The 67,035-nt window shown below is 34.6% G+C and overlaps 11 protein-coding genes across 19 annotated transcripts; 7 read left to right on the forward strand and 4 right to left on the reverse strand.

Annotated features, from left to right (window-relative positions):
- The first annotated feature begins 375 nt into the window (after window positions 1-375).
- LOC7469668 (uncharacterized) lies at window positions 376-4,815 on the forward strand. The gene is made up of 10 exons (XM_024608426.2): window positions 376-763; window positions 1,819-1,883; window positions 1,962-2,023; window positions 2,133-3,098; window positions 3,192-3,267; window positions 3,364-3,486; window positions 3,566-3,685; window positions 3,784-3,876; window positions 3,989-4,197; window positions 4,280-4,815. Exons 1-10 carry the CDS (start codon window positions 616-618, stop codon window positions 4,533-4,535), a joined length of 2,118 nt encoding a protein of 705 aa, XP_024464194.2. The 5' UTR covers window positions 376-615; the 3' UTR covers window positions 4,536-4,815.
- A 1,511-nt stretch (window positions 4,816-6,326) lies between these two features.
- Window positions 6,327-10,087, forward strand: LOC7478766 (uncharacterized). 2 transcript variants are annotated; one of them, XM_002313905.4, is made up of 2 exons: window positions 6,327-6,490; window positions 7,938-10,087. In XM_002313905.4, the coding sequence occupies exon 2, from the start codon at window positions 8,101-8,103 to the stop codon at window positions 9,865-9,867; it is 1,767 nt and encodes a 588-aa protein (XP_002313941.3). In that variant the 5' UTR covers window positions 6,327-6,490; window positions 7,938-8,100; the 3' UTR covers window positions 9,868-10,087. The 2 variants fall into 2 exon arrangements, with proteins under 2 accessions (XP_002313941.3, XP_024464877.2); XM_024609109.2 differs by having other exon boundaries at window positions 6,376-6,539.
- Window positions 10,088-11,054: 967 nt separating this feature from the next.
- LOC7469666 (LL-diaminopimelate aminotransferase, chloroplastic) lies at window positions 11,055-15,128 on the reverse strand. Its single transcript, XM_002313168.4, has 10 exons — window positions 14,954-15,128; window positions 14,785-14,861; window positions 14,629-14,696; window positions 14,362-14,478; window positions 14,012-14,074; window positions 13,623-13,727; window positions 13,406-13,456; window positions 12,511-12,831; window positions 11,729-11,935; window positions 11,055-11,611 (listed from the first exon to the last, which is right to left on the reverse strand). Exons 1-10 carry the CDS (start codon window positions 15,034-15,036, stop codon window positions 11,318-11,320), a joined length of 1,386 nt encoding a protein of 461 aa, XP_002313204.4. The 5' UTR covers window positions 15,037-15,128; the 3' UTR covers window positions 11,055-11,317.
- Window positions 15,129-19,090: 3,962 nt separating this feature from the next.
- Window positions 19,091-21,798, forward strand: LOC18102074 (uncharacterized). Its single transcript, XM_024608633.2, has 4 exons — window positions 19,091-19,276; window positions 20,057-20,231; window positions 20,935-21,208; window positions 21,355-21,798. Exons 2-4 carry the CDS (start codon window positions 20,063-20,065, stop codon window positions 21,671-21,673), a joined length of 762 nt encoding a protein of 253 aa, XP_024464401.2. The 5' UTR covers window positions 19,091-19,276; window positions 20,057-20,062; the 3' UTR covers window positions 21,674-21,798.
- A 733-nt stretch (window positions 21,799-22,531) lies between these two features.
- LOC7469665 (DUF21 domain-containing protein At2g14520) lies at window positions 22,532-27,288 on the reverse strand. 4 transcript variants are annotated; one of them, XM_024608629.2, is made up of 11 exons: window positions 26,587-27,288; window positions 26,067-26,143; window positions 25,903-25,986; window positions 25,408-25,521; window positions 25,235-25,321; window positions 24,796-24,935; window positions 24,619-24,706; window positions 23,551-23,624; window positions 23,308-23,432; window positions 22,901-23,166; window positions 22,532-22,799 (listed from the first exon to the last, which is right to left on the reverse strand). In XM_024608629.2, the coding sequence occupies exons 1-11, from the start codon at window positions 26,762-26,764 to the stop codon at window positions 22,740-22,742; spliced, it is 1,293 nt and encodes a 430-aa protein (XP_024464397.1). In that variant the 5' UTR covers window positions 26,765-27,288; the 3' UTR covers window positions 22,532-22,739. The 4 variants fall into 4 exon arrangements, with proteins under 4 accessions (XP_024464397.1, XP_024464399.1, XP_024464398.1 ...); XM_024608631.2 differs by having other exon boundaries at window positions 26,067-26,243; window positions 26,587-26,735; XM_024608632.2 differs by lacking the exon at window positions 22,532-22,799 and having other exon boundaries at window positions 23,023-23,166; window positions 23,288-23,432.
- A 3,377-nt stretch (window positions 27,289-30,665) lies between these two features.
- Window positions 30,666-33,837, forward strand: LOC7469664 (probable pectin methylesterase CGR2). 3 transcript variants are annotated; one of them, XM_006379089.3, is made up of 7 exons: window positions 30,666-30,831; window positions 30,938-31,106; window positions 31,226-31,265; window positions 31,594-31,635; window positions 32,207-32,581; window positions 33,075-33,130; window positions 33,486-33,837. In XM_006379089.3, the coding sequence occupies exons 2-7, from the start codon at window positions 30,984-30,986 to the stop codon at window positions 33,636-33,638; spliced, it is 789 nt and encodes a 262-aa protein (XP_006379151.1). In that variant the 5' UTR covers window positions 30,666-30,831; window positions 30,938-30,983; the 3' UTR covers window positions 33,639-33,837. The 3 variants fall into 3 exon arrangements, with proteins under 3 accessions (XP_006379151.1, XP_002313939.1, XP_006379152.1); XM_002313903.4 differs by having other exon boundaries at window positions 30,669-30,831; window positions 30,949-31,106; XM_006379090.3 differs by having other exon boundaries at window positions 30,679-30,831; window positions 30,969-31,106.
- A 2,009-nt stretch (window positions 33,838-35,846) lies between these two features.
- On the forward strand, window positions 35,847-38,521 carry LOC7478764 (protein trichome birefringence-like 13). The gene is made up of 6 exons (XM_002313902.4): window positions 35,847-36,325; window positions 36,405-36,582; window positions 36,710-36,850; window positions 37,042-37,162; window positions 37,761-37,895; window positions 38,069-38,521. The coding sequence occupies exons 1-6, from the start codon at window positions 35,941-35,943 to the stop codon at window positions 38,330-38,332; spliced, it is 1,224 nt and encodes a 407-aa protein (XP_002313938.1). The 5' UTR covers window positions 35,847-35,940; the 3' UTR covers window positions 38,333-38,521.
- Window positions 38,522-38,523: 2 nt separating this feature from the next.
- Window positions 38,524-42,812, reverse strand: LOC7469663 (branched-chain-amino-acid aminotransferase 6). Of its 2 annotated transcripts, XM_006379091.3 has the most exons (10): window positions 42,506-42,810; window positions 40,951-41,003; window positions 40,615-40,801; window positions 40,287-40,463; window positions 40,037-40,168; window positions 39,831-39,920; window positions 39,550-39,666; window positions 39,301-39,396; window positions 38,966-39,078; window positions 38,524-38,852 (listed from the first exon to the last, which is right to left on the reverse strand). In XM_006379091.3, exons 1-10 carry the CDS (start codon window positions 42,575-42,577, stop codon window positions 38,738-38,740), a joined length of 1,152 nt encoding a protein of 383 aa, XP_006379153.2. In that variant the 5' UTR covers window positions 42,578-42,810; the 3' UTR covers window positions 38,524-38,737. The 2 variants fall into 2 exon arrangements, with proteins under 2 accessions (XP_006379153.2, XP_024463810.1); XM_024608042.2 differs by lacking the exons at window positions 38,524-38,852; window positions 38,966-39,078 and adding an exon at window positions 39,129-39,189 and having other exon boundaries at window positions 42,506-42,812.
- Window positions 42,813-47,047: 4,235 nt separating this feature from the next.
- Window positions 47,048-51,942, reverse strand: LOC18102075 (branched-chain-amino-acid aminotransferase 6). 2 transcript variants are annotated; one of them, XM_024608584.2, is made up of 10 exons: window positions 51,458-51,942; window positions 50,546-50,669; window positions 49,750-49,999; window positions 49,333-49,509; window positions 48,506-48,637; window positions 48,303-48,401; window positions 48,073-48,189; window positions 47,836-47,931; window positions 47,565-47,677; window positions 47,048-47,474 (listed from the first exon to the last, which is right to left on the reverse strand). In XM_024608584.2, exons 2-10 carry the CDS (start codon window positions 50,647-50,649, stop codon window positions 47,360-47,362), a joined length of 1,203 nt encoding a protein of 400 aa, XP_024464352.1. In that variant the 5' UTR covers window positions 50,650-50,669; window positions 51,458-51,942; the 3' UTR covers window positions 47,048-47,359. The 2 variants fall into 2 exon arrangements, with proteins under 2 accessions (XP_024464352.1, XP_024464353.1); XM_024608585.2 differs by having other exon boundaries at window positions 50,546-50,689.
- A 2,709-nt stretch (window positions 51,943-54,651) lies between these two features.
- On the forward strand, window positions 54,652-55,462 carry LOC18102076 (basic form of pathogenesis-related protein 1). The gene has a single exon (XM_024608489.2). It carries the CDS (start codon window positions 54,742-54,744, stop codon window positions 55,219-55,221), a length of 480 nt encoding a protein of 159 aa, XP_024464257.1. The 5' UTR covers window positions 54,652-54,741; the 3' UTR covers window positions 55,222-55,462.
- A 10,523-nt stretch (window positions 55,463-65,985) lies between these two features.
- On the forward strand, window positions 65,986-66,624 carry LOC7469661 (pathogenesis-related protein 1). The gene has a single exon (XM_002313900.4). It carries the CDS (start codon window positions 66,034-66,036, stop codon window positions 66,517-66,519), a length of 486 nt encoding a protein of 161 aa, XP_002313936.3. The 5' UTR covers window positions 65,986-66,033; the 3' UTR covers window positions 66,520-66,624.
- Window positions 66,625-67,035: the final 411 nt, after the last annotated feature.

Below are 67,035 nucleotides of genomic sequence, written 5' to 3' on the forward strand. Positions count from 1 at the left end.
TCTTCTGAAACCAATTTAATAGAAAATTTGAAAGTCAAACGAAACAGTCAAATTTAAATTGAATTTCATTTTAGCACCATCTTGAAAACCAATTGCAAAACCTGCAGTATTTTAAATTCTTCAAAATATGGGAAAAAGTTGAAAAATCATCTAAAATTTAGAGAAATCATAGATAGCGTCATATAGATTTATATTATATATATTAAAAAAATATATATAGGATGGAAGAGATACTACTGGACGATGGTCGAAAAAACAAAAGAAAAAGATGTTGGGCCTGGACTGGAAGTAAAATAGATGCAATTTGAGAGGCCTAGAGAGTCTGTGTTTAGGGTCTTTTCTGGGCCGGGGTTTCTGTCTTGTCTTCTGACATTATTTAATTGGACGAAAACAGACACGAGAATGGGTTGTTATTACAATCGTGTCTGTCAGAACTTGTTTGTACCTTTCCCAACGGCTACTTAGAGTGAGAAGGGGATAGCAAGCAAGCATGTTTTTTTTAAACGTCGTCCCGATCCTCTCTCTCACCATTTACCAACCCAAACATTCCATAACCAGCGAAGAAGGATTCTTCTACACACAGTTCTACTCTATCTCTCTCTGAAAAAAATAAAAATGGAAATGGAAGAAGAATCTCAGTGTTCGAAAATCAACGGCGAAGAAGACTTCTACGAGAAGATCGAGGCGCCGAAGTTCGTGGACCTTAACGCTCCTGATCAGTACCATCCTGGCGATGACCGATATTGGTTCTGCTTGCGTGTTGGTAATTTTGTAAATTACTGTTACATGTTTGTTTCTGTTTTCCAATACTACTTGAAATCTGAAGCTCTATCGATGCCGTGTTGTTTAAAATCTGATGGGTGAGGCCTTGAATATAAGACTTTTAAAGATGAAGGAGGTTGCAGTCCCCTTCCTGCATGATTTTTATTAAGAATTGGTTGACAGTAATTATTTTAAATACTGTCTGTTAAAATAGGATTATGGGCTGCATTTATTTCTTAAGCTTACTTAATGTGTGTTAATGACCAAATTTGTTAAGAATTTTGTAAAATTATCAATGCGGCACCCTTTTTCTGGCTTGGTGGATCTTATCTTTTGTGGGGATTGAATTTTGAAAAGGTTAATGTTAAAAAAGAAAGAGATTTCTCTTCCGGTGGAAATCTGTCCTCCTTGCAGATTATTTATGCGGTGGAGTTGAACTATATATAATAATATTACTTGAATTAAGCATGCAACGAGATGTTGGGGATGAGAACGTTGCATGGTGAGGTCCACCATGCAATAAATAAATCAACATAAATCTGATCCATACGAAAGTTTATTTTTTAAAAAACCTTTTGAAATCAATAAAAAAGCTACTGGCAAATAAGGAAATGCAAAAGGTGATAGAATTGGAGTAAATTCTACTTAGTTTTTTCCTTTCCAAGCATCATGTTGTGCTAGATTTGTGTTGATTGGTCTACTACATGGTAGGACTTTCCAAGCAATGGCTACATTCTCAATTTTGAGGATTTAACTAGCGTGGATGGGGGTTCGTATGTGTTCATCAATAAAAGGAAAGAAAAGAAACGTACATTGGAAATATAGTAAAATCATACTATTTCATTTCTAACTCCTTGCATACAAGTGAATTCAACGTAAATTTAATTCAACTTCACTGCAATTCTACTCCAGAATCATTCTAAATGAGCCTTCTACATTTTTCAATAGAGTATTTGATTATTAAGTTTTTTTTTTTTCAATTTTCTCTTTTGTTGAGTGACTTTAAATGCTAAAATTTGAATTTCTCTATCTGCATCCACTGTGCCTTTGCCTTAGGATGTGATCAAAAGCATGAAGAAGAAATGGATTCTGAAGCAATCTACAAAAATTTTGTTCTTCGGGTTAGTTACCAGTTTCTTCTCTGCAGTAAGTTGGTTTCTACATTTAGATCTGGGCTTGTAAGTTATTGAGTCCTGCAGGTTATGGCTGCAAGGAGTCCCAACATACGGCTTCGGAAAGCATTGTACAGAAAGGATTCAGGGTATATGCATTAAGCTTCTTGTAACTCAGATTTAACATACGTCTTCTCTTATTGATCTAACTAGATCTATACTAAGTTACTAATACGATTTACTAATTGTATGTCATAGTGCCAATATTAAATGTCCCCGGACAGCTCCAGCAAAATCTTCAAAACCTCGAGTATCAAGATTGGCCCTGATTTCCTCAATATCTAAAAAAATGGTCGATCAAAAAGTGAAAGTCAAACCTCTTGCTAAGCGAAATGCAACTCCAAATGTGAGGGAAAAGCAGTCTTCTGTTGCATCCAAGGCTCTGACTACTCCAAGGAACAAAAAGCGACTGTCAAATCCTGATGCATTTCGGAGTGTTAGGAACCCAAAGGCAATGGACATTGCAAATAGTAGAGTGGTAGCAAAGGCGTTATTTCGTTCACCTAATAAGTCAGTGAGCACAAAAACTTTAATAGAATTGGATACAACTGTCAACAAAATATGTGCAGGTGTGAAGAAGTTTGAGGTCACTGATGGAAAGAAGCATGCTAATACACCATTGCCTCCAAATGCTCTAAGAAAACAACCGCGAGGACGAGAGGTTAAAAGCAGAGTTTATGATGGGCCGCTTTCCCGAAATTGTAAGGGAAAAAATTTAAAGCAGTATCATGGTCCTATGCCTCAAAAAGGGGCTGGAAATAATTTCAGTGACATGGAGATTCAGGAGAAATCAAGAAATGTTTCTCGGGGAGTCTGCTCTACTGCTAAATGTGATGAAGGAAATAATCCACATGAACCATCACTGGTTGAGAATAAAGCTGAAGCTTTGTCAGATGCCAACGAAAATACCCAGTCAAATTATGAAGAGAGGGGGTCGGGAGAAAATGACGTTCCCAAACTTCTGGCTTCAAGTGAAGAGGGCAATGAGACCAGTGAAAGACATGGTGAAGAAGATGAAATGAACTCGAGTTTGGATAAGGGCACTGATGGAATCATGGAAAGTAATGATAGAAAACATATTTTGATATCAGATGACAAGGAAAATGACAGTGAAGCCATGGAGAGCGACAATAAGGAAAATGCTTCAGCCTCTGACGATAACAGGTGAGTAAACTCATATCAATAATTCTATTAGTCTTTTTAGGATGTTGTTAGATATTTTTGGTCATCAGTTATCCATGAATTTTGGAGCTGCAGAGACATGGATCTTAATACCGGCCACTTGAAAAGACAAACCCTTGGCAAGCATGAGAGTGTGAAGAGCACACAAATGGTAACTTTTTTATTAGGAATTTGAACTTCTCTCTCTCTCTTTTTTTTTTTTTTGGTTTCTGTTTTTGATTTCTTTGTGAATATGGAAATGATTCAGATAGCCAAAGCAATGAGGAAGCCATCTAAAGAGAACTTCGTTACTGACGCTACTGGTGTTCAAGGACTGAAACATGGAAAACCTAAGCCTACAAATCCCAAGCCTTTTCGGCTTAGAACTGATGTATGTAATTTATTACCTATCTAAGTCCTATAAATAGGTATCTTTTAATTGAATCTGAGAATATTTAATTTTTATATAGGAAAGAGGGATTCTTAAGGAAGCAACCTTGGAGAAGAAGCTTCACGCTGCTCCTCTGAAAGAAATCACAGTTAAGAGGTTCCCAGGAGGAAGTTTACAGAAAAAACAGAAGGCATTGCTAGTGAGTTTTCATTTAATTTACAGAAAACAACAGGGTGCATTGCTCGTTTAGCTGTCCGCACTGGTTCAAGTAGACTGAGAATATGATTCTGATTGCAGAGAAATGACAAGAGCCTTGAACAAACTGAATTAGCTAATGATGCTCAGAAAGCATGTGAAAAGGAAAGAAACACGACACAGAAGGAACAACATGTAAGGCTATCTATTTTTGAAGCGTAAAATAAAGAAAAAAAAAACATTTAGGCTTGGTTTTCCATGGTTGTTTACATTGGCTCAAGCCTCCTATTATGATACCTTTTTGTAGCAAAATCAGGCTTCCATCTTGAAGAACTCCAAAGAAAGAGTGAGACGAAAATTATCTTCAGCTCCACAGAGACATACAGTTTCGTCCCAACAGAAGCTTGTGTCTCCACTGAAGAAATATAGTCATTGTAAGACAACAGCTCAAGATTTGGGGAATACCTTGAAAAGGGCCAAATCACCATTTGTGAGAAATGTCGTGAGACCACAAGAGTGAGTTTCTGCTATTTTAACAAGTTATTTTAATACAGAAAACGATTTTTCATTAATAAAATAAGCTACTCTGCTCTTGCAGGACCTCATCGACTACAAAAGAAACACTCCGCGTTACGTTACCTGGTCAACTAGGTGTGATAAAGGAAGAATCACCAGAAATCTTGTTGAGACCCAAAGAAGTTGCAAAGCCTAGCAAAAGCAGTGCTTCCCCAGAAACCAAAGCTTCTGCTGTCCCCAGGCAATCACTACAGGGGAGGAGGTCCACAACTATTCCAAAGGAACCGAATTTCCATACCATCCACACGCCAAAGAGCTGCACACGAAGAGTGGCTTAAGTTACTTTCTAGGAAAACACTCCAGTTTGTTGCTGTTCAATTCATCCATTGAATTATTTCTTCTGCTTAAACTGTTCGAGCAATTCTTTGTTGTTGTTGTTGTCTACATATTGTATTCTTATAGCCAATGAGAGATCTCGTTCCTGTTCCATTCAATCAAAGCGATGCGAGCGTGTTCCTTCTAAAGGTCCTATATTCTCAGTTTTTATTTAAACATATTGAGTGTTTTTGCTGAGTTGCTGTATTGTCTAATTAACCATCAGAGTACAATTTTTGCCAACGTTTTGTTTTGTCCTGCTCTGTCACTATTTTCTCATATAGTAGGCAAGCCTCTGCCCTATTTCGATTATTGGTTGTGTTGACATGATAGCAATTTTCAAGCTTTTAGATTTCTTGGGAGGAAGCAACACTGCATCTCAACAGTAGAAAAGATGCACTGTTCATTCTCATTGCATCACATTTGAGGGTTAGGGGTAGTGTTGGTATTATGATTTGTTTAAATGTGACAATTTTGGAAAAGAAATAATTCACAATAAAAATTAAAAATGCTATGTCCTTTCTTTTTTGAGAGCCAGAATTTATCTAGAAGTAGGTTTAGAGGAAATAAAAAATAAAATAAAAGATTTTCCCTTCGCTTTCGTCTCTAGAAAAATTTTAGAGCGTTCAAATCAATACTTATTCATAAATCCACTTATAAAAAAAAGATAAATGATAAAAAAAACACATATTTAAATCCATAAAAATATTTATAATTATTCCTCAATCACGCTAATTTTTTTTTATGTCCCTGGCTGGCCCTAACACAATTCAAACTTCAAAGTTTAAACTCTACCTAATGACTAACGGTGCATAGCGACCAATAGTTGTGGACTCGTGATATGATTTGGAGTCGGGTTAAAAAAAAAATGATGTTCAAATGTGTCATACACGATTTAAAGCATGCAGAATAATATGTGATTTAAGTTATAAAATGGCCTGATTAAATAGATTAATTTTATTTTAATTAAATTATATAAAAAATAGACAACAATAACAGATAAATTAAATTAAAAATAATAATCACGATATCTTATAAAAAATATTATTTTAAAAAAAAATATATAACTCAATTCATTGGTCATTAAATATAGAATAAAATTAAAAATATGTCGAAATTTCACAGCAAGACTAAAAATTAAAATCAAAAATAAATAAAAATTTAATATCTCAATAAATAAATAAAAAAACTTTGAAATTTTACATCATCGCAGGAAGATAACACTACAAGAGTTAATGTTTGGTTGATGGAGACTTTGTATTTGCCGTCCAAATGCACGAGCATCAATTATTTTATATTTTTTTAATAATATTTTATATTTATTAAAATATTAAATCTAACCAAATAATAACAAAAAAAAAAACCAGTGTCAAGATACTAAAAAGCTCTTTGAAATCAATTTACAATTTTTTTTCTTTCAAAGTATTTTGATGGTTTTAGTATGCTTTTAAAATAAAATAAAATAAAAACTTATTTATAGTTAATTAATTTAGTAATAACTATTACATAAGAAAACTTCATTTACCTCCGGTAACCAGTTTAATAATTGTTTTATAAGAAATATAAAATCATCATTCTACTAATTCCGAAAGTTTGCATGAACATTGTTTTTCGAAGCAGTATGAGTTTCGGTTCATTTGGCTAATGTAACGAGGACAATATAGACGACAGTGCTTTAACCTTGGACTACATGTCCTCTGTTCAGCGTATAATTTTATTATTTTGTATGCTGGAACATCATATGACGAAAGTACCCTGATTGTAGATTCCAAGTGACAGCAGTACCCTCAAATGTGACATATCGAACCCTAACCTTTTGTCAGAATTCCCGAACTAATTTTCCACTTATCCTCTGTATCTGAACTCTTATCTTGTCCGTAGAAAAATCTGATTATGGGACTGTGTTTCTAAATCCAAGGTAAAGACATACCCGCTCATAACACTTATATGATTCTATCCATCTTAAGGTTTATCTTCTCTCTTCCTGCTCTCCTTGAGCTCTTATTAAACCTTTGTTCTTGTGGATCTAAAATGAATTCCTTACATGAAGTTTATTTTTTTATACTTATGTAACTTTTAATCATCTTGTTTAAGTACCTTATGCTTCTGGGTTTGTCTTGTAATTGTGCTCTAGATGGGTTTTTGTTTGTTTGTTTGGTGAATATAGAGAAGTTGCTCTAGTCTAGTGAAAAATGGTGCCTTGGTGGCAAAATAGGAGTGCCCATTTGGGTTTTTCTTTTCGTCTTGCTTCACTAGCTTGAAATGAATTTACAAGTAAAGTTAGGTGTTATCGGATATCAGTGGTAATGATTTTCTCTCTTTGTTTTCCTCTCTTTTTGGAAAGGGTTGAAAATTGGATTATGATATGCAAGCCAAAAATTTATAGTTCCATGGTTAAGACCCCTTTGTTTTTTAAATTTTATTTTCCTTCGAAATTAATATTTTTTAGGTATTTTTAGATATTCTAATATCAAAAATAAATTTTAAAAAATAAAAAAACACTATAGCGAAAAGTTTTTTAAATGACAGATGGGCTCTTAGTATCATATTGCACGAGTGTTTTATCAGAAAAGTAGTGTATTTTCCCCGGAGATATTCTTGCTAAAGTAAACTGTGAACTTCTAGGTCTTAGCATATAAAAGAAGATGCTTGGGAGGATTTATGCTTCCAAGAGAAACTAAGTGAATGAAACATTTCTAATAACAGATGCAGCGAGATCTTTTAAGAACAAAATGTGATAGCGGTAGGGATTTCGCTTTATACAGAGAGGCGGCAGTGCCATTTCGTTTTCAAAATTTTCTATTTAATTATGCGTAGGGTCAAAGGGAGGAGTGTTAACCTGCCCTTCGCCGCCAACTTAATATAAATAGCATTTAAGGTCACTGTAAATTGCTCCTGTTAGGATGATGAATATAATATTTGGTTGTATTAATCTGTTATTGGGTCCTGAGTTTTCCTATGAATATAATCCGTATACATTTACAAGTTATGGTTTTTATTTCCCTTTGGGATATTCCATGTTGTTTAAAGATCACTTTTTTGACATTTGTCTGATAGAAGCATGTAAAGATTGGCTTATGTTCCAGATAATTGGATAGCTAAACGTTAACATAAAAGATGGTAACATTTAGCTATTGAAACTTGAATGTTCCTTTCGACTTTACGTTGGACAATGTCAGTTTTTGCGTATCACAGTGAATGATTTTCTTCTTTCAAACCTCCAAATCTGTATATGTTTTAGTATTGACTTTTGCACCAATACTTTGTGTACAATTCATTTGCCTTGTGCGCTTGTATGTTTTTCCTTGATTTAAAGTAATGGTTTATGTGATAGCATTTTAAATATGATCTTTTGCCTCTTGCAGGCTTTTTCTGGAGTGGTCAATTCTTAATCGAGCTCAATTTGGATGCGAATAGTCGAACTCCCATCCACTGATAATGGTGTTCACAATCACATGTCTAGTGAAGGTTAAAATAATCGATCCTTTTGTTGAAAGAGCGGGGTTCTGAATCTGTCTTAGTTTTCACATGGAGAACCACACTTTTGTTGTTGGTCAAGAGTTTCCTGATGTCAAGGCTTTTCGGAATGCTATTAAAGAAGCAGCAATTGCACAACACTTTGAACTCCGTATCATCAAAAGTGACCTGATACGATACTTTGCAAAGTGTGCTTCAGAAGGTTGTCCGTGGCGTATTCGTGCAGTTAAGCTTCCTAATGTCCCGACCTTCACAGTAAGAAGCCTTGAAGGTACACATACTTGTGGTAGAAATGCACAAAATGGCCATCATCAGGCCTCTGTAGATTGGATTGTGAGCTTTATAGAAGAACGACTGCGGAATAATACCAATTACAAGCCAAAGGATATATTACATGACATCCACCAGCAGTATGGGATAACTATTCCATATAAGCAAGCCTGGCGTGCCAAAGAACGGGGTCTTGCAGCAATTTATGGCTCTTCTGAAGAAGGATACTGCCTGCTTCCTTCATACTGTGAGCAAATAAAGAGAACTAACCCTGGAAGTGTTGCAGAAGTGTTCACCACTGGTGCAGATAATCGGTTTCACAGGCTCTTCATTTCTTTTTTTGGATCCATAAATGGGTTCTTAAATGGGTGCCTGCCTATTGTTGGGCTTGGTGGAATCCAACTCAAGAGCAAATACCTTGGTACCTTGCTTTCAGCGACATCTTTTGATGCTGATGGCGGGCTATTTCCACTTGCATTTGGAGTTGTTGATGTGGAAAATGATGAGAGCTGGATGTGGTTCTTGTCAGAATTGCAGAAGGCATTGGAGATGAACACTGAAAATATGCCACGGCTCACGTTTTTGTGTGATGGACAAAAAGGCATTGTAGATGCAGTAAGAAGAAAATTCCCAAGTTCTTCTCATGCATTTTGCTTGCGCCACTTGAGTGAAAGCATTGGTAAAGAATTCAAGAACTCAAGGCTTGTCCATCTTTTGTGGAAAGCTGCATACGCTACCACCACCATTCATTTTAAAGAAAAAATGCTTGAAATTTCAGAGGTTTCTTCTGCAGCTGCCAAGTGGTTGCAACAGTTTCCTCCCTCTCGCTGGGCTTTGGTTTATTTTGAAGGAACACGGTATGGCCATCTCTCTTCAAATATTGATGAATTTAATAGATGGATTCTGGAAGCTCGGGAGCTGCCTATTATCCAGGTGATTGAGAGAATTCACAGTAAACTCATGGCTGAGTTTCAGGATCGGCAGATGAAGAGTAATTCATGGTTTTCTGTGCTTGCTCCCTCTGCCGAGAAACGTATGATTGAGGCCATTAATCATGCATCAGCATACCAGGTCCTTCGATCTGATGAAGTGGAATTTGAGGTTCTGTCAGCAGACCGCTCAGACATTGTGAATATTGGGACGCATAGTTGTTCCTGCCGTGGTTGGCAGCTTTATGGAATACCATGTTCACATGCTGTCGCAGCCCTTGTTTCATGTCGGAAAGATGTATATGCCTTTACAGAGAAGTGTTTTACCGTTGCTGGTTATCGCGAAGCATATGCAGAAACTATACATCCCATCCCTGAAAGAATTGAGTGGAGAAAGATGAGTGAGGCTCCTATGGATGATGATGATGATGATGATGCTCAAGTTGTCAGGCCACCCAAGTTTCGTCGGCCACCAGGACGCCCAGAAAAGAAACGAATATGCGTAGAGGACGACCTTAATCGTGAAAAACATACTGTGCATTGTAGTAGGTGTAACCAAACTGGTCATTATAAAACAACATGCAAGGCAGAGACTATGAACAGTATTGAACAGTTTTAGGTAATCTAACTTTGTACCTTACAGCTCCCCTGGACTAGTTATGTTGAGTAGAGTAGAGTAGAGTAGAGTAGAGTAGCGTTGCTATGCTTAAGGCACAACTGTCATTTAGTATCTGTAAAATAGGAAACCTGTCATGTAACTAAAAATGTACGTGTCATCCAAATTATGTAATTTAGCCTTTTTAGGTAATGACTAGTCACCTCACACCCTTCTTCGCTTCGCTTCTAGTTAGATTAAAATGTTAATTTTATAATGCACAGAACAATATGCAAGCGTTATCAATTTATTTTAACATCAAAAAATATGTGAAATGTAAACCGAAAATTCAATGTGTTTAATATAATAAAATAAATTGATAATTATATACATCATTTAACATTACAAATATTAATAACAAAATAATAATTTATCATGTACTTAAACCAAATTTGTATCTCTCTAATTCAAACTTTATTTTTTTATTAGTATATTTTCCCGATTATTTTATTAAGAACATGTTTTTTAATTACTGATACTATTTTTTAAATAAAAACTTCTACCATAGCATTACCCATGTATTTGCTGTGGTTTTACCAACTTGATGTGTAAAGATTTGCATTGCTAACATCGCTGGAAGGCTGTCTTGGTTGCTCCCCCTGCTTTATGGAGATCTTGTCCTTTCGAGAGTCCGAGCTTGTTGTGAGCGGGCTTGCTGTTTTTTCAGAAAATATTCTGCCTTGGTGGTCTAACCAAACTGAGCGACATTAAAGAAGTTCAAAGGATCTCGTAAATGCCAAGATAGGAAAAAGAAATCAACCATTCTGTATTTCCCTCTACTATTCTATTTTATTCAACTTGAGAAACACACTACGAGCTTTGAATAGCTAGCTACTAGCATAATTCTTTGGCTGACGAAAACATCTAATTTTGGCGAGGACTTCTGACATTTATTTTTCGTTTTCCAATTCCAGTAAAAAAGAACTTATCTGCAAGGGGGGGGCGTCACGTACTCTGTGTTTGTCTGCTAGCTGTCCAGTACATGCATGCCCTGTTTATGGACAAAAGGCATCCGCGTCCATCAACCGATCTTCGTCAGTTGAACAGCCAATAGACAACGAGATATTGATCATTAAAGTGCGCACGAGCCTTGGCAGCCCATGGTGCTAGAAACACACCTTGATAATGGTTATTTTCACTCCCTTCCCGCATCAATTCAAGCTCTAGTTTCATTCTACTGATACACCTCAATATTTTGGCGCCCAAAAATAAGCTTAACAATTTGTTACAATTTCAAGATGAGGGTCAGCCATGAAAGACAGAATCTAGAACTCCCTAGAAAGTAAAACTGCGACATGGTTTGCATAGAATTCAACCATAAATGACTAATATCACCAGATAAATAAACCACACAATGGAGGTTGCTGCATGTATCCTTGTCAAAAGGGAGGCAAGGGACACAATATATGTTGCTTCAATTGTAAAGCTGCTTGAATCTTCTGCAGGCTTCTAAAACATTTTCCCTGTGGCCAAAAGCACTGACTCTGACAAAACCTTCCCCACCAGGTCCAAAACCACTCCCAGGTGTGGTAACTACATGAGTTTTCTCAAGAATTTCACTGAAAACATCCCACGAGCTTTGGCCAGGGAAGTGAACCCACACATAGGGAGCATTCTTTCCTCCATATACATTAAAACCGAGCGAATTGAATGTATCCATTATAATGTTGGAGTTTTCTTTATAGAATCCAATCACCTCACTCATTGCCTGCAAGGAAATCAAACGGTTAAGAGTTTGGTCTTGGTTTCATACAGCATTCGCAAAACACAATTCCCAAGTTAGAAAACAGTGGGCTATACTACCCCAAAAAGAAAACACACTGACCTTAAGGCCTTCAGGTGAAAGGCAAGCCCGACCACCAGCTTGGCAAATGTTGGATGCCCCATTAAAGCTAGTGCAAACAACACGGTTGAAATCCTTTACAACTGGGAACCCATCAGAATATAGAAGCTGTTTTGGAACAACAGTCCACCCCAGACGAACTCCAGTAAACCCAGCATACTTACTAAAAGATGATGTCTCCAAAGCAACCTGCAATTAGTATGGGAACTACCACATCACAAGCATGCATCACTAAAGAGGGTCCAAGGACTACTCCAGTTCAGAGAAAAATGATTGACAGCCACCATCACAATGTAAGAAGCAATACTCTAATGCCAATCAAAGAATGATATTGCATGATCAGATTATCGGAGTTTTGAACAGTCCACAGTTTATATCCATGTTATGTAACAGATACACTGTGTCCACAGGAATTGATGTGAAAATAAAATCATGCAGGTTCAGACATGTCAGTTCTAACTTTTATGAAATCTTTAAAATAAAAATGTCATTTGAAACACAGTTTCTACAAAGGCATTTTAAACTAAGAATGGTTCGTGAATGCCTCCTTGGTCCAAAAACATTTGAAAGAAACAGGGAATTTCAGGTAATAGAATACTTCACATCCAATGGATTAAAGCCATTTTTACAGTCAATTGAACATTTATAATTCATGAATAGAAGGAAAATAACAAATTTTACCATAAATGAGTTTTACTAAGAAAAGGCAGGAACTTTTACCAAGAGAACAATAAGCAAAGCAAGATTGATATATTGTGGGCTACCTCTTTGGCTCCCGGAATTTCAAATATGGATCGTGGGTTATCATCAGACATATACATGGCATATGCTGAATCATAGACGATGATTGATCCATTGTCCTTTGCAAATTGTACTAGTAGGGTCAGTTGCTCCCTTGTTGCAGCAGAACCAGTAGGATTGTTCGGTGAACAGAAAAATATGATATCCGTTCGAGAAACTTTGGATAAATCAGGGAAAAAACCATTCTCTGGAGTGCACCTCATGTATTCAATCTTACCGTACTTCTCAACGTCTTTCTGAAACTGTCCAGTCTGGCCCATGATGACACTAGAATCAACATAAGCCTGCACATAATTAGATGGTAATCAACAGAAAGTTATCCAGGAATGTCCCGTATCTTCTTCTTCCTTTTCTTTGAGTGTGTGCATGTTAAACACAATTGAATCATCGAGTAGCCTATCACAATGGAAACATTACTTTCTCTAAGGTTCTGGTAAGTATAAAGTAATGCTCTTTTCTCTTGTTCACAATCAAACTTTTCCACTAAACACCAAGCACCACCAAATATGCAACATGAGGAATCAATAAAGTCTTTAGCAGAACATCAATACAATAGGGTTCCCCGAACCAAGCTAAGGAGGTTTTAATTTAACCATCTAAAGTTGAACTAAGAAAAGCCCCACAATAATGTTCCCTCCACACTAGCCAGGAAAAGAAAAGTTGGAAGGAAGTGCTGCAGTGGCATACTCAAAGGTCTGACTATAATTATCACAATAAGGATCCACCAAGCATTACAAATAAAAACTGCATAATTTAGGAACATGTGCGAGGAGAAGGTGTTGAAAATGGGGGAGAGGAGTGTGAAGGATGTGCTACAAATTTCAAATTTCACTACCAGTTTATAGAAACATAAATTACCGGGTATGATGGATCTTGCACTGCCATGGTTACATTTGCCCCAAATACCATCTGAAAGAATATTCAATCGGGCAAAAGCAAGTCAATTATGATGAAGTTTGCATATAACTAAAGCCAAGAAAATGCATACACGGGCATATCAAGAAGAAAGACAAAGAAGCAGGACATAAAATAAAGAAGAAGAAAAAAATCATAACAATGAAAGATAAAATCAAACCTGGAGGCGAGATATGTCACATTTGGCACCATCAGAGACAAATATATCATCCTCCTCGATCCCAAGACCTGAATAAAATGTTGAAGCAATTGCAGTTCTCAAAGGCTGCACAGATTAACAATTTGTGTTACTCGTAACTGTCACAAGGCTTCATATCAGAGAACAGAGACCACATAATAAACCTCGTAAAAACTAGAACAGTTGAATAGTTTATCTTTTCTTGTTCAAGACCATGCCAGAAGCAATGCATTCAGAGCAAAACACATGGCACCTAAAAATTACCATACAAACGGGAATGATTATTTTTATAAGAAATCTTATTGTCATTTAAAAAGGATTTCTAACATTTCATCTACAAAATAGTGTGTTTGATTATAATGCTCACATACTTTTTCACCTTGTTCAGGTCCATAACCACTGTAACCCTCCAAAGTAGACAGTGCTTCTGCTCTCTGCCAACAATTAGAAAAGAAAAGAAAATTCAGATACATGGACAGACAGCAAATGCTTAAAAGAAAAACATTAGCAAAACTGTTTTCATATTATGTAACAGAAACAGTTGAATTAAAAGCTACACACACATACACATCTATTAGCTCAAGATGGTTCTTTCAGTAGATGGTTAATGCAAAAAAAATAAAAATAAGCAGACTAAGTTTTCGATACAGACCTCAATCGTAAACCATAAAACAATCATTAATAATAAAAGCTATTTACGTTAAACAAAAATAAGCCTTACCTTTGCTATTGCAGAAGTTATAACTTCTGGGATAGGTTCTGTAGTGTCACCAATTCCAAGGCTTATCACTTTTGCATCAGGGTATTTCAGCATGTGCGCATTCCTCCTTCGAGCAACCTATTATTGTTTTTACAGCACAGAAATAGAAAACACAAAGAAAGATAACATCATTTTGAATATTTTTTTCCGATTCCATACCAAAAATAAAACGCCTCTATTTTCTCTGCTCGAAATTTATCAGTATTTTGAGGAGAATTAATCACAAACCTCTGGAAATAAGTAACCAGCTTGAAGCTTTGCAATATTTGCATTGCGGGAGACTTGTGTTTTGTAAACTTCACAAAAGAATTAAATAAAAACATAAAAATAAAATAAAATCCAGCACGGAAAGAAAGAAAGAAAGTTTAGAAAACAAAAGGGCACCGGTTTTCTGTTCTTGAGGAGCAGCAGCACACGTGCAAATAGAAGGCGTTTTCGACGCGATCGAAACATTCTGGTTTCTGCAGAGAGAGAGAGTTCGAGGTGAAAAGGGATTAAGAAACCGAAACACAAACACAAATGCCGAATCAAGATGGTAAGACCAGTCGAGTACCTAGCTTTGAAGGCAATAGGTGCGGCTAAAAAAGCAGAGGAAGAAGAAGAAATCGAAGTCGATAAAAGTTGCGTCGGCGACATTTTTCGCTTTTTCACCGCAGCTCACGGATTTTGAGAGCAGAGCACGGAAGTGACGGTGCTTGTATTTTGAAAGAAGCTGCCCTAAAGGTTTTCTTCCTTTCATTTATTCGTTTTTCTATTCCTTTATTAAATTAAATAAATTAAAATCAAATTAGATAAAAGAAGATAAAAGAAAACTAAAATATCTATTAAAGCGACCATGATCATGATGACTGATGACTGTTTAGATTTTATTTATTTTTTTATCATTTTATTTTTTTAAAATTTTTAATTTTTTTAATATTTTTTTATATTAAATTGATTTAGAATTAAGTTTGATAGTTTATTTAGGTTAGTTTAATAATTTGTTATGGTTAACTTGATTTTAATTCCTTATTAAAAAATAAAATTAATACTTAATGTTAATGTGACAAAATTAAATTTTATTTTATTATTACAAAACGATATAAACTTTAAAGACCAACTTCAAACGTAAATAAATTTAAAATTTATTTATAATTGTGGTAGTGGTGGCGGTTCAAAATATTTTTTGTTTTAAAATATATTAAAATAAAGTTTTTTTATTTTTTTAAAATTATTTTTAATATTAGAATATCAAAAAAAATCTGAAAATATAAAAAAATTATTTAAAAAAAATTTAAAACTTTTAAGAATATGATGCAGCCTTAGAGCTTTTTTTTTTAGCCAGCTCATGAACTGAACAAAAGAAATGGTTGTGCACCTGAGGTCTTGGCCTAGTGGTGGTAGGAATTTGTTCCCTTCCTCTGCAATCAGGGTTCGAACATTTCTGTGCATGTCTGTCACTTTCGCGGTGCCTTACATGCTCACTGGGTTTGCAGGATGTTCAGTGGGCCGTGAGATTAGTTGTGGTGTGCGCAAGCTGGCCCAAACATCCACGTAAATAAATAAATAAAAAAAAGGAGAGAAATGGTTGTAAACAGCCCATTCTTTAGCCAACTTAGGTATCAAAAAAGAAGAGATTACTAGAGCGTGTAACTCACGCGGTAACGGTGGGGGGGACCACTATAATTGTGGTGGCGCATGTGTCTCTCTCCAAGCTCCTGAGATGGTCTTCACTGATGTTGTTAGGACTTAGGATTGTCTCGACAATGGCATTCTTGTGAGGTAGCGTGTGTTGGTGCGCCAGGATCTCGTGTGACTTTGACTACTAATTCTTCCTTTTCTTTCCTTTCCCTTTTTTTTCTATCTTCTCCCATTGGTTTCCGCATCCAACACTCTTCAAAAAGGAAAAAACGGATGTTAATTTTTATTTATTTTTTTTGTTATTGAATTTGATCTACATTTTTTTTTTTTTTTTTGTTATTTTTAGCAACAATTATTTTTCAATCTTATCATTTAATATTGATTAGTTGGAAATTACACTTGGTATTTTTTTTGTTTGCTATTAATATATCATTCTAATCTCATAACTCAAGTTTAATATTTGATAAATTCATCTGGGTTATTTGAGTTATTTTTTTTTCTTTTATTAATTGATTTTTTTCACTATTTTGCACTAAGTAGGATGGAAATTAGACTTTGCATTTGTTTTTATTTTTCTTTGTACGGTGATATTTCATTCTTGTGATCTAAATCGTGTGTTTGGTATGTTAATCCTTATTAACTCGTGTTTTTGCTTCCTCTCTTTTTTTAATATTAAATATTTTTTTTATTCTTCAGTATTTTATTAATTGGTATATATGTGTTTATATATATTTTCTTCTTAAGTTAATTGAAAATGTATCCATTTAATTTCAACCTTGATATTATATAAGACTGTAGAAATATCTTTACAACGTTCCTGTTTTTTTTTTTTTCAAGTCATCATAATTATTTTTTATTTATTTCAATTCATGTTATCATGATTGTCTGTTTTTATTATCGTGAATTTATTAAACATGGTAAAGTCTACGACCAAGTCGTGGATTTTTATTGTTTCTAAAAAAAACATGTTAGAAATGCTTTGGCATTCTATTCATATTTTTTTTACTATAAATTTCTTAGTATGATCTAGCTCGCAGTGTAGCATAAGCTACCAATCTATTACAATAGGAATTGCCCAAGTGACATAAAGAGCTATCATGAATAGTATAGAAACAAGTGGCAGGCCCGTATGGTGGTTGTTCGTGATACGATTCATGTTTTTCATTCGTGTATCTCTTTTAGCAGGGGTAGGTAAAAAAATCAAAAAGATTAAATCAAAAAAACTAAAAAAAAATAACTAAAAAAATCAAACTATGAAAAAAAATTGATTGAACCGATTAAAATTTTAAAAAAACCGACCGGTTTGGTTTGGTTTTATAAGCCTGAAACTGAAAAAATCAAACCGAACCGAACCCAAACCGAGCCAGACCGGAAAAAACCCGAACAAAACTGGTTTGAACCGGTTTTTATCCTAAAAAACCAAACCGAAACCGGTCGGTTTGAACCGGTTTTGGGTTTTTTTAAAAAAAATTGGTTTGGTTACTTTTTTTTATATAAAAACAAAACTGAACCGAAAATGATGACCCCTATCTTTTAGTCTTTAGAATATTACCCACATGCTCTAAAATAACCAAGGGTTTTAATGGTGCTTTGTGTTTATATGAACATCATAGCATGTTAATATATTGTTTTAATCATCGTATACCAATCCTGTGTTGTATATGAAGTGGTTAGCATGCACGAGACAAGGTTGAGGTTACAAGGTTAAATATAAGGGTAATTATTTTTGGTTTAGTTCGGTTTTTATCAAAAAAAAGTAACCAGACCGAAATTATTATTTTTTAAAAAATCAAAACCGGTTCAAACCGACCGGTTTCGTTTTGGTTCGGTTCGGTTTTTTAGGATAAAAACTGGTTCAAATCGGTTTGGCTCAGTTTTTCTGGTTTTGGCTCGGTTTTCTCGGTTTTGGCTTAATTTTTTTCTGTTTAGCTCGGTTTTTTCGGGTTTGGCTCGGTTTGTTTCAGATTTTTTTCGGTCCGGGTTAGGTTCGGTTTGGTTTTTTGCTTATAAAACCGAAACCGAACCGAACCGGTCAGTTTTTTTAAAATTTTAATTGGTTTAATCGGGTTTTTTTTTACAGTTCAGTTTTTTCAGTTATTTTTTTTCGGTTTTCTCGATTAAATTGGTTTTTTAATTTTTTTGCTCACTTCTAGTTAAATCCTATTAAAGGTTAGCATATTTATTAAATCATGGCATATGACAAATTGTTTATTTTTTCTTTTTCAATAACATAAGGAGGAAGCACAGGGCCTAGCCCCTTGCTTTCTTTTTCTTTTTCTTTTTTTCTTTTGTTTTTGTTAAGCTAAAAAAATCATGAGATTCACTAACTCTTCAATGAGACATGGTTATTAAATACTTTCATATATTTTTATTTAATAATTAATATATTTTTTAATTAACAATATCAATAATAAATTATTTACTATTGAAATTTGTTTTTTATTATTATATTTTTAAATATATATTGAACATAATATTACCATATTTTTGATTTTTTTAGATTTTAATAACATAAAACATCTATATACTATTTTAAGATTGTTCGCTAACTTACTTTAAAAATCATAAAATATTTTTAAAAATTAAAAACAATGATTTTAGCTAGAAATATTATATTGGTTAAGATAAATAAAAAATATGTTAATATGAAAATTTATCTTGAAAAAAATTTAAAACTACTATATTTCTAGGTTTAATATTAACACTAATTTTTTTTTCGAGACCAATACTCATAGTAGATTCATAATTAAGACATCATTTAGTATTACGTTTAATTATACTTTTTAAAAATTTTGATTTTTCATTAAAAATTTTAAAATTAAAATTTTTTTAGTATTTTTTATTATTTTGATGTGCTAATATTAAAATTTTAAATTTTTATTTTAATATATTTTGGAGTAAAAAATATATTAAAAAATTTAATTCAAAAGGCCAGCTGTTCTGGGACGCTTGAAAGTCAACGGCGAGATACTAAATATTGGCGTTACAAGGCCCAATGGGGTATGGGCCTTACTTCAAACCGGCTCCTACTCTATTCGTGAGAAAATTCTAGCAGTAGGCGACGCGTATATTTCTAATCTAACGGAAATATATGAAAGAGGGAAATAATAAAATAAAACCTAGGTTTACGGGTTTTCCTTGGAAATCCGAAGGCGTGAAAGGAGGGAGACTGGGAGAGCAAAAACGACATTCTTTTTGCTCGACTGAGTTTGGATCTCTATTTTTCTCACAATTGCCTTTTCTTTAAACCAATTCGGTAAGTTGTTGTCTTTTTAATGGCTTCAAGATTTGATTTTTCAGCTTTTGTTGCTTGTTTGCTGAGAATATCGAGGAATACAAAAGAAACTTTAATTTTGCTGATTTTTGCCGTGTTAGACAATAACTTGTACTTTAATGAAAATCGGATCAATTGGGTTAGTTTTCATTCCAATTTTTTTATTTCCTGTTAATAACGATTGTTTTGGACATAACAAAAAACTGAAATTTCCTGGTTGAGTTGTCAGAAACTAACTGAAATTAATGGTTTTCAAAATTTTAAATTGTTTTCAAAGCAAAGGAAATACTGCAGTGTCTTTATAGCTCTTGTGGTGCAAAATCGGTTTAATTAACTAGCTTTAATTTAAAATTCGGTTTATATTTTCAATATGTGACACGAAGCATAATAAATCCACCCAGTTTTTTATGGAACTGTATCTGCCTTTCAAGAATTCACTAACCAGCTTGTTAGCTGATAGCTTAAGTAGAAAAACACGCAACTACTCATAGCTGATTTGGCATTTGTGTGATCCATAATTTTCCAATGAGGAATCACACTAACTTTTCGTGTCAGGTGCGTGAGTTAGGGCTTGCCCACTATACCAATCCAACCATAGCTATGAACCCAATACTTTGTTTGCATACATACTTAGTCAGTGATCAATCTTTATTTTTCAAGCAATCAAAACAGGTATACGCGGATGCCAAAGATGCAACATAATACTAACACGTACTATCTCAAACTTGTTACTGAACTGGTGCTTTGGAACATGTTTTGCAGGTTTTAATGGATCTAGAGACTGAGAACAGAATAGCTGCAATTCTTATGAAAGAAGCAGCGGAATTGCGGCAGCGAGCTGAGAGGGAAGGCGTGCATGTTTACCTTGAACGGCCTAAAGCAAGAGCACGACCAAATTCTCGCTTCCTCACTGCAACTGTCCTTGGAGTGCAGCAAAGTCAGTGTTTAATTGCTTTTAGTTTTCAGCTTGTCATCCTTTGTGTTGATGCTTTAGTGCTATCAGATAAAAATGCGTGACTGTACACCGTCTATTAGTAATAGTAATAGCATACCCTGCTGAAAGTTGTCATCTGGGTTCCATGAAAAGATTTTTCTGCGAGTTGGCTGACATTTTCTAATTGAAGTCTAGCTATGGAGATTAAAAAATGGATATGGAAAAAGCATAAAGTTTACCCTGTTGTCTAAAGAATAAAGTTGTGCTTAATCATCTAACAGATTTTCTTCAGATAATCCCAAAACAAACCTTCTCTGGGATTCTTAGGTGGAACCCCATAGGATCATGGGATTAAAGGATAATGATTGGCTGGGTATTTGCGTACATATTCAACAATCTTTGTCTACCATATTTCAACATGTGAAAATTGACTTGCATAGTTAAAGATCCATGTGCACCCATTAAGGGATCCTTGCAAATTGTGTGCAATGTAATGATGTCCCTGTCTTTTACAGGGACTTGAAATGAGACCAATTATCTTTCTTTTCTTTTCTTTTTTCTATATAAAAATGTCATCCATGTATGTATTTCTCTTCTCTTGATTTCATCACCGTTTTGTTAACAGACTTAGTATTGGCTTGATATTATGCCACTGATTTTTGTTTTATCTTTCACTTTTGATTTTTAATTGATCTACTCTTTTCAGCAAATCGAGCTGTTGAACTGAATGAGATGTGGCGGGTCCGGGAAAAGGAGCTTGAGCTGGATGCTAGGCTGAGAGGAAGATCAAGGTATGATGGTAACAGCAGCAAGAACCATAGGGATGTTGGTAATGTCTTTAGAAGTACAAGCCAAAGGCATTCTATAAATGAGAACGATACCAATATGCCATCCTCGTCAAGCAAAATAGTAGGGAGCTCTTGTTCGAGGGAAGATGGAGGTTTAAGGGATGAAGAAGTCGAGGAATTTTTGCACTCGAGGTCATTGGAAAACTTCTATCCACTTTCTCAAACTCATTTTATTCCTCAAATATCATTTGTAACTTTGTTCAAAATTTCTCAGGAAAAAAAAAGAAAAGAAAAGCAAAACGTCGTTGGTTTGACATGAATATTTTTGTTTATCACAGGGTTAAGCGAGGTCGAGGTGCTGTAGGTTCAAGGATGGATGATACAGGGCCTTACCTTGCTCCTTGCCCAGACCCTGACGAAAAGCTGTCCAGAAACTTGGATGCAAAGCTGCAGCGTGTTGTTTTTGGACCAGAGAAGCCTTCTTCGCTGAAATCTTATGAATCATCTGAAGAAGAGCTTGACAAAGATAGGCTTAAAAAGGAAAAGAAGGTTTGTTCAAAGAGTCGGGATAAGAAGCATTCTAGGAAGCACAGATCCAAAGAAAGGTCTAGAGATAAGAAAAGGAAGAGAAAGGATGAGAAAAGAAGTAAACACTAGTAAAGGCCCTGTTTGTACATCATTGTTCCCGTTAAAGATTAACAACTTTATTGTGTCGAATATGTATGATAATTCTTGTTCGTGCAGAGTGTTTGGTAATTATATCATAGATTTGTTTTTTTTTTTGGAAATATATTAATTTTTTTTAATTAATTTAAAGCTAAAAAAATAAATCAAAATACAGTAGCATCACAGCTAAACGGGGTCTATTCTCTGAGCAGAGCGGCTCCTCCTGTTCAGGTGTTCTCATCATCCAGATTTTTAACGTCTACCCGGCGCACGTTTAACAAAACACCGAATAAAATTAACTAGCCCTCTCCTAGACTCCTAGTATTATTAATAATATTACTATTATTATTGGCTACAACAAGGCCATTAATATTGTTGGGGTTGTCAATGCATATTCCGGACAGTTTTTTCTGCATCCTTTTAACAGTAGAAAATCAAAATCGACACAGGTCTTTAATGGAGAGGAATGGAAATACGGCATCTACCATGTGATCGGAAAACTGCTGAATATTTTTTCAATAATCGGAGGATAGGACTTGTGTTTTTTGAATCTCGGGTAAAGCTGTCGCCAACTAGTGGCTCCAATTGCCATCGTCAGATCACTTCAGGATCGCAGGCGCAGGTGCTTCCTAGGGGCATGGACTGATGGACATGCGGTTTTATCTATACATTTTTCATTTTTTGATGTCATAATGAAATTTAAATGCATATTGAAAAGATAATGTTTGTTTTCTATAAAACTTTTTAAAAATTTATTAACTAATAAATTCTAAAAGAACTTTAATATTAGTTAAAGATTAAAAGATTAAATTATTCTTCATTACAGCAAAAAGTAAGCAAACATCAATATTTGATTCAATAACACAAATGATTTTTTAATTTTTATTATAAATATACGAAAATAAAAATTATCTCGAGCTCAAACGTCTCTTTTATATATATATAAATAAATAACAAAATAGCATGCATTGCTTTTCCGCGATACAAGAGATTTTGATCATTGTACCATCTTTCATCTGGAACAACCTTTTCGTCATTGTCTATCCGGCAGTATATACTACAGCTCACCTAGGCAGTGTCCCTCAAAACGATGATCTGTCTCATCAAAGATCTCCTCCTACATAGTTCATTGTGCAAATCAGATCACAGTATGAGGTAGTCTCTAGAAATTGTTGGAGGGAGATAAATGTAATATGAATAGCAAAACGTAATGTTTACCTGTAAAAGCTCTTCAATGACATCTTCCATTGTTATTATGCCAATTGCTTCTTCTTCCTCAGGAAGCCTTGGGAGTGGATTGCCATTTATGTGCAAGATGTTTGAGTTCATGTCCTCTGTCCACTTCTTGCTCCTTGAGCCTCTAAATGAATTGTTGCCACTCTTGGGAAAGCTTTTCCACTTTTGAAGTGGTCTCTTGCTCTTCAAAGCCTTGTCCTTGGGAGGCCTTTCACCATCAATATTAACTTTAACTTCTTTCACCGGATCTGTTGCATGCAAGAGACAGGAGAGTAATAATTATCAAATGATTTACTTATCATAAAGACAGATGCTCTCCAAATTAGGTAGATTCTAGTACAGCTTGGGACTACAAACAGAAGTGGATACCCGTATGAATTGACACTTACTGTCACCAGCATTGCTTATAGGCTGCTCCTCTGGCTTTTTACACTGCCTTGTAACAACTGCCATGTGGCTATGACCTTTCTGAAACTCATTCAATATATCATATAAAGGCAAAGTTTCTGGAACCCTGTAACACAAACAGATAGAACCATCAGTCTGTAGGTAACAATGAACAGCATTTTGTTCTCCAGGAACAACTAAAAATATATCATGTACATAAATACAATCCTTGACCTAAAGGATACCTGGGAATCCTGCGTATAGTGACATTCTTTACAGGTACTTTATCTTCTGGGTGAATTGTCAACAAATTATTGGCCTAAAAGATCAGAATACACATACATGTTCAAGAAAAAGTAATCAGAAGTTTCAGCCAATTAATTTGGCGAATGAACTCGGATCAGAAGATATGAAAGTAAAGGCAAGATATGATGGACAAATCAAGTGCCAAACAAAATCAATTAGCACAAGAGGTAGTCTTAATTGGTCACCCTTTATTGCAAAAACTATGCCTCATTTCCCCTAGCCATGCCTGTTTGCAGTTTGCCATGCTTTAGTTCTCAAAGCACTTGGCCCCCTTGTGGTTCATCCTATCTCTTTCTAGTGTCAATGTTAGGGGAATATGTTTCCACATAAATTGAAACATTATTTTTGGTGATTTCTTAAAGAAAAAAATGCAAATCACGGTTAAAACTTAAAAATGAACCTGTTAAGAGCTAAAGCTTGATTCCAAAATATTTACTAGAAAGTGAAGTTAGTCTTGCGAAAATACATTAGCTTAAAACAGAAAAGATAATAGAACAAGCCTCAAGGAACACCTAAAGACAGCATAAACAAAAGCAAGCCATACAAGGGAAATGCCCATCAAACAATAAATTCATGCAGATTGAAAGCCTATCACAGAGGCCACAGTCCACGGGTCCTCAAAAGGAGAATTTGAAGGAAGGCACACTCTTCTTAGAGACAATCTGAAAGCTATGTTATAATGAAACAATTTTATTATCTGAAACTGCAGAAAAATCTCATAGCTAAAAGGCCATAGACGCAGTTCTCTGTCATATTTGATTTTTGTTGTTTTTTTGCACATCATATAAATTACAAACCAATTAAGGAAACACGAATCACTTGAGTGAGAGCATAAAGAGTTGGCACAAAAGATAACCAATAAAAGCTACACGATGGCAAACAAAAGAAGATTATTAGTATACCACATTATTCAACCAATGCTAGTTCGTAAAGACATCATTCTAAGTATATGAAGAAAAGAAAGATCTCTTTCATTGTTGCTGAGTATGTTAATATCATCAATTTACCAGAATTAGTCCAATTATGTTTGTAGGTTGCTCATAATAAACTGGCACTCTGCTATGCCCTTTCTCCAATATCAAACTCATCAACTCCCTGTACATGAAAAATATACAATGCAGCTGATCACAATGAATGTCATGCAACAGCAGTGATTTTTCAGTTTACCCTTTTGAGCACCACACCTGTCAAGTTTGTCATTAATGTCAATAGCAAAAGTTTCAGATATAGGGGTCATGGCATCACTAGCTGTTTTCTCAGTGAGCTCAAGTGCTCCAGCAATTATTGTTGTCTCATCATGAGTTAGTTCTCCACCTTTTCCAGCCTAATAAACATCACTAACAGTGTTACAAAGCTAATGGAAGATATGAGAGAGAAAAAGGGCAGCAGACAACAGAATCTGTACACACGTTATAAGCAATAGAAGATAAATTTTAATACAGGTAGAAAATTGCACATATTGATGGCTTGATAGGCAGATTTAATGACTACAAACAAGAACCATGAAAAGAAGCAAGCAGATAAGCCGCATGGCGATAAATACAAAGGCATACACAGACAAGTAGACGATAAAGCATAACATTCTGTTCTACGATGTGTAATTCTGAAACGTACTGAACACACCTCGTTACCATGAAAATTTACAAGTGTTTTCAACTCAGCTCTGCGAAAAAGAGCAACATGACCATGTCCCAGCAGAAAGTCCAGGAGCTGAAAATATCACATAAACATGAATAGTCACTCTAGTGTTTAGGAGGGTTCAACCACACACAAGCTTTAACCAACATACGTGTCACCTTGCTTATCGGATAGGCAACAGGAAAACAGATCCAAACTAGAAGACGGACAAACGGGGCCACTGTTGCACCAATTGCCAAACCATATCGGGAACAAACAGATTGTGGTAAAATCTGCATATCCAAATAAAAGAACAATCAGAAGACCCGTAAACCATACTGCCATTCATACCATCTTAAAAATGTAATTATAGATGAAACTCTAGAAGAATCAGGCTTATATAAGTCCATCATTCCCAAGAAGCATCTCTTGTCAGAAAAACTAGCAGCGGCAGAATGCCTGTATATTTAGCAACAGTGAAAGAACTAGGTCCCAAAACAAGGAGGATCATCACAAAACCCGTAGTCAAAAAGCATTAATTTTTCAAGTAGCATATCGAAAACAAGCCAAACTAGTAAACCTCTGCTTCCACGGTTCTACTGTACATCTACCCACAATTCCTGAGTGCTTTAAAAAAACTAATAAAAATGCACAAATCAATATGGATGCCTCACCTCGCCAAATAGAAGAATCAGAGTTACTGAAATTACAATAGCAACCCCAGCTGTAACCAGACTATCAAGAAAAATTGGAAGTGCCTGACAAAGTAAAACAAAAAAGACATTCGATTTGAAAAATAATAATCAATGCTTATTAATTACATCTCTACAGAACATACCTCCATAGCAGTAGCGTTGCATATAAGGAGCGTGCAAAGCAACAAATGCTGGTTTTTAACCACTGGCAATATTTTCGCTGTTTATGACAAGCAACAGGCAATAATAAAACCCAGTCATGGAATCTGTTATAAGCTATGATTTCAATTACTCGTTCAGCAACTACCAAAGACCTACAACTACAAATGAAATATTTTCATTCAATAAAACAATTTAATTGTTTTTTTGGGGTAAATAAATAAAATAAATAAATTGTTTGTTTATATTCAGTGGTATAAGATTACTATAACCCAGCTGGAGCTTATTATTCATGAACCCTCTTAACAAGTTATCGAGGAATAAAAGCCAAATCTACAAGGCAGGCTAGCTAATAACCATTATTAACCACTTGATAAGTCTTGAAACTAATTATCACTTCCCTAAGTCCCGCATGACAAAACTCCAATTTTCTCACTATCCAAACAGAACTTAAACGGTCTAAATAAGTTTTTTTTTGTAAAGAAAGTAGCATAAACGTTGTACCTGCGTATTTTCGATTTTTTGGAGTACCGGATTTAGCAAGAACTTCAAGATCGACGATACTCATAGACATAAGGCCCAGAGTAAGGCCAGACATCAGTCCAGCGAACAACACGAGCAAAACTATTATCACAATGTTTACAAAGAAATCCGTTTCGCAGCACTTATACTCCACCGCCATTCCGAACTTCTCTCTTCTAAATTCTCAAAAATCACGAACTTCAGTAGTGATTACTCGTTAGAGAAACACCAACCAGTGCAAAATTTCCTCCATATTTTTTTCTATGAACTTTCTCGAATCAGTTCGCTCACAGCTCGCAAGCAAAGTCTTTTCCAAAAAAAAAGAGAGTGAAAGAAACGTGATGTTTCGAAAAGGCTATGAAGAAATGAAAAGGCGGATCTTTCTTGACTACTTTTAGGAAATGATTGATGTCTAGAAGAATCGTGAAAGCACTGAATTAAACGGCTAAAAAGTGACTATGACCATGTAAGGATTGTGTGTTATGCTGGGAGAGAGGAGGAGGAGGTTGTGCACGGAGACTCGGCGAGAGGGGGGTGGGGGTGGATTTGCTTTTGAAAGTGATGTAGATAATGGAATGAAAATATGGAGAGACGGAATGGAAGGAGTGTTTTTGCGCTGTATGAGGATGACGTGTGGCGTGTTTGCCGGAGCTGTGGTCTGTTTTCCCTCGAGGGACTGTCGTGGAAAGTGGTGAGCAGTGCTTTTTTATGCGGTAATCTATCAAGATAATATTTTACTATTTTTTAAATTTTATTTTTAATATTAATATATTAAAACAATTAAAAAACGCATAAAAAAATATTTAAAATAAAAATAATTTAAATTTTTTGAAAAATCATATTGAAACACGGATGAAAAACCACTAAAAATATGTAAAAATAAATTTTTTAAATAAAAAATTAATTTAATACTTTTAAAAATCTAATCCACTTTTAAAGTGCATCTATTTTAAAAACAAACAGCATTATTTTTCTGGCTCGCGGTCTGCGAATATGCGGTTATACATATTCTCTTCCACATGCTGCGAAATTTAAAGTTAAAAATTCAATTTTTTTATTAAAAATTTATTTTTTTTTGTGTATTTTGAATAGTTTTGATATATTGATCTCAAAAATAATTTTAAAAAATAAAAAAATATATTATTTTAATACATTTCAGCACGAAAAACACTTTAAAAAACAACCACAACCACAACCACATTACAAATATATTACCGCCATTAATTAATTCATCGTGGACAATTTTCGGCTTTCTGGCCTCTTTTTTTTTTTTTAATGCTGTGAAACATTTTCAATTAATAATAGATGAAACATTTGCTTTTTATTAGTGATTAAGATTTCTATATGCTGATATGGCAGATCTCATTTTGATGCATACCATTCCGAATTAATTTGGATAGGTAAAATATTTTATAAATAATCTGGAGTAAGACAGAGTGGGTTTTGTCAAAAACTAGGAAACTCATTAGAACAAATGAAAAAAATAGTCTCCTAGCTAGTCTTGTCTAGAAAAAAACAGTTTTGAAAAAAATATTATATTTTATTTGATAATAAATATTTTTAGAACAGCTTATATGAAATGCATGGTGTGATGTGTTAAAAAAATTATTTTTTTGTTTTTATCTAAATGCTAACTCCTTTAATTAAAAAATATAAAAAAGAGGGTGAATCTATTTAAACACAACACTAATACCTTAAAATCAGTGCTGTTGCTTTCGTTCTGGTCCTTCTGAAGTGAATGCATGAAATTGGTGTTTAGGGGAAATTCCATTAACCTGTTTAGTATTTTAAAAATAGTATTTTAATTTAATATTTAGATGAGATTTTAAGATATAATTTATATTATTTTTTTAATATATTTTTTTAAATAAAATTTTTTAATCTTAAAACTTGTATATGTTTACATTACTTTATTTTTAATTTTTATTAAATAAATAGAAATGATAAGATGTGAACTTATTACTGCTTGATGATTAAGACTCTGATATTATGTCAAATAATAAATTCAACCCAAAAGCTCAAGCAAGCTGTTAGAAGAGATCTCAAAATATGATTTATATTATTTTTTAATAAGTACTGTGTTAACACAATTATTTTTTAAAATATTTTTTATTTGAAAATATATATTAAAATATTTTTTAATATTACTATATCAAAAAAATTAAAAATTAAAATTAAAATTAAAAGTAAAAAAATAAAAATAAAATTACTCTTTAAAAAAAATCATCTGAAACGAATAAAAGTGACGAAAGGAACCTGACTGGCTTACAACTGCAAACTTGTTGTTTTGTGATTTATGATCCCTCAATAATTTGATCTGCCGTCGCGAACTTGACAGGGAATCAGACAAGGCAGATTTCTAGAGGCCATGCATTTCAAGTGACAAAAACTCTTTTGGACTCAACGAAAGGGAAATGACGGAGAGATCAGAGAGTAAACGAGACTATGAGTTGCTTGGTACAATAATAAAAAAATAGTTTTTATTTCTTTAAATATATTAAAAATATATATTTTTTTAAAAATTATTTGTAATATCAATAATTTAAAAAATAAAAAATAATTTAAAATAAATAACAAAATAATAGTTAAACACCTGCGCTAACTAAGTTATTATTTAATATTGTGTTTTAAATGAGATTGAGTAAAATTTTAATTTTTTTTAAAAAATTATATTTATTTATTGTTTTGATATGTTGTTATTAAAAATAATTTTTTTAAAATAAAAAATATTATATAATATATTTTTAAATAAAAAATACTTAAAAAAAACAATCATGATTACAGGAGTTGCGTAACCATATTTGCCAACAACTCTTTTGATTTTCATGTGCAGTGTTCGGGTATAACATATAATCTTTCGAAATTCCGTAGTCGTTGTTTGCTCTGTATTTATATTTGCATTAAACATGCCTTCTGATTAGTTTCCTGGAAAAACAGCATTACATCAAGCGGTTTTGTCAATTATTTAGCGATAATCAATACTATATGATAAATGATAATTTAATTTACACTTTATATATATCAATCTAATCCGATTCAAATGAATATGTATTTTTTAAATAGTTATTTTATTTAATAAATATTGAGTACTTATAAATATTGCTAAATTCAACTTAAAACTCAATTGAACCTATTTCAAATTATATATTTATATTATACCGATATATTTATATAACATCTAGATTTTTTTGATACAGTGAGATATAAAATACACACACATGCATATAAAATTTATAATTTTATAATTCTATCATTCAATATATACATACATGCTTCTATATTAATTATTTTATTTCTTGATTGAATAATAAACAATAATTGGACAATAAATACCCGAAATCCAATAAATAATTTATAAATATCTAAATTTTTTATACGATAAATAATAAATATGATATAAATATCAAGAAATTCAACCCGCGTATACTCTTTCTATAATCTCTAAATACAACAACATTGATTTTTACATACTAAATCTTAATCTGCATATACATAGTCTCATCATTCCGGAACATTTTTGGTCTCTTATCCGAATCCGATCACGTGTAAACATTATCCGAAACAAGATTAAAGTCTTTTGAGTTTGCTTGGTGGCTCTATTTATGGGTATCCTAATAAAAATAATAGCCATGTAGATTTTGTTTACTGTTTCAATTATCGCTAAAAAATTATAAATTTTGATGGACATAGATGATAGAATAGGATTCTCATCACCTTTTTAAATTATTAAAATCTATGTTTTTTATTTTAATATTGAAAAAAAAAACCGCTAACCAAAACGTGTTTCTCACACGTCCATGATGTTCCATTTTCTAATGATAAATGCTTTGAAATTTGTATCGCATGAGGTGATCATTTCTGGTCAAGTCCGAGCCAAGAACAAACAAAGCTGTGAGCGTGGGTCATTACTGGACTAAAGGATACTCGGGCCTTTTGTATTCAGAACAGAATTGGGCCTCGTGCCCAATATCAAATCCAAGTAAGGCTGCACAGAATGGATCCCCGCTCTGGCGCTGGCTGGATTTCACTCGCAAAGTATAGGCAGATAAATTTAAATGAAATAATGAATAAATATATAAATAAATAAATGCAAGTTGGATTTGGATCAAGCAATCAATCTCTGGGTCTCTCGCTCGCTCTCCCAACTAGCTTACCATCAAAACAGATAGATCCAGATCGCGCTTTAAAAGATCTCCAACCCCTAACCCTTTCCACTCGATCTCTCAGGTAATTTCTCTCTATAGCAATAAAAAAATGGTTGATTTGTAAATTGATGTAACACACGTGTTGTGTTAATTGAAAGAAAATGCCATTCTAATTGGCGCGTTTGTAGTTTGATTGTAGGCAGGCCTCTTTTGTTTTAGGTTAAATAACAGAAAATGTCGAGGAGGCCAGGGAATCCTGCCAGACGTTTGGCTGATGGAGGAAGTCTTCCTTTTGCTGGGTCGATGCATTCTAAATCGCGTTCGTCGCCGTTACTATCCATTGGCCTTGTTGTCGTGGTAATTTTTATTGCTCTTTGCAATTTTCATTTTCTTTGGGGATGACAAGTTAGTAAGTAAAGTGGTTTAGGGTTTAGTGTGAAATCTGCTGATTGAATTTGTTCTTTTGTTGATTTCAGGGCGCGATTCTTCTTATTGGATACTGTTACAGTGGCTCAGGTTTTTGGTTTCTCTACTGCCTTTGATCTGTTACATCTGATACTGATTTACTGCTGGATCTGATCTGGTTTAAGTAAACAAGAAGCATTAACTTTGTTTCTCCTGCTAACATGAATAGCATAGCATATTTTCTTACACTTAAAGAAGGGAAAACAGCTGATATCGAAACAAAAGTAAAGGAAATAAAGCATGTTTGTAACGAATTTCGTGTTTCAGTTTGGTTTCCTTTTTGCTGACTTTGAATTTAACTATTATAGGCAGATGAGTTTGAACATGAAAGTTTTATATGCTACAAGTCTTGTGAATTTATGATGTTTTTGTGTGACAGGTGGGCATATCACCAATAGAGAAGCTTTAAGTAAGACAGAAGGTAAATTTAAATGATATCTTTATATTTTTCCTTCTAAGTTTTTACTTGTGTGGGCCTGTTACATTAACTGGCATATTGAAAGATGCAACTGTGTTGAATTAGTTGGTATCGGGATTTTTCTTGAGTTTTCCATTTATTTTTCCTGAGTTTATATATGGTATCTATCATATTCAGAGAACTCATAGAGAAGCTTTTTCATGCTACTTTAATATGGACTCTTTTTTGGGTGTGATTCTTAAGTAAACATTGGCTAAAATCTTCATTTCCTTGACCGCAATATAATGTTATTAGCTGTTGTTGTTATGGACAACCTGTATTTCCTCATTGCCTTTCTTGTTGTGATTGAGAGTTATCTGGAGTTCTGAGCTTTTGATTAATCCTTAGTCAAGTGCAGTCCCCAGCTTTTGCCTTTGAACTAGACTTTGCATGTATCTCTTTGCTCTTAATGGTTTGTATAAGGGACAATGAAGATTACAAAGACGAACATTTTGAGCATTTGTTCTCTCTTGTCTAGGAATGTTGCCAGCATAAAAATTCTAGCAATCTGAGATTTGGGGGTATTCATATGCAGGTGGTGTTTCTTGCACACTAGAAGTCCAAAGAGCGATACCTTTTCTGAAGAAGGCTTATGGTGACAGCATGCGTAAAGTACTGCATGTAGGCCCGGACACTTGTTCTGCAGTATCAAGCTTATTAAAAGAAGAGGATACCGAGGCCTGGGGTGTGGAGCCATATGACTTAGATGATGTGAGTGCCAACTGCAAGAGTCTTGTGCGCAAAGGCCTTGTGCGTGTAGCTGATATCAAATTTCCTCTGCCCTACCGGCCAAAATCATTCTCTCTTGTTATAGTGTCAGATGCGTTGGATTACTTGTCTCCAAAATATCTCAACAAAACACTTCCAGAATTGGCAAGGGTGTCTGCTGATGGCCTAGTTGTATTTTCTGGTAATTGGTCATGTTGCTTACTATCTTTTAGGTTGTTAGTATTTCCACATACATTCATGTAAATCAGAAGCCAAGCTGAAACTTACTCTTATTCATCAACAGTATTTTGAACAGTAGAAGGCTCAACTAGGGACTGCATTCACCTTAAAATATTATATCCTAAACTTCCCATGACCTAGTTACTTGTAAGGATCAAACACCATGAAGAGAGATAAAGTGCACCTTTAGTCATCTTCCTTTTTATCACCCAAGGCTCTTCCCTTGTCAAAGAAAGATGCTGAGGGTAAAGACTACAAACTGTGCTCTCATTATTTCATAATCATCGATTAGGAAAATGATATTCTTGTAAAACATAATTATTTGTACTGCCATGCTATAAACAGACATCTAAATAGTCTGTTTATATTGCTAATGCATCTTTTTTCGTCTGATATTTTATGTCATTCAAATAGCTCTTCTGATCTGATTGTTGATCTCCTTTTTCCTTCTGTAGGCGCTCCAGGTCAGCAAAGAGTTAAAGTTGCAGAGTTGTCTAAGTTTGGTCGTCCGGTAAGTGGCCAATGTTATTCACTTTTTGGATTTTCTAGACATTCAGATCTCACTGTTTTTGCCAATACTATTCTTTTGCTTGAAACGTCTGCTACGTGTGCTTTCTATGCGTTTAGGCTTTAAGTCAGTTGTTGAAAGGGTTTGCTTTCTCTCATTAAGGGAGAAAGGTACAAGGAATATGGAAATTCTGATCATTTCTAGGAGAGAATCTATATGTCCATTTGAATTTTTATATAGTGCATAGCTCTCAGTCGCATTAATCTTTGTTGTATCATGCGGTGAATTTGTATGTTTATGATTAGAGAAACTAAGATTCAATTCTAAAAGAGATACCTAAATTGTTATTCTTGTGAAGGCCAAATTCCGGACCTCAACATGGTGGATAAGGTACTTTGTTCAGACTGGTTTACAAGAGAATGAATCTGCCTTAAAGAAGTTTGAGCAGGCGGCATTGAAGAAGTCATATAAGCCAGCCTGCCAAGTTTTCCACCTCCAGTCATATGATTGAAAGTTTTGGTGTCATAACATTTTCCATTGCTCTGTCTGCAAACTGGCAACAAACCATGCCAATGTAAGCTATTTTGTGGAATTACGTTCATGTTGGTTCTTATCTTGATACAGTAAATCTCTTGATCATTATTTATTGAGGAAAGTAAGCATGTATGAATTCACTTCCACTATTCTTTATAAGATAAGTTTTTGCACTCTATCTGCTGCCATTGCCTGTATTTATGTTCTGTCGGCACATCCAGACCTATTCTTTAATGTACTCGGGTTTTGCTGCGAGTTCTATTACCTTGTTGTTTAAACGGGTTCTAGTTTCCTGAAGCTCTTCCCTTTAAAGCTGAAGAATTGCATGTTGCTAGCCGTCACGAATTTTGATGGATTTTGTTTATATTACATCGCTTTTTTCAAGTTCCTTGCTGGATGTTAGATGTATGTTCAATGAGAATTACAAAAAACTTTCCAAATTCAGACACACATGAAGAATTGCCGTTGTCATCATTGGCAGAGCCGTGTGCAATCAGCTTCATGCTTTTTGTAGGTCCCCAGTTACTTTGTTCTCCATTTATTTTATAATCGAGTTCATCTGACTGAATCTTCCAGTTCCACTCGTATATTTATGGAACATTCCAGTTTTTTTAAAAACATTTGAATCTGAATTTAATTGGCTGCCGACTATTTTAAAGGTAAAAATGATATTAGTCTTGTTTTCCCACCAAGATTCGGGTAACAAAGAAATTTACAAGACGTGTACTCAATCCAGACATGTATAAAATGTATTTCAGTTAGAATGAACCTTTAAGATTAATAACAATCTAGGGCTTACGATGCTCCCATCATATATAATAATAATAATAATAATAATAATAATACATAATCATCAACATTTCAAATTGTCAAAATTATATATGTTGACATGACATGACATGACAAGGAAGCTTATTAGGATTTTTTTCGGATGAGAATATATTGAAAAGTGGATTTTTAATTAAAAAAAAACCCAGTTTGATCAACCATCATTTTAGTGGTTGGAAAAGCAAGTGAATGACGTATACTCTACTTTTATTGTTTTTTTTAAAAGAAAAAAAATGATATGTCGGCCTCTCGTCTCAAAGAAAAAAAAAACCACTTACGCGGGCTTGGATTTTTTTTTAAAATTGGCCGAGTGTGATGGGCCACCTAGGCCCATTATCCTATTAAATCTCATGAAAATAAATAGCTTTAAAAATATATTAAAAATATCAATTTTAAGAATAATTTTATTTTTTTTATAAAACTATCAAGCATTGTTTTACGTTCCTTTGTTATTTTTATTTATTTTTTGTTAAGTTTTGTTTTTGCACAACTTTTTTTTAATTATCATCACGTGATTACAAGAAAAATAGACAAAAAATAAAATAAAATTCCTAGGTAATATTCTTATATTTTTTTTATATAATATTTTTTATTGACATACATCTAAATAAAAAAATTTGAATAACTTCTCGTGATAAAAAATCAAATATCTTGATATGCACTTATTATTTAGTTTCTTAATATAGCTTTTCATTTATATCACACATCTCTTTCTAATATATATATATATATATTTCTTAATTGATTTGATTAAACACCCATGTCAATTTTTCAATTCATCACAATTTATTTTATAGACTAAAATTCATTTTGACAATACCTGCACTTTTTTTATATTAAAAAATAATTTTTAATCTGACACATGGCATAACAAAATAATAATAAATTTGATAGTCTAAAATATATTTCGTAGTGTGACGAGGTATTGTTGAAACTATATTTTATCCTAACTACAATTTTAAAAATATTAGGTTAATTAAACATATCATAATTTTATATGTTTCTCACTAATTTTTTTAAAACACTGGTTATTAAAAACTTTTATTTTTTAACTTTTTACAATCACATATTTCAAATTATAACTGCAAAAAATACCTCCATGCTAGACACATTAAGCTAGCATAACTTAGTTTAGCTCTAGTATCATCATATAATTAGAACTTATTTGGCGAAGCAGCCTATGTTTAAAAAAAATGATTTTTTTTTATTTTAACTTTAACCTTTTTTTTTGAATTATTTTGATAACAATATTAAAAATAATTTTTTCAAAAATAAAAAATATTATTTTTAAAAATTAAAAAAATTCAGTTTAAAAAACAAATACTACTTGTACTAATAGACTAGCTGATAGAAAGAAACAATAATAAACCAGCTCAACTATATAACAAAAAACCAGAAGTGGATGCTAACGTGCGCCAATTTCCACTTCCAGCATCCCTCCCCATCACCCCATGGCCACAAAAGACCAGCAGCCCAAAAAACTCCCACTCTTTCCCTTGCTCTCTCTCCTCTGCTTCGCCTCCATCTTCCTCGCTCTCTCCCTCTCCCTCTCCAAAAGAGCCTCAATCTCTAACGAAACCATCCATTTCAGATCCACCCCAACACTAACCTCCACTCCCTGCAATTACTCTCATGGTTCCTGGATCTACGACCCAAATTGGATACCCAACAAATATGACAGTACATGTAAAGAAATATTCAAAGGTTGGAATTGCATTGCTGGCAATAAATCAAATGCTAAAGACATCATTAAGTGGCGATGGCAGCCTAACGGGTGTGATCTCCCTCCCTCCGACCCGGTCCGGTTCTTGCAGACCTTTAGAGACACCAGCATCGGTACTCTCTCTCTAAATTAATCATTATGTATGTATTTCTTGTGCTTTCTTTGGAGCTAATGAATGGTGTAACAGTGCAGGATTTGTTGGGGACTCGTTGAATAGGAATATGTTTGTTTCTCTCTTTTGCTCTCTAAAAAGGGTGTCAAGTGATGTGAAAAAGTGGAGACCAGCTGGGGCTGATCGTGGCTTTACTTTTCTTCTCTATAATCTTACCATTGCTTATCATCGCACTAATCTTTTAGCGCGATATGGTAGGTAAGCTCTGCTTGCTATGCCAATCTTATCTTCTTGCATGTTAGCATTTTGGTAAAAAATGGAGTTCTTGGTTATGGTACTTCAAGATTTGAAACTACTTAGGCATGTTCTGCTTTTGTTTATTTAGGTGGTCAGCTAATGCTAATGGGGGTGAGTTGGAATCTCTTGGATATAAAGAGGGTTATAGAGTTGATGTTGATATTCCAGAAGGCACATGGGCGGATGCTCCGAGCTTCCATGATGTTCTAATCTTCAACACAGGACACTGGTAATTTAAGTTACTGTAATTTTTCTGAACAATGTAGGATGTGAAATCTGGTCTATACTCGTTTTATATATAATTGGCTGTAGCTACTAGAGTTTCTTTTCCGTGCCGATCCTGCATCTTTTTTGGTTGTTTTTATTATGTGAAGGATTTTTCATTGACTGTTTATATGTCTCTTTGCTTCTTGTGAATAGGTGGTGGGCTCCCTCAAAGTTTGATCCTGTGAAATCTCCCATGCTTTTCTTTGAAAAGAACCAGCCTCTGATCCCTCCAGTGCTTCCTGCTGTTGGCCTGGACAAGGTTTTGAAACACGTGGTACAGAGTCCATCTGCTTTTAGTTTTCATTTCATTTTTAAATTGCCGTGAAAAATCCATGAATGTGCCATCTGATATGGTTGTGTGACCTCTCACTGCTATTTCAGTGAGTGGTGTCCTTAGAAATCTGATAGATAAAGAAATCCCAATCTCCAGAATGTATATTGGCCATTGGCCATTCTTACTTATTTATTCGAACTTCAGTTAGTTTAGTACTCTTTAGCATAATGTCAGATATAATTCCAAAAATATGCTCCGCTCAGAGTTCTGTTAGCATAGCACTTTGTAAGCTACTGACTTGTGGATATGCCAACACAGCTATAAATCAAAAATAGACTAATGACAATTGATTCTGACAGGAAAATGATTAACTATTTATCTTCTAGACTCTGCTATTTGTATGCTTGATGCATGCTTCCACACTTAATGTTCTGCAGATATTAGTGATATTTTTTCAGTGCTTAGGCTACATAATTGTTGTGGTTGTTTCCGTCTCTTGCGCCCCTGCATCTGTAGTGCATGTAGGATTCATTCTGCTACTCTTTATTTAATTAAAATGGGCATTTTTAATTTCTCATGTCCTATGTTTTCACTGTAGATTCTCTTTGTTGAGAGAAGAATGCGTCCGGGTGGAATCAAGCTCTTTCGTACACAATCACCTAGACATTTTGAAGGAGGTGATTGGGATCAAGGTGGTTCTTGCCCACGACTACAGCCTTTGTCACCTGAAAAAGTGAGTCACATCCGAACTGAGTTTGGACTTGATAGTTTGTTGACTTGATGGCAATTTGATATTACTATGTTGTGAAGCATAATCAGTGCCAAACCTTGCATTTGCTTTTCAATTGCTTCACTTTTGTTCTACAACAGTATACAAAGGTAAAAGCTTCTTCCTTTCTTTTTCAGGTTGAAGAACTCTTCTCTCTAAAGAATAATGGGACAAATGTTGAATCCCGTCTGGTTAATCAGCACCTGTTCAAGGCTCTCAAGGGGTCTACATTCCATGTTTTGGACATAACCCACATGAGTGAGTTCAGAGCAGATGCTCATCCGGCAACAGCAGGTGGAAAGAAACACGATGACTGCATGCACTGGTGCTTGCCAGGAGTTACGGATATTTGGAATGACTTATTCATAATGCATCTAAACAGTATTAAGGCTAGAAACTGATGTATCCACTAGTAGATATCCTCTGCAAATTGAGTTCTCTTTTGGTTTCCTGGAATTTGTTAGGTTTGATTTGCTTGGTCTGATGCTTATTCATTTACATGATATCGACACCATGATCTAGGATTTTGTAATAAAGAATTTTAGAAGTTAAAAGCAAAACACACACACACGAGAATGTGCTTCCAGCCATGTTTTGGAAACCTATGATTTTCATTATAGAACTGGAAACTCAAGAGCTTCAAGAAATATTATTTCAGTCTTGATTTGGGTTGCCATTTCTTTTGTAAAGATTTTGGAGACTAACAGAAACGAACTCCGACGGATAAAAGAAATGAACTATGGTCGCACTTAAGTCGCTTGTTCCAGCACAATTATTTCTACACGCGAAACAGAAAAAGAAAAAGCTTATTCAATCTCCACGACCCATCCCGTAGTGTCCTCAATGAGACCAGTTTGAATTCCTGTCAGTGTTCTACATAGTTTCTCAGATACAGTACCCTCGCCTGTTTTATATTCAACCCTGCATTGGCATAAACAATGACCGCATGTTAAAAGCTGCAAGACCAGAGAGGAGAAAGAACAAGAAACATCTTTTCACTTTTCATATCATATAGTATGCATTGCAACTTATACCTTTGTCCCTGATAGGTTACACTGCCAACAGGCTTAATTGCTATCGCAGTTCCTGAGCAGAAAGCTTCATCAACATTTATCAACTCCTCCAGTGGGATAGCACGTTCCTCAATCTGATCAAAGGTCGGCAGAGCATGCTCAATTTAGAGGGAAAACCAAATTAAACTTTAGGAATGCTTTACTCCTTTGTGCGTAATTCAGTTCTCAGCTCTTGCTACCAAACACTTGTGCATATCCAGAAAAGGATTAAAAATGACAGGAAAGAAGGTAGATTATGAACTCTCAGTTTACAAATACGAGATCGACTGGTTTTTCTTTCATCAGAATTTACTTACTTGATATCCGAGCCAGGAAGCAACTTCAATGATGCTTTTTCTTGTGATTCCAGGCAGAATAGTTCCGGCTATTGGAGGAGTTGAGATGACATTTCCCTGCAAAAGAAATACAATGCTGCATTAATATATGATGTTACCCACCGAATTAAACATAAACTAACTGCACTCAGAATATAAGCTATGAATTTGAAGCTGGAACATGAAAAAGTGATCTCGCCTTCATCGAAGACTGATTCTCATTAGTCTTACCTTCACAACGAAGATATTACATGCAGTAGCCTCCTCTATATTTTTGCCAGTTTCTGCATCAAGGAATATAGCATCGGTGAAGCCTTTGGCCTTTGCTTGAGTGATTGCCTTGTAAATCTATAGTAGAAGTGAAAAGGTAAGCAAGATTTTACCCATTATTTGTTAAGACGGTAAGCATATGTAGATAGCTAACATAACGACGAATGCATTGCGTATCGCATGAGAAGTTATACTTATGACCGAATTGTGTTTCTAGTGAAAATAGACAAAGTAGTGCTTACAGGCGAATAGTTAGTGATAGATTTAATGCCACCAGTTCCTCCAGGAATTGCTCGATAGACCTTATCTTCAACAGAGAAGTGCATGGGACCCTGCATTTATGCAAAATTAACACTTCATAACAACCCCACTTCGCATCACTAAATGAAGTGCATTTCTTTCCTTCCTCAGTACTTGACCAAGTTCTGCAACTGTCTACTAAACTCACATTGAAATAGTTGCCAACTGGAGAGGCATATGCTAGGAAGGTGTATTCTGGAGATGGCGCCACACCTAGAATTGGCCCTGTTCCCAGGAGCAAGGGCCTAATATAGAGCGATCCTTTTCCTGGAGGAGGTACCTATACCCAATTCAAAACACATTTTTAAATGATAATTACAAGATAACTAGTAAGATATTCATAAATGTGAACGAAACTTAAGGCTAATGGGATAAGTCAGGGCTGTGAATTTGAATACCCATCTTTTATTGGCCAAAGCAGTTTGCTTTATTGAACTAACAAATTGCTCAGCAGTTGGTGATGGCATGCACATTCTTTCCGCCCCCATTTGCATGCGTAGAGCATTTTGTTCTGGCCGGAAGAGTCGAATACGGTTATCATCACCTCTATATGCCTTTAAGCCTTCAAGTAACCCCTAGTAACAAGACCATTCATGTAATTGTCACTCAAATGGTCATGAGAAAAGGATCGGTTAATTAATCACATATTTCTGCTATTAATTTATCAGTGCCAATGCTCACTTGTATGAGTTCTTTACATTAGTGCAGTTTCATATTGCCACTTACTTGTCCATAATTTAGAACTCCAGAGGAAGGGCTCAGCTCGACGTTTCCATAGCGAGTTAGATGGCCTTGTGAAAATGCACTCTCCCCACTAGAGCATTTCATCACGTACATGTAATCAGTTGGAGTGAAGCTAAATTTAAGCTCATCCCAGTTGCAAAGGTCATGCTCTTCTTGATCACCATTGATACTGTTATCAAAATGAAAAAAATAAATAAAAGATTAAAATCCCATCAAGTTGCACTGCATTAAAGGCTTCTAGAAAGAGAACATTTTCAACTCTTGGGATGGAAGTGACCCTTCAAGATGGTGCCCGTTTAGCCAAATAACGTCATTTACCTGGCATCACTAGCTGTTTGCACACCTATTGCATTCCTCGAGCAATGTCGTAGCTGTTGACAAAAGAAAAGGTAAAACCCAGTAATGTTTACGTTAATACCGTGTTCATCAAATATCTCACTGGGTAACCTTTGGTTTAAATCAGTTGTTATTCCTCCTCTCAATAAGAAGAGATCTCAAATTTAAACCCTGGATCAAGAATTTAAGATACGGAACAAAGATTAACGATACCCAATCAATTAGTTCATTTCTTATCTAAGGAATCTATTTTTTAGTTATTTGGAGATACTAATCTAATGATAAATCAACAGTAATTTATCCATGAAATTTTAAGAGCTGGAGAAAATAAACTCATTTGACGTTGAACAAATCAATGGTTTTTGTTAGAAGGTGACTGGGAAATGTCTTCACACGCAATTTAGAATGATCGACTACAAATCAAATCGAAAGAAAGGAACACAAGGGCGGATTCTCTCTCTCCTCTCACTGGCTTGTTTTCTTTCAGGAAAAAAAAACAAAACACACTAATTGACACCCTCTCAATATCCAGCTGCTGCCACTTCTTGAATGCATGCAGGCATGATGTATCCACTCCATTACCAGTTCTCAGCTCCACCTCCACTGTCTCACCAGCATCTTATTTCTTAACTTGTTCTATACCCACTTTTACTCACGACAATCAAATGCTAATGGGTACAAATGAATGACTTGCTATTCATGAAAAAAAAAATTAAAAGAAAAGGAGAGAAAAAAAGCGAAGCACTTGGTCTCTTCGAATGGAAGTCCCCTGCTCATTTTTTCCTCTCGGTTTGTTCATCTTCTGAATGAATTTGGGAAATAAAAGATGTTATGATTATTATTATTATTAAATCAACATTTGATACTTTTTTCAATCATATTTCGAGACGACAATTCTTTTATGGGAGAACTGAGAAAACCGTATGGAATTGGAGCCTGAGTGCGAGCTGGAGAACGAGAGTATGGGCGGTGATGAACTGATATTGTGTGAGCGTTGCAGATTTTTTTCGGCGACGGACAAAGAGAGTAAATTATAAAATAGTCCTCCTAGTTTCGAGAAACAAAATAATTTGTTCTATTTGTTTTAAGAATTAATTATATAATCCTTTCACCAGTATCGACCACTCTTAATTTAACATTATTTTTCTCGATAATTTCCTTTTATTCTCATTAATCTTTTCACAATTCTATTTGTTATTTTTATTTTCCCTATTTTTTGAATTAAGAAATAAAATAAATTAAAAAAAACGTAAAATGAATGAAGAGGGCTAAAGAATTAGTTTTTTAAAATAAAAAACAATCAATTCATTTCTCAAAAATAAAGTGACTAATTTATAATCTGGTGATGAGATACCGAGAATCTGAAATAAACCGAGAGGTGCAAAATTGAGATTCAAAGCAAGAAGGGATGTGGCGATACTCCTAACTTAGTTTTGCGTGGATGTAAGCCTTAAGCTCCTGGATTTAGAGTCTTCCGGAGATAGATTGAACATCCTCCTATAAAGATCTAAGAAAGAAAAAGAAATATTTGACTCACCTTGGTGGCTAAGACGCCTCTTCTAAGTGGTCGACTAATCCACTCGAGGCTGCAAATCTTTCCTCTAGACATTGTATGCAGAGCTGAGCTTCGAGAATACAGCTAGTTCACTGGCAATCCTGCGCTAAAAGTTGAATATTACTGTGAGCTCATGGGCTGACTGACTCTGACTTAAGCTTCGGGAAACAAAACCATGGCCACACACGCCTCTCTCTCTCTCTCTCTCTCTCTCTCTCTGTGCACCGATCAATTTGCAAATCAAAACGGGACTCCAGCCTTCAAAATTAGGCAGTTGTTGGTGTGCTTATTTGCTACGTGCCGTCTATATTTACTTCCACAATCGGTATCTGCCCCACCAGTTATTAATTACACCATCTTTTTATTTAATTTATTTTTTATTTTCTTGATCGTGTATTTAACAACAAATAGCATGTATTGCATTCCCTAACCGCCAGGGGAGATTATTAAATAAGTAGATTCTTCATAGAATCTCAATACAGAACCTAATCGATGATCTAATCTAAATCTATACCATGCACAATCTTTCTCCAGATATTGACGAGAATATATGGTGGTTCTCTCATTGAGACTCTGTCGACGTTACAGATCAATGACGACAGCCATTGAAGCGGAAAATGAAATATAAAAGAAAGAGATTGACTGGAGTAGTACTTGACTATTTGTAATCACAAAGGATATTCCTGATGATCTAGGAATTTTCCTTTTTTTTAGATTATCCTAAATGTATATAGAGGGTGAGTCTTTAATATTGTTAGGTTATTTTTTAAATTGTTTTTAGTTTATAAATATATTAAAACAATATATATATATATATTTTTATTTTTTACAATTTATTTTTTACATAACACATCAAAATAATATGAAAATACCAATAATAATAATAATTTATTTTATATATTTTTTCAAAAATACTTTCAAAATATATAAAAAACAAACATGATTATAATCTTAATATACATAAATGTATCATTACACATTGTACAAAAACAAATTAAAACTAACTGTACACCTCTGGTCCTTTCAAAAGAGGGTGTGTTTGATATATATAGTAGTAGGAGTTGCTTTTCAAAATGTTTTTTATGTGGAAACACATCAAAATAATATATTTTTTAATTTTAAAATTTATTTTGACATCAACACATTAAAAAAATAAAAAAACATTAAAAAAATTAATATTTTTTTTAAAATCAAAATTTCATGAAATGATCCCGAACACACACCAAGCAAGTCAATCATAAAGAATCTTAAAGATTATCTTGCTAGAATATTTCACAATCTAGATTATGATATCTCACTAAGATCGATATATATCCCAAAGATCATGAAGATAAATAAAGATTATATTAGAATATACCCAGATCTTGAATATCATGAAAATAAATTAGATCGGATTTGAATATTTAAATTTCTAATTATACAGTTTTGAATTCAACCTCCATTGCTATATATAGATCAATACAGCATTGCCAATTAAGTTTCATTAGAACCGGCTCCTTCGTTTTTTAGTCTTGACTTTTCCCTCTTGAATCAGCCTTGACAATTCACAATTCCAATGAACTCCTGTTTCTGTTTATCGGCATATTGTGAGCTGTGTGTCTTTCCTTTTCTGAAGAGGCAGCAATTAATGGCGATGGTGTTTTAGCCTTGGAGGGAGAAACGGTTTTGGCGCAGGAATTAAAATCCTTTCTGGATAGGTATAATGCTCATCATTGTTAGCATCCAAGTACAACAAACTTTAACCAAAAAGAGGAAAGGCACAACAGACTAACAACTTAGCTGGATTCGGATCCAAAAGAATCCTACTCTTCGCAGGAGACATGTGCAGGAGACATGTAAAGATGGTGCCATGATGTTACAAAATCTGATATACCCAATATTTGGTGTTTCCAGATATTAGAAAATACATGGTTGGTGGTTGAAGTGTTTGGTGGTCCAAGTCTTAATACATGGAAAACAATCCTTTTTCTTGATGTTTTAGGACTGAAAAAATCTTTAATCAATTAAGAACAAATATTTTTTACATATCATTAATGAAATGAAAATATGATAGACACTGAAATTTTTTTTTATAGAGATGATCATTCTTAAAATAAATAATTTATGTTAAAAGTCTTAAGATTGAATAGAAATCAACGAGAGATAAGACAAAGTTTTCCTGGGTATCGAGCAAAGCTTTCTCTGGGGGTCTTGGTTGACCCCGCTCTTTTCAACTAACCTGGCGTCGCCCCGCTTTGCGATATGAACGGACACGAAGAAAGAATGCAGGCAACGAAAATGCAAAAGAGGGCAGATTGTGGGAATGTGGGTTTGATTTTGGGTTAATAAAAATAAAAATATTTTAACTTTTTTTTTATATTAGATTTAATTTTGGCGGAATCAATTTCAAATTTTTGAAATTGAAATTGAACTGGATAAGAATTTTTAATCAGCAATGGAATATCCGTTGCTGATTTACACATTCAGCAACCGAATTTCAGCAACGAATAATTAGTTACTAAACAAATCAGCAATTGATAATTCGTTGCTAAAAAATTAGCATATATTATTTGCATCTGAAATTATCTGTTGCTAATTCCGTTGCTGAATTTTATCAGCAATATATTTTAATATTATCTGCAACAAATTAGTTAGTTGCTAATAGGCTCATTTTTTAGTAGTGTTTGCGCGTAGCTACGCCTAGGGAATGTGGGTCTGACAGGTCGTCAGGACAATATTCACTTGAATTCAACACGTGGCTAAAATTAATAGAGTTGAGTCTGGTTGCTTGCCAGATTTATGCTCGCTTGAGCTCAGAATATGACTGAACCAAAATATGTTGGGTTTGACAGCTTGTCAGACCCACGCTTACTTGGGCTTCGCAAGTGATAGAGACCAAGTACGTATAACAACTCGCTAGACTTATGTTAATTTTTGCTCAACACACAGCCGAACCCAAGTATATTGGGTTTGACAGCTCGACAATATTAGGTTTGTTTAATTGAAATTTAATGTTTAATGTTTTTATATATGTTTTCTTTATGGTAGTTTTATATGCTTTGATAAATAATATAACATTGACAATTAATAAACTAAAAATAATTATCTTCAGTTTTCAAAAGCTTATTGCTGTATATCCATTGCCCTAACATGCTGCTCCTACTTGCCTGATTTGGATTTCACGTGGCTAGCTAAAAGCTCATGCACATGAGAGATGAAGCAACCACCAGGCAGGATCAATCCTTTTCTTCTTCTTCTTCTTCTTCTTCTTCTTCTTTCTGGTGCTAAACTCTTGGCTTATGTCATATTTATTCACCGCTAGAAAGAGCAAATCCCTCACTGTGACACTCTGCATAAAATATCTTTTAGTTGGCAGTCCAATTAATCCTTATTTGGTTGCCATTATGAACGACAAGCTATCGGTTAGTCATTAATTTATTTACTATATCACTCTTTTTTCTTTTTTTTTTGGTTATAAAGGAAAGGCTATAGACTCGAGACCTTTTGATAGGGAAGGAGACACTGATACTTGACCCATGAGTCATGACACTCTTCCATGCTGTAGGTGGGTTAAGAAGGTCGCAGCTACAAGGACAACAAAGCCATGCTACTTGCCAACAATGGGTAATAATATAATGTAGTATGGTCTCCCATAATACCGTATTCAAATTAACCGAAATAAAGCTAATTTATTATTTAAGCCCTAAAACATCTCGTGTTCAAATCCTGAAAATTAAAAAAAAATCAGGGCCAGTGAGATTTAAAAACTTAAAAAAGGTTGTGGTAATTTTACAACGTCCTGGCTTATTGGGAGATTTTAAACAGAACGAGGAAAAATAAATATAGTTTTGCAATCTTAATTTATTTTCTGACGTGCAGTGCCCCTTTTTTTTTTTTCCTTTTCTTCTTCTTCTTCTAATTTGATGCAGAAAGCTATAAGAAAACAAGATAATCATTAGTTCGAGTCCTATATTGATTAGAAAGAAGATTTCTCTTCTTAATTCCAGCGAAAACCCATTTCCGTTACTTCAATAGTACTCCCTCAAAATATTATTATAACTGGGGAAATTGAAAGAAACTGTTGGTTATATATTTCCAATACAGCATCTGCAGCCCATCTTCCAATAAAAAAAAAGGTTGCCATTATCAAAGAAAAAAAGCCAGCTTGTGAGAGTAAAAGAGGATTGCTGGTGCAGCAACCGAAAGTCACAAAGTAGGCAAAGGTTAGATGGCCACCAGTTGACAAATGAACAGGAGGAGCTGCCATGTGTGAAGAGAAGAGAAAAGAGAAAGAGAGAGAGGAGTGGCTGCAAAGGATAGCAGCCCTGCTGTCTTATGCAGCAATGTGTGAGCAATGAGAGTCGAGACATGAAGTGATTATTCTCCTCCATATGTGTTGTAACCTTTTCTCAATTTATTTTTAATAAAAATAGCTTCTTCCGTTGACGTAGGCAATTTGCCTATATCTACATTAAATATTGTGTGTTAGTATACTAAAACATCACCGGTACGCGTATAGAGGGAAAATCCCCTACACATTGAACATCAAGAAAGTTGCCATCTTTATTGCTCTTTCAAGTTTAATAATTGATGAACCATACAAAAAGGGTATAGTCCTCGAGGAAACTACAGTCATTTGGACTCGGGCTTTGTTTAACTACGCTCGTGTTCACCATCCATATGTAAAGATGGCAGATTTTTCTTTGTTTTTTTCGTATCTTCATGTGAACTAACAGGTTAACTGATAAGCAATGAACAAATCCTTCCTTCAAGATTTGTATTGCATGTCCGGCCAATTAATTGCTACAACCATTCATCAGTTGATGCAGAGAAGGATTCTCTGGGGTTTTGAGAAGCTTAATTAAGGTGGACAGTCCATCCCTTCTTGTCCTCAACAAGTCCAGTTTGAATTCCTGTAAGGGCTGTTCGCAGTTCGTGACACACTGTGTTCTCTCCTGTTTTATATTCCACCCTGCATTATATACAAATCCATTAGCTCCGCTATATATGATCCGCCCAAAACCAAGAAGTGTCTGGAAAAACCATATGTAGTTTTCTTTACCTTTGTTCCTGATAGGTTATGCTGGCAACAGAAGTGACTACAACTGCAGTTCCTGTGCAAAATACCTCATCCGCAGCAAGCACATCCTCAACTGGAATACGTCCTTCTTCGACCTGATCATCGAGATTGCCAAAATTGTCTCACTATTTGGTATAGGAAATTAAGAAGTTAAGATCATGTTTCTCTTTGTTGTATTTCAGAAGACATTTTGAACTGTTATTCTGACACACACAAGGCTTATTCAAGTGGTGGAAGGATAATTCTTAATTACCTCATAACCACAATCTTGAGCAATCTCCAGGATGCTTTTTCTAGTAATTCCAGGCAAAATTGTCCCGAGTATGGTGGGGGTTGAAATGACATTACCCTACAACGAAGAAGCTTTGTGAGTGTGATTTAATTTGGGGAGAAGAACTTGATCCTGGGAAAGAAGATATAGAACAAGAAGCCTCTTCTGCCTGTTATTATAAGTGGAAATATTACATTAAAAAATGCTATTCTGTAATACCTTCAACATGAAAACATTACACGAAGAAGCCTCTTCAATATGCTTTCCAGTTTCTCCATCCAAGAACAGGACATCATCAAACCCTGCAGCCTTCGCTCGCTTCACTGATTCAAAAACCTATAGCAAACCGGAAAAAAAAAACAATTCAATCAATGAAATACTTCAATAGTGTTTACCACTGCGACTTCATAAACAGTATCAAAATCAAACCAGTTGCAAACTATGCTTACCGGAGCATAGTTGGTAATGCTTTTGATACCTCCAGTTCCACCAGGGGAAGCTCGATGAAGTTTGGTCTCGATAGACAAGTTAAAGGCGTCGATCCCACTCTGCAATATCACTACATCTCCTGTTTAACCCATAATTGCCTTGATCGGACTGGATCTATTTTTCTTAAGAACATCCGAAGGAATACAAGAAATTAACCACCCACCTTGTAAGAGTTGCGGATAGGAGATGCAAAGATAAGGAATGTGCATTCAGGAGCTGGTCCAATACCCAAAACAGCTCCACTTCCCATTAGCAAAGGCCTCAGGTACAATGTTCCCGTCCCATGGGGAGGCACCTGTTCCCACTCCAAAGAATTCATACGCAAGAAATTCTCTTCTGTACCTTTTTATAAATATTAGGTTTTTGAAACCTTTGCGCCTTTATTATTTAAATGTTTTATAATATGTTCTTTTTTTAAAAATCTAATAGATTATTTTGAGTTATTTACAAGAAAATATTTTTAGTATTTATTAAATTAGAATATTTAAATTTTAAAATTCGAATAGTTCCATATATAGTTTGATAATTTATAATTTTGTTTGGTTTTTAAAACATATAAATAAATTTTGATTACATTGAAATAAAAACTATATTTATTTTTTTGCATGCATATGTATAATTGTTTATAATTAGACCTGTTAAAAATAATAGTCATTAAAAGATTGCACCGATTTATTTACCCACATGGTTACAAATCATAAATATATATTTTCATATCATATGCTAGCTCTTATAAGAAAATTTCACGTCTTATCTTAGAAAAATATATATGTATAGTTGTTTTAATTTTTTACTTCTCGACTTGTTTACAAGTTTTTCAACTATAGATATTTACTAAAAATACATGTGATCTAAATCAAACTCTTAAATAACACTATTATATTATTTATTATCTTTATTTTAATATATATATATATATATAAAAATTTTTATCATGAGATGGAAATTAAGAAAACAAGGAGATAAAACAGAGGGTAAAAATAATAATACCCAACGCTCGTTTGCAAGGGCAGTTTTCTTCACAGCATCAATAAATTGCTCGGTCGTTGGTGCTTGCATCAGCAGTCTCTCTGCTCCCATTTGCATGCGTCGAGCATTTTCTTCTGGCCTAAAGATCATGATTCTGTCATCTTCTCTCCTATATACTTTCATCCCTTCAAACAATCCCTATGACCAAGAAAATACGTTTGTCATTGATTATCAGTGCCTATTGAATTACTATCTCAACGGCACTGCCAACATGATTTAACGCTAAGAGTGCGTTAAATTATTATCAGTTCATCAAAATCAAGTTCTCCGCATATTTACAATTCATGAACGACCAAAAGAGATGTTCATGATGTAAATCAAAACTGATCTTACAGTAGTAAGTAGAGAATTAGGGAATGTTGATGAGTTGGTGATTACCTGTCCGTAGTTTAACACTGAAGAGGATGGGCTTATCTCAAGATTTCCATAGGGAACAAGGTGTCCTTCTGAATATTTGTCTCCAACAGGGCATTTCATTAAGAACATGAAATCCGTGGGAGTTAGACCAAAACCAACATTATCCCAATTGATATCTTCACCACCAGACTTCACTTTCTCATCAGTACTCACTTTGTGATCATCAGTACTCACTTGGTGATCATCAGTGGTCACTTTGTCATCATCAGTACTGTTTTCATAACAGAAACCACGGAACAGAGCGAGAACAAATTAATCAATCAACATTAATCGAGTGGAAGAGTAGTCAATGTGGCGATTTACATGTATATTCTTTTCGAGAAAAAATGTTTTAGATCATAGAGACTCGAAAGAATCTACCATGGGTAAGCTGATAAAATTATAATACGATATTGAATGATCCATTGAAGACTAAATAACATAAACTTTTTCATGATTTGAAATTTTTTATATCATTTAATTAAATTAAAACCGCGAGCGAGCATGATTTGTAATTCAAAAAACCCTACTAAAATCTTGTTTGTAACAGTAAGGTAAGTTTAACTCATGAGGTCCATACAAATTGTTCTATTCATGATAAATAAAGAAGAGGAAAAAAAACTTCTCTAGGGAAGAAGAATGATAGTGGAAGAGGCTTATCTGGGACCATCATCAATTGGCCAAGCCCTTGAGGTTTTAGCATGTGCAAAATTGATTTTATTTTATATATATATGTAAGAAAAAAGGGCAAAAAAAAAAAAACAAGTGCTGCCAGTACCTGCTAACAGGTGGTGGTGTAGATTTCGAATGCGGAAGCAATAGCCCAACGACTTGGCGGAACCTTGACAGCACTTTTTTTGGGCCTGAGGTTGATGAAGCCATTGGTGCCTGAAGAACAAGCTCTGCAACCAAGTTGCACAAACTGCTAAAATATAGTTACAAACTCATTTCACACGTCCAAGTTCAACCCTTTTTTGACATACAGAGGTAATCGCACAGTGACACAAACTCAACCCTTTTTTACATAGAGAGGCAATCACGCAAGGGCACAAATCCTTGTTGCATGAGGAAACACTGTTTAGAAAATTGCAAGCTAAATATAGATTTCTAAATAAACATTCAGAGAACACAAGAATAGAATGCGCCAATGAAATTAACATTTTCAGACAATTAATCATCGGCAGAAGCTCAAGTCAACAAGCCATTTCTATGTGGAAAAGGAGAAGGGAGTAAAAGAAACAATGTCCCGAGCCCTCTACAATATGCCCTGTAAGACATTGTAATTAAACAACTCGTTTCTCTTTTTTACTCTTTTGTGATTTCACATAAATAAGAAAAGATTATGTAATATCAACATTATCATTATGTAACGTAATTCTCAGAAGTCTTCCTTAACTTTATCCAAGCACACAACGTCCTGTTTATGATTAAGGTCTTCAAAAACCCTGCGCAAGTATTTAGAATAGGATCCATGTTTTTTTGAGAAGACAATAATGCATCGTAATGCCTTCAATTAATGCATTGTGAAAATCTCATGCACAAAATGTGTGAAGTCATGATTTTTTTTCTTTCTTAATGCAAGAATACAATAGAACAGAAATGAAATGATAAAAAGGAATGCAAAGACTTGGAGAAGTTAAGAATTGCAGTAGCTATAAACCATGGAGACATGAACGAGAAGTTGGCACACCTTAAGGAAGGAAGAGGAGAGAAACTGTAGAAACTCCTAGTTTGTCTCAAATTGCTGGTCAATCAAAAATATATACAAAGAGAGGGAGGAGAGAAAAAAAGACAGGCTTTAAATGGCTTCACAAGACCTAGCAAACAGAGATCATTCTGGGTAATTATGTCCAACTATGACCTATATATGGTGGTGCCAAATTAAATTGTGTCATTTCTTTTGACTAGCTAGCTGTGCTACCAAAATGTTCAGCCCATGCTGGTCGTCATTTCTTGCCTTCCCACCAATAGTGGTGGTTTCCCATTTTTTGCCCGTTATAATCTCTCCCTTCCAAAGAAAAGAAAAGGGAAGTATGGTTAAGCAATGAAAACACAGAAGAACGTGTTTGACTTAACCAGGTTCCTCCTTGTTATCAACCACAAAGTTATTATTAGTTTTTCCTATTGAAAGCGGGTTAATCTTGACCTAGTAAAGGAGAGCTTCACGAGTGATCCAGAGGCTATTCCGAGCAGCAGTTAAACTATCATTTCGTCATTTTTTTTTAAATAAAAAAAAATTATTTAAAATTATTTAAATGTTTTTTTTATGATTTTAATGTGCTAGAACACTGCCCTAAGCAACTGGAATTTAACACAAAGTGTCATCCAACCAAGTGAGTGGGCTCTGTTTCATGAATCTTTTTCAATTGTAGCCATAAGAACTTAGCAGTTAATAAGAGGAGGATGGATGCGACACACCCAAAGAAGGTGTATTCCAATTAGCAGGCCTGAATTGATATTAGGGCTTCTTTTTTTGAGAAGATAGTAGGGCTTATTAGTTCTGCATCTTTAAGGCAGATTTATTACAGGGTTTATTATACAATGTCAGCTTATTACCATGGGCCAATTCCTTTAGCTGAACCTATTTTGGGTCTATTTAATGCCCACGAGGCCCTGGACACTGGACATGTATGTGGGCCAAGCGTTGGAGATCTCTCCATTTTGCGGCCCATAATTGAAAAACTTGTTTACTCAGCGAAATTGGGCTAAAGGTCTGCACGAACAACTGAACTGCATCTTTTCTTTTTTAGAAAAACTAAACCGCATTTTATTTATTTACTTTAGTCTATAACTAGTTTACAGGGGCATGATAAAATAAATCTAAAACATAATAAAACATTGTATAAAATATGGATAACTATTTAGTATTATTATTAAGTAGATTAATATTAAAATCTTTATACCTTATTTTTTATTCAGTTCTAGCTTAAAATTAAATCATATAAATATTTTTTTAACATGACTTAATCGAGTTAACTAGCGTAAAAGCAACTTGCTTTATCAATAAAATAAATTTAAGGACAAAATTGACAGAATAAAAAATTTCCTGACCTGACTTCTTGTGTTGCTCGGGTTTAAAATTAAACTATGCATGAATTGACTTGACATGATCTAGTTAACTTGGATAATTTTTTTTAAAAATTGAAATTGAGATTGAAAAGAAATATGAATAAAATTAAAAGATAAAAATAGAAAAAAAAAAAAAGAGAGAGGCACAGCTTTAATGTTCATAAAAACAGTAAATTAGTAGGTGAGTTAAACACTAGATATTTTAGTATGTTTAGGTAATGTGAATATTTTTAAATGAGCTAAGCAATTAAAACTAAGAAAATAGACAATATTTTTATTAGCCTAATGCTTGAAGAAAACAAATTCAACCAAGTATTCAAATTTAAGTAAATAAAAAAAAACCTTGTCACCAAGTAAATCCCTTATCTTATCAATCTAATATTCTTGTTTATTTTTGTTGCGGCGATGAAAAAGTCTCTTTACCGTCAGAGTTCTCCCGTGAACATACATTTCCATTCCTACAAACATAAATAAAACGAGCACAATATGAGGTAATCATCAGCAAGACTTCGAAGGCCTTTTTTTTTCGAAGACAATAAATTCTTGACTGCTGAAAATCGTGCGCTGATAACGTGAATTTGGTTTCAGAAGCACGCAATCACTCCCAGGTATCAATCTCCCATGGGTAGAAAATATCATGGTTTGCTTAGACAAAGATGACAATTGATATTCTAAGCATTACTTTTTCTTAGCTGCACTCTTTTCAAACGAGCGACAGTTGAGTTCACATGCGAAGAATACTATGAATTGGTCATTTGCTTAAAGAAATCTTCTGTAATGAATCCGTGAAATGCTGGGTCTCATCATGTGCTGTTTGCTAGTGACTTAACCTGGGCATATTCAAATGTTTAGTGCAACAATTGTGAGCTCAGTCGCTTGTTACACGGAAGATAGGATAGCGACTTCTATTCACATGATCTCACTGTTTGCTAGTGACTTTATCAATCCGTGAAATGCTGGTCCTCTTTCAATTTTATTTTTTTCTCTCTTGATTTTTTCTTCTCTCTTTTACAGGTTCCTCAATTATCGCCACAAAAAGTTCTCAGTAACTTGTAAGAACATGATTGATAGCATATCATGAACATTATAAAAAAAAAAATCATGAATCCAAAAGATAAATAGATGATAAAAACAATACTAACGTAAGCGGAATTATTCTTTACATTAGTACACGAAACGCTAACTTGACAACAGTTCTTTTGTTCATAGTAATTTGACAACTCTGCAATCCTTACAACCAGTGACAAATCAAAGAAGCTTGTAATGATGCATCACTGGTATATATTGCTGATTTTAAAACTTCTAATTTGTGTTTTTTCCTTTCTTTTTGCATCATGATGCCCTGATAATGAAGAATGATTGTCTTAACCCCAGTGGGATTTCCCAGGAAATGAATTTCATGAAATACTCCTAGTTATGTGGAGACCATACTGTTTGACGGGGGATAAGATAAAACGAAACTAAATTGACAGAAATCTTGCTAGATATAGAAGATTATCGGAACAATTCCCGCAAACTTAATATCAATTTGATTTTATATATGTGAAATAATTAGAAATCTCTTAAGACATGTAAGTAGGGTGATGGTATATTAGTCATTAGGCAGGCACCAAAAATATCATTATCCTCAGCCCTGCTTAGCATTTTTTTTGTCTTGTTGTATCCGCTTATTAGTGATTCGATTGTCTTATTTTCTCGTGTACAATAATAAAATGATGATGATCTAAACATTTTTCTCTCATAAATAAAAGTATCTCTACCTTTTGAAAATTTCATTCGCGTGATGACTTTTCTACCGTTTTTTTTTCTTCTATAAATACACAAACCTTATACTGCATTGTATTAAGAACCTCAAAGATCACTTGTATGACCTTTTCTCAGTTCTGCCTTGCATAGAGAAAGAAGATGTGGTTCAGCAAGTTCTTATTAGCAGCATACTTGATGGCATCCGTCTCGGTTAACATCACCTTAGCCCAAAATTCTCCCCAAGACTATGTCGATACACACAATGCCGTTCGTGCTGAGGTGGGAGTTGGTCCAATTACTTGGAACAACACCGTGGCAGCCTATGCTCAAAAGTATGCAAATTCAAGGGTTGAAAACTGTGAATTAGAGCATTCAGGAGGACCCTATGGTGAGAACATTGCTGAAGGTTATGGTAACTTGAATGGAGTGGATGCAGTCAAAATGTGGGCAAGTGAGAAGCCTTTCTATAGCCATGATACCAACTCATGTGTCGGTGACGAGTGCCTGCATTACACTCAGGTTGTGTGGCGCAAATCGGTTCATTTAGGGTGTGGCAGAGCTAAGTGCAAGAATGGGTGGTGGTTTGTCACTTGCAATTATGATCCTGTTGGAAACATTGAGGGCCAAAGCCCGTATTGAATGATGTTGCTTGGAGTTCTAGCTAATAGTCAGCCACAAAAAAAATAAAATATATAAGAAGATAATGAAATCTTTTCTATTGAAGGATTTGTTTGCATAATTATAATATTTAGGACCAAAATCTACTTGTATGTTTGTGTTTAAAGAAAAGGGAGATGCTAGGGGTACTAAATTTTTGTATTAAGAGTGTATTTGATATTGTAGTGTAATATGTTTTTCAAAAGTAATTTTTATTTAAAAATATTTTTTAAAATATTTTTAACATAAATATATTAAAATTATTGAAAAACATTAAAAAAAACATTAATTTAATATTTTTTAATGCTAAATTCACTTTTAAAACATGATTTTAACCACAAAAACAAACACCTTCTTAATCTTATTTACTATGATGTAAGATCTGTTTATTAATTTGTCATCAGTTGTAACAAAGTGATCATTCTGGTATCAACTCTCAATTGGAGGAAAAAAAGAGGGTCAACGATGTCCTCAAATTTAACCAAATATAAACTTAATTGGCAATGGAATTAATGTAGGCAACTGAGCTGGCATAAAATATTCAAAACCATGATTTGGATTTGATTATGATATTATTCGAAGAATTAATGGAAACTAATTAACCAATTAATAAGGAAGACATCAGATATGTAATATTGCTCTCTGGTTTCATATGCTACTCGAAATAGTTCTTCCATATATTAAGCCTCGCAATTCCTTCCATTTCTGGCATATAGAGATCTCTGTATATTATGGCATTTAATTACTTACCATATGCAGGTAAATTAGAAATCAACTGTTGGGTAGTAAATTTGGAAAGTTTATCAAATGAATTTTAACCTTTTAACATTCATTTAATGTGAGAAATTAAAAACAAAATCAATTAACCAACAAATTGGTCTATGTATATACAACAGCGGCAGCAACAACAACAACATTAATTTCTCCAAATTTGTGTCAGAATAATTACTCTTTATTTCTGAATGTTCCTTTACACAGTGACTGGTTACATATTTATACTACCAGAGTAAATCTTCTATTTTAGGCTATACATATTCAGTTCCTATAATTATGCTATCGTGAGATGGAAAGAAATTCTTTCCATCTCTGTTCCTATAATATCTCCTATTCTTTCCATCTCTGTTCCCACAATATCTGCTATTACACATGTGTTACAGCTCACGCCAACACTCCCCCTCAAGTTGATGCATATGGATCCCTTATGCACAACTTGACTAGTGAGCTGTGGAATTCTTTGCTGGACACAGCTTTGGTAAGTATATCTGCTAGTTGATCTTCAGATTTGACAAATGGGAATTGAATTGTCTTCGCTTCAAGGTTATGTTTGATGAAGTGCCGATCAACCTCCACATGTTTAGTTCTGTCATGTTGGACTGGATTCTGAGAAATATTTATTGCAGCTTTATTATCACAGAAGAGACTCATTTCTGATTTGGGAGCAAAGCCAATCTCAGTTAGCAATTTTTTTAGCCAAAGAAGTTCACATAACCCTTTAGCCATCCCTCGAAATTCTGATTCAGCACTAGAGAGTGCTACTACATTTTGTTTCTTACTCCTCCATGTCACAAGGTTTCCACCAACAAATGTGAAATACCCTGAGGTCGACTTCCTATCTAGGCAGTTTCCGGCCCAATCTGCATCTGTATAGCCCTTGACTTCCAAATTACCATTCTTGGAAAATATAAGCCCTTTCCCTGGAGATGACTTCAGGTATTTCAGTATTCGAGTTACAGCCTCCATGTGTTCCTCACTTGGACAATGCATAAATTGACTCACCACCCCTACCGCATATGCAATATCTGGACGAGTATGCGATAGATAGATTAGTTTGCCAATTAATCGCTGATATTTCCCCTTATCAGCTAATCTCTGATCCGGATAAATCCCAAGCTTGTGGTTTTGGACAATCGGGGTATCTACTGGTTTGCACTCCAACAATCCAACTTCTGATAATAGATCTAAGATATATTTTCTCTGGGACAGGAAAATGCCTTGATTTGACCTTGCAACTTCTATTCCCAGAAAATACTTCAACCCGCCTAGATTTTTCATTTCAAATTCGCTGGCCAATTGTCCTTGGAGTCGCGATATTTCTTCTTTATCATCTCCTGTAATAATCATATCATCGACATAGATAATTAAAGCGGTTACCTTGCCCTGCTGTCTCTTGAGAAATAAGGTATGATCTGAGTTGCTTTGTGTGAAGCCATACTTCTTCATTGCCAAGCTAAATCTTCCAAACCATGCTCGTGGCGATTGCTTTAGTCCATACAGGGCTCGCTGTAATTTACACACGTTATTCTCTCCCATGGTTACTGAGTAGCCTGGCGGAATGTCCATATACACCTCCTCTTCAAGATCACCATGAAGAAAGGCGTTCTTCACATCAAACTGAAGTAATGGCCAATCTAGATTTGCTGCAATTGACAACAATACTCTGATAGTGTTTAGTTTAGCAACTGGAGAGAAAGTTTCTCGGTAATCTACCCCATATACCTGTGTATACCCTTTTGCCACAAGTCTTGCCTTGTATCTTTCCACGGATCCATCTGCTTTATATTTGACAGAAAACACCCACTTGCACCCCACTGTCTTCTTTCCTCTCGGTAATGGTACTAGGTTCCATGTTTTATTTTTCATTAAGGCTTCCATTTCTTCTCTGATTGCTTGGGTCCACTTTGGGTTTTTCACGGCTTCCTCCACTCCTGTAGGAACGTGATTAGTAGATATGTCATGCATAAAAGTCTTGAGGGGGTCCGGCAGTCCCTGTGTGGACACATAATTAGCAATGGGGTATCGTGATCTTCTCTCTTCAACATCTGGTGAGTATCGCCTTGGTGGTTTCCCACGATTGTGCCTGTGAGGTAATTCATAACCAGCAGAAGATTCCATGATATTGGTGTTCAAAGGACTTACCTCAGGATCATTCTCAGGAGTTGGGCGTTCGGGTACTACAGAGGGGGAAGAAATTGCACCATCATCTTCTGTAACTTCTAAGGCTATATCTTCTGCAGTTTCTGTATCTACTGCAACTTCTAACACTGTATCTTCTGCAGCGTCTGGACCTGCACCGTCGTGATTGGCGGCTTGATGAGGAGCACAGACTGACTGTATTGATTCCATATGTGTTTCAACCAGGCCCGGCCATTTCAGTTCCATCCATTTCGACTCTTCTTGTCTAGTCTCCCCCTGAAGAGAAGAATTGGGTGGAAAAAAAGATTCTGTTTCCATGAAGGTGACATCCATAGAGATATAGATGCGATTAGAAGCAGGATCATAACATCTATAGCCCTTTTGATGAAATGCATATCCCAGAAAAAGACATCGACGAGCACATGGGTCCAGCTTAGTTCGTTGGTTCTTATGAAGGTGGACATAAGCAACGCACCCAAACACACGTGGTGGAAGCATCAAGACCGAAGGCAGAGGAGTATGTTTTGCAAGAGCTTGTAATGGAGTTTGGAAACCCAACACTTTAGAGGGCAATCTGTTCAGGAGGTGCACAGCAGTAGTAACTGCATCAGTCCAATACCGAGAGGGAGCATGAGCATTAATAAGGAGAGCTCTGGCAGTTTCAAGGATATGTCGATTTTTCCGCTCTGCAATACCGTTTTGTTGAGGAGTTTGAGGACATGAGGTTTCATGAAGAATGCCGTGAAGATTGAAATAATCATGAAATTGGTGATTAACATATTCACCCCCATTGTCCGATCGAAGCACTTGAATCTTAGCAGAAAATTGTGTGTTTACCATAGCATGAAATGATTTAAACACACTGAAGACTTCATCTTTATGTTTTAGCAGATAGAGCCAAGTCATGCGGGTGCAGTCATCCACAAAAAACACAAACCATCTGAACCCTGGTATTGAATGAATTGGAGAAGGACCCCACACATCGGAATGTATCAAAGAAAATGGAGTATCCTTTTTATTCAAATGCACAGGATAAGTGACCCTGTGGCTTTTTGCTAAAGTGCAGGTTTCACATTGAAAGACAGAATGGTGCACTTGAGAGAACAAATCTGGGAACAGGTGTTTCATATAAGTGAAGGACGGATGTCCTAAACGATAGTGCCAAAGCCAGATCTCCTTCTCTTTTATTCCAACCGAGTGCTGCATATGATATGCTCTTCCCATACTGAAGTCTTCCACATAATATAGTCCCCCTCTTTTAGTACCACGCCCAATGATCTCCTTGGTTAGGATGTCCTGAATAAGGCAGAAAGTAGGATACATAAGCACAAGACAATTAAGATCAGAAGTCATTTGGCTTACGGAGAGGAGCTTGTGAGATAGAGATGGAACAAGTAATGTATTAGGCAGCTGCAATGTATCTGTTAAGATCACTGTGCCCGCGCCAGTGACTGGAGAGATGACACCATTAGCATTGGCAATATTTGTGCGTCTTGGTAAGGATGTTTGGATGAAATCTTTAGCATCAAACGTCATGTGGTCAGTAGCGCCAGAGTCCAGTAGCCATGCACCACATTCAGCATCACATGGTGAATTAAAGCAAACACAACCAAGGTTACCTGGGTCTGAGGATGAGGAACTGTGAGCAACTGGTGGTGTAAAAGATAGGTGAGGCTCTGTAGTGACCACTGCTGCAGTGCCAAGAGCCGCTTCTTTGGTAGCAGTGTCACGACGTTTCTTTGCCTGGAGATCATTCCACCAATCAGGATACCCATGCAGCTTGAAGCAATTTTCACGTGTGTGCTTTTGGTTTCCACAATGAGTGCATTTCAAGCCTTCAATTGATGCTCGAGATTTCTGCTTCCCATGATGTATATTAGAAATAGAGTTGATTGGTCCAAGACGAAGTCCTTTGGTAGCAAGAACAGCCCCTGAAATATTCTCGTTGTCAGTGATCATAACAGTCTGGCGGATTGCTTCACGGCGGACATGAGCATATGCTTGCTCAACAGTGGGGAATGGACGAAGTTGCAGTATATCTCCTCTGATTTTGTCCAGTCGGTTGTCAAGGCCATCCAAGAAAACATACACCCGGTCTTCTTGAATGATGGTATTATATTTGTGAATATCCACTGCACACTCCATTGGATTAGGACGCCGAAAGTCAATCTCACGCCATAACCCCTGAAGATCATTGTAGTATTGTTCCAGAGACCCTCCTGCTTGTTTGAGTTGTGTCACACGACGTCTCAGGTCATAAACCTGAGATGTATCACTTCCATCAAAATAAGTGGTAGCAATGGAGTCCCACACCATCTTTGCAGTGGGGAACCGCATAAAATTCCCTATTAATGAGGGATCCATCGAGTTAATTAGCCATCCTTTGACAATAGCATTATCTGTGCGCCATTTACGAAAAAAAGGATCTGTTGATGATGGTTGTGGAAGATCACCATTGATATATCCCAATTTGTCTTTGCCGGAGATGTACATCTCGACAACTTGGGACCAGAGGGCATAGTTGGTGCTGTTCAACTTGATGTCAATCGGAGCAGCAGGAGACTCAGTAGTCATGGTCAGTGTTTGGATTTTGCTAAGAGCTTCAGTGATTTTCGTGGTAAATTCTGTAAACATGGACTCTGGTTGAGGTATATCAGAGTGCTCTGTATAAGCTTCTGAAGTCATGGTAGGTAAAAAAAAACAAAGACAAGTATTAGGGTTTTTTGAAGCAGAAAAAAATAGAATGCTCTGATACCATGTCAGAATAATTACTCTTTATTTCTGAATGTTCCTTTACACAGTGACTGGTTACATATTTATACTACCAGAGTAAATCTTCTATTTTAGGCTATACATATTCAGTTCCTATAATTATGCTATCGTGAGATGGAAAGAAATTCTTTCCATCTCTGTTCCTATAATATCTCCTATTCTTTCCATCTCTGTTCCCACAATATCTGCTATTACACATGTGTTACAGCTCACGCCAACAATTTGTTCTGTCCAAGGAATGAAGTTTACGAGGTCATCTCTGATATGACTACGACACAAATGCCTAAGTTAATAGAAATTGCGACCACTACACTCAGGTTGTTTGGAACGAATCAATGACTGTTGGATGTACAAGGGCTCAGTGCAGAACTGGGCACTGGTTTATCTCCTGCAGCTATTATCCTGAGGGAAATACCCATATAAAGCCCTAACTGATTCGAAATTTATCTCCTACATGCAACTATTATCCTGAGCTGCACTGTTAACACACTCACATATATATATTACTGTGAATTCCTCTCCGTTTATTTTTTCAGATCGGTCATTAAATTTTTATTTTAAGCAATTTAATTCTAATTAAAAGTCAATTGCTTTGACAAATGTAAAATTGAAAGAAGGACAAGAGTGAAAAACGAGCCCAAGATGGGTGAGATGTTCAAAGTTTGTGCAAAAAGTACACTTTGATCATCTTACTTTACAAATAATACAATTTTGGTCCCTTAAAATTTTAAAAATTCAATGTTGTTCAAAACTTCATTTTTCTTATTTTGTAATCTCTCAAAAAAGAGATCACAAGATTCCAATAATAAAAAGAAAAAGTTATCATTGACACCGATTTGAACCATAAAAATAATCAATCTCAGTTTCAATAACATGAGTGTTATTTTGTAATCTCTTAAAATTTTATTTGATGAAGAAAATTTAACCTGAGTGTTATTTTACCATAACATTACTTGAGAAAATATATCTAACATCATTTATATTTCGAGTTGATTTTTTTATTTTTGAACCAATTTTATGTTTTTTGAAAGCATAAGCAGGTTTATTTATGTTTGGTTAATTTGGGTGAAAAGAGTAGTATGTGATGTTGAGGTTTGGGTCGACAATTGTGGTGGTTGTGCATGGTGTTATGCTTTCAGCACATTCCTGATACACTTCGATACCTCCGTCGTAAAAAACTTTGAGAACCCACTAAACAACCTAAGATCCCTACCTAGAACCGTGCAGTACTTGAATTTTTTCCTCCATTGGTATCTCCGTCCAAAAGCTCAAACCTTTCCTCTACGGACTAACACCCCCCCACCCCCACCATTCTCGCAATTCCACTAATATCTATCCAAAAGTCTCCTCACTATCATCATCATTATTATTATAATTACCCCTATTCAACATTTCTTCTCCATCATCAAAGTTTACATCACACACATAATCCACCGTCCATGACCCATCCACTCAGTCCTCATGTGGGTCATACTGGTGGTGGGTCTGGAACGGGTGAGATCGCCCTCCCTGATCAATTCTTTTATATGCCCTAACCACCACCCAAAAAAACCCTTACTCTAACTTCAAAAAACCTAATGACATCATAAATTCAAGAAAAAATGTAGACATAGAGGAAAACTTGCCTGGGGAATTCTCCCAACACTTATTTCTTGTCAAGAAGCTATATTCTTGAGGATGTTTTTGAAAGATTTTGGAAAATCTAATGGCTTTTAAGGATTTTGGAAAGCAAATATTTTGGTTATTTTTTTATTTTAAAATAAGAGCAATATAATAATTTCATAAATAGCATCTCTCTTATGCATAGAATTAAACAAGCAGCTTGCTCGACACTTTTTACCATTAATTTTTTTTCTAACACTTCAAAAACATTAATGGTAAAAAACTTAACAAAATTTGAAAAATCAATAAAGTAGGAAAAAAAACTGGAAACCTATTGTAACATCCCAAAAAACTTAAATAAATCACATATATATATATATAAAAACATAGCGAACTAAGATAAGGTTTATTATCAGATTTAACAATTTTATAGATAGAAATTTTTGTCATTATTTACACTTACACATCTTTATATAAAAAAAATTTATCGGTATTTTTATTTGTATTTATCAATTTTCTAGTAATAGTTGTTTGGAGAATTAAAAAAAAAAGTACCAATTGAACTACTAAGGACAAACCTATCAATAAGAATATTTTTTATGGTAATCAAGAAGTAACTTGGAGCATCTTATTGGTTATTTTTTTATTTATTTTGAAAAAAGACCGGCACAAAAATAGAGAAAATAAAATTTATTATTCATAAAAAAATAATAAAAACATCTTCATGCATCTAAGATTTCATTCTCCACTTATATATATATATTCTAAAGTGAACCCTAAAAATAACTACTCTCTAAATACTATAAAAGTTTTTTCAGGGACTTTAAAAAGATTATTTGATCAGTTTTTGCTCGATTCTAGGTAGTATATATGTTCCGCAATTGACGATTAGCTAGGGAGACTGTTTTTTTCACAGACTATCTGTGTGCATCACTTTACACGAAAAAAAAAGAAGAAAAGAGTAATGAAGAGTCTAAGTCGTGGATTAAAAAAAATTATCCAGTGTCTGCTCATCTTTTGAAGTTATCTAGAATCAATTTAAAAATAATTTTTTTCTATACTAATTCTGGTATTGCAACTCGGCATTATATTAAGTTGTAAATTCTATCAATCACTCAACAATTTGAAAAAAATAATGTTTATAGAAAGCATGGGCTTGTTATCATTAAAAAAAAGCATTTTAACTTTTTTTTTAATTAATAACCAACGTGCTGTTATAATTATTATCACCTTACATATAAGCTTTTAATTGATCGGGCTTTACAACCTCAACAATATTGCTGAGTTATGAACAAGTGTAGAGAAATTCCGGATGGTCAATAGCTATTAGCTATTTGAAGAAAAATTGAAATTAATAAGTAAAAAAAATATTATAATACAGTGGAAGTTTGTATTAGAACATTAGTATAAGGTAGCAACGTGTACTAATAAAAAAACTAACAATTATGGAGAGTAAAACTTAACTGGTCAAGTTCTAAATTTGTTTTTTAAAAATCACTAATTCGAGTGTCACAGATTTTAAAATTACTAAAAATTTATATAATTATTAATTTTAAAATCTCAAAAAATTAATTAAGATCCGTATAAACTAAAAACAGGCCAAGTGTTCCTAGCATGGCAATCCATGTTACACGGCACTCCTTTGTTTTTACATGCTGCCAACAAATGCCTGACCTCAAAAAAAAAAAAAAAAAAAAACCTTCACTTTTTTTCTGCCTTTTGGGGTCTTGAGTGGTCATGAGATAAAAACACGTTTGGATATTCTCGTATATGCTAACTTTTGATGGGTATTTTACGCGCTCTTCTTCTCTTTTTTTTTTTTGATTTACGTGGGTGTCTGGGCCAGCTTGCGCGCACCACGATTAATTCCACGGCCCACTGAACACCCTGCAAACCCAGTGGACATGTAAGACATCGCGGGGGTGACAGGCGTGCACATGAGGACTCGAACCCAGGAGCAGCAGGAGGAGACAAACCCCTCCTACCGCCAGGCCAAGACCCTCAGTGCCACGCTCTTCTTCTCAATTTTATGAGAGGTAACATATATTTTCGGATAAATTCGGCAAATAAAGATTGAATTATTTTTGTCATTCTGCTAAGGTCAGTTATTGCTAAAACTTTAAGATTTATGAGAACTTTACCAATCTATCCCTAAAAAATTAGGCCAATAGTCCCTCGTATTCATGTTAATCTATTTTGTATATCATGGTTTGAGGGATTAAAAAAAGATTATTTTGCAGCATAGATTTGGAAACTACTAGCTATTTTTACATTAATCTGGAATAATACAAGGCAAATTTTAAATATTAACTTAAAAATTAATTTCAAGTAGTACTACTTGAAAATTTTGATTGTCGAGGAATAAAATTGTTTTTGAGAAAAGACCTATAAATTTGTTTGATTATTTCTTCACCATTCTTCATCGGGTTACTATTTGATTACATACTCTGAATTTAAACTTTACTTATATAGGAAATGACCTTTTAAGATCTCCTGATGACATCAAATTGTGATGTAATAAGAAATCTTAGGTAGTATTTTTGTTTTTTATTGTATCAGATCAATTTTTTTTCTAAGTTTGTTTTTGTTTCCTTTTTTTCTGCCATGTTCTTATATTTTGCTTTGGCTATTAATTTTATTGTCTTTTCAATATACTCTCGATGATTATAAAAAAAAAAAAGGTTTAAAAGAAGTTTTTTTTTCTAATTTTCTTTGAATGATTACTTGTCACTAGAAAAATCAATTAGTTGTTCGGTAATTTTCTTTGAATGATTACACAACTAGCATGTCCTTCCTAAAATATAAGGCAACAGACAAAAATCTAAGAGCTTATAAAAATTGAAAATATTAATTTGATGATCAAGGAGATTTGTTTTTTTATTATATTTTGAATTCAAATCTAAGATTCAATATTTACAAAGATTTATAAATTTATCAGCATACATCATACTGATAATATTTTTTATTAAATTTTTTTTTGACAAAACATAACTTTTATGTTATCCTTTTCATTAAATAAAAAAATATTATAATATTATTAAGATAACTACAGAAAAAAAATATTAGACTGAAGTATTTTTTGATTTATTTTAAACTTAGCTTAATGCCAAGTCCAACATTTTAGATTTGATTTATTACAATGTCCACATATCTTATAGTTGACATGTTTGATATATCTCATATTTTATAGAATCATTTAAGAAGATATTTTATATATAAATATCTTAATAGAAAGTTCACTCATCATCGTACATTTTCATCCAATTAATGTGAAGCAGCCACCAACATCAACTTTTCCAAGGGACTTGCTTTGGAGTCTAGTTCCTTTGATCATTTAACGCTATTGTTTTGAACATTCGACGCAGATTTCGCATGCATGCATGCTTCTAAGTCATCGTTCACATAATGTTGCAGAACGCCTATAAATACCGTTTGAGCTCTCATTGTTATTTCATCCATCACCTACGAAATTCATTTGCTTTATCAAAAAAGAAAAAAGTGTGCAAAATGATGTCAAGCAAGATTTCTCTTGCTTTCTTTACTCTTATAACCTTATCCCTAATCCTTCCCTCTCGTGCCCAAGACAACCCACAAGATTACCTCGATGCTCATAATGCAGCTCGTGCAGCTGTAGGTGTTGGTCCACTAACCTGGGACAACACGGTGCAAGCCTATGCACAAGCTTATGCTAGCCAACGTGCCGGCGATTGCAACCTTGTTCTTTCAGGTGGACCTTATGGGGAGATCCTTCAATGGAGCAGCGCGGACCTTTCAGGTACAGATGCTGTAAAATTGTGGGTTGATGAGAAGGCTTTCTACGACTACAACTCCAACTCATGTGCCTCTGGCCAGCAGTGTGTGTCCTATACTCAAGTGGTTTGGGGTAACTCTGTTAGCCTAGGATGTGCGAAAGTGACTTGTAGCGCTGGAGGAACCTTCATTGTGTGCAACTATGATCCACCCGGCAACGTTGTTGGGCAAAAACCTTACTAAACCTTTCTGATTATGAAATCAGTGCTTCTATTACCTGGAATAATAATGATAAATAAGCTGATTTATATTGGCATTAATTAATAAATGATAGAAAAATATTTGCTACATCTTGATGATATGCTGGCATACAGGAAGTTCACGTGGTATACGTTTGGATGGTTTTTTTTTTTATAATTATGTTCATATAATTTTAATTACAGTCAGAATGATCACAACTTATGTACTGTTATAGCATCCACTTTCAATTCAAATTATTATTAAGTTGAACTAAAATTGGATGTTTTAGAAAGTGAAAATTAATCATGCATAACGCTCATATGCATACTAGCAGATTACCCTCCGTTTTGTTGCTTTTATATATATATATATATATATATATAATAAGATGAATAAAATCAGATATGCATACAAAAATGATTGAGAATTTGATAACTTTACTATTATATGTGAATTCACAGTTTGCTTTGTGCCCATGATTAAGAAGAACAAAGAAAAAAAAACGAAGGAAAGAAGTAC

This window comes from Populus trichocarpa, chromosome 9 (assembly GCF_000002775.5).
Source record: "Populus trichocarpa isolate Nisqually-1 chromosome 9, P.trichocarpa_v4.1, whole genome shotgun sequence".
In the NCBI taxonomy this organism is placed as follows: Eukaryota; Viridiplantae; Streptophyta; class Magnoliopsida; order Malpighiales; family Salicaceae; genus Populus; species Populus trichocarpa.

What these genes read in the sequence shown, in the direction of transcription:
- LOC7469668 (XM_024608426.2), top strand. Translation starts at nt 616, where the DNA reads ATGGAAATGGAAGAAGAATCTCAGTGTTCGAAAATCAACGGCGAAGAA. An exon ending in TTGGTTCTGCTTGCGTGTTG is followed by an intron (nt 764 to 1,818) that starts GTAATTTTGTAA and finishes CCTTTGCCTTAG; the next exon opens with GATGTGATCAAAAGCATGAA. An exon ending in CTTTTCGGCTTAGAACTGAT is followed by an intron (nt 3,487 to 3,565) that starts GTATGTAATTTA and finishes ATTTTTATATAG; the next exon opens with GAAAGAGGGATTCTTAAGGA.
- LOC7478766 (XM_002313905.4), top strand. Translation starts at nt 8,101, where the DNA reads ATGGAGAACCACACTTTTGTTGTTGGTCAAGAGTTTCCTGATGTCAAG.
- LOC7469666 (XM_002313168.4), bottom strand. Translation starts at nt 15,036, where the DNA reads ATGTCGCCGACGCAACTTTTATCGACTTCGATTTCTTCTTCTTCCTCT. An exon ending in GACCTGAACAAGGTGAAAAA is followed by an intron (nt 13,728 to 14,011) that starts GTATGTGAGCAT and finishes TAATCTGTGCAG; the next exon opens with CCTTTGAGAACTGCAATTGC. An exon ending in AAATTCCGGGAGCCAAAGAG is followed by an intron (nt 11,936 to 12,510) that starts GTAGCCCACAAT and finishes TACTAATTGCAG; the next exon opens with GTTGCTTTGGAGACATCATC.
- LOC18102074 (XM_024608633.2), top strand. Translation starts at nt 20,063, where the DNA reads ATGGATCTAGAGACTGAGAACAGAATAGCTGCAATTCTTATGAAAGAA. An exon ending in TGTCCTTGGAGTGCAGCAAA is followed by an intron (nt 20,232 to 20,934) that starts GTCAGTGTTTAA and finishes TACTCTTTTCAG; the next exon opens with CAAATCGAGCTGTTGAACTG. An exon ending in GAGGAATTTTTGCACTCGAG is followed by an intron (nt 21,209 to 21,354) that starts GTCATTGGAAAA and finishes TGTTTATCACAG; the next exon opens with GGTTAAGCGAGGTCGAGGTG.
- LOC7469665 (XM_024608629.2), bottom strand. Translation starts at nt 26,764, where the DNA reads ATGGCGGTGGAGTATAAGTGCTGCGAAACGGATTTCTTTGTAAACATT. An exon ending in GCAACGCTACTGCTATGGAG is followed by an intron (nt 25,987 to 26,066) that starts GTATGTTCTGTA and finishes TTACTTTGTCAG; the next exon opens with GCACTTCCAATTTTTCTTGA. An exon ending in ACATAATTGGACTAATTCTG is followed by an intron (nt 23,625 to 24,618) that starts GTAAATTGATGA and finishes CTGATCTTTTAG; the next exon opens with GCCAATAATTTGTTGACAAT.
- LOC7469664 (XM_006379089.3), top strand. Translation starts at nt 30,984, where the DNA reads ATGTCGAGGAGGCCAGGGAATCCTGCCAGACGTTTGGCTGATGGAGGA. An exon ending in AGCTTTAAGTAAGACAGAAG is followed by an intron (nt 31,636 to 32,206) that starts GTAAATTTAAAT and finishes ATTCATATGCAG; the next exon opens with GTGGTGTTTCTTGCACACTA. An exon ending in TGTCTAAGTTTGGTCGTCCG is followed by an intron (nt 33,131 to 33,485) that starts GTAAGTGGCCAA and finishes ATTCTTGTGAAG; the next exon opens with GCCAAATTCCGGACCTCAAC.
- LOC7478764 (XM_002313902.4), top strand. Translation starts at nt 35,941, where the DNA reads ATGGCCACAAAAGACCAGCAGCCCAAAAAACTCCCACTCTTTCCCTTG. An exon ending in CTTTAGAGACACCAGCATCG is followed by an intron (nt 36,326 to 36,404) that starts GTACTCTCTCTC and finishes GTAACAGTGCAG; the next exon opens with GATTTGTTGGGGACTCGTTG. An exon ending in CTTTTAGCGCGATATGGTAG is followed by an intron (nt 36,583 to 36,709) that starts GTAAGCTCTGCT and finishes TTGTTTATTTAG; the next exon opens with GTGGTCAGCTAATGCTAATG.
- LOC7469663 (XM_006379091.3), bottom strand. Translation starts at nt 42,577, where the DNA reads ATGTCTAGAGGAAAGATTTGCAGCCTCGAGTGGATTAGTCGACCACTT. An exon ending in CTTTGGCCAATAAAAGATGG is followed by an intron (nt 40,169 to 40,286) that starts GTATTCAAATTC and finishes AATTGGGTATAG; the next exon opens with GTACCTCCTCCAGGAAAAGG. An exon ending in CAGTTGGCAACTATTTCAAT is followed by an intron (nt 39,921 to 40,036) that starts GTGAGTTTAGTA and finishes GCATAAATGCAG; the next exon opens with GGTCCCATGCACTTCTCTGT.
- LOC18102075 (XM_024608584.2), bottom strand. Translation starts at nt 50,649, where the DNA reads ATGGCTTCATCAACCTCAGGCCCAAAAAAAGTGCTGTCAAGGTTCCGC. An exon ending in CAGTGTTAAACTACGGACAG is followed by an intron (nt 49,510 to 49,749) that starts GTAATCACCAAC and finishes TCTTGGTCATAG; the next exon opens with GGATTGTTTGAAGGGATGAA. An exon ending in CTCAAGATTGTGGTTATGAG is followed by an intron (nt 47,678 to 47,835) that starts GTAATTAAGAAT and finishes CTCGATGATCAG; the next exon opens with GTCGAAGAAGGACGTATTCC.
- LOC18102076 (XM_024608489.2), top strand. Translation starts at nt 54,742, where the DNA reads ATGTGGTTCAGCAAGTTCTTATTAGCAGCATACTTGATGGCATCCGTC.
- LOC7469661 (XM_002313900.4), top strand. Translation starts at nt 66,034, where the DNA reads ATGATGTCAAGCAAGATTTCTCTTGCTTTCTTTACTCTTATAACCTTA.